Source organism: Mya arenaria, chromosome 6 (assembly GCF_026914265.1).
Source record: "Mya arenaria isolate MELC-2E11 chromosome 6, ASM2691426v1".
Classification (NCBI taxonomy): Eukaryota; Metazoa; Mollusca; class Bivalvia; order Myida; family Myidae; genus Mya; species Mya arenaria.
Window position 1 is genome coordinate 23,390,885 of NC_069127.1, and position 72,089 is coordinate 23,462,973.

Sequence of the window (72,089 nt, forward strand, 5' to 3'; positions counted from 1 at the left end):
TCTGTTTTTGGCCATTAATGCAGTCGCGGGATACCAAATGTGCGGGCTTTTTAATGTTCTCGCGTACAAGTCCATTTGTTTACTTGTTGCCTTGTGAAGAAGACTGCGTTTCGCTAGTTGTTTTTTTTAAACGCCATTTGAAATACCTTTTACTTTCATGTAATTTATGCACCTGTTTTGAATCCAGAATGATGCTAAACTCAATTCGTGGAGTAAAACGTTTAAAGCGTTCTGCAACCATACAATATTACGTTCATAACACACTGCTAAAGTGTTATATTTTTCAGATAATTGTGCATTTATTGAATCTTTTGGACCGAACTCTACAAGAAACAGAGCAATGTTAAGACGACCACTGAGCAAAACACCTGTTGTTATTTCATTTCAAGCTTTTACAAACACCGATGCTGGTAAGATAACATATTGACTAGTAGTTTGTGACTATAATGATTATGATTTAATTCCGACGATGTGTTTCAATGATTTCTTTTTGATGATGTCATTTTGTTATAAAAACAATAATGACCTTGATAAATGCCACAATGAGGAACGATAGTTGGTTTGCAGCGCAATCAAATATTCCTTTCAGGAACAATTCGAGTGTTCTTGAATACATCTAATACTTATGAGCTAATCTGGACCTCCTTATACGGTATGAAGAGAGACACGTGGGTTCATCAGCAACTTAATTTCTTCGGAATAGAATCGCAATTTTGGGTGATATTTGAAGCAGAAAGAGCGTTTACCCCCGATTTTGAACACAATAAAGTGGCAGTAGATGATATTACTGTTGATCATATCAACTGTAAGTATTCACTGTTTTCATGAGATTTTTTCCATGCATGTAGGTCATTTTCTATACGTTGTTTTTAATTGACCCCAGTATGTGCATCTCTCCGTTGACCTTGCAGATCCCCAACATTATGGATAGCCATATTATTTTACTAAGTATCAATATTTTGATAGTGTGTTTTGATCCCATTATGTGACTTTGATCTATATGCCTTAAAACAAAATCATATTTAATTTCGTGTTTGTGTGGCCAATCCTTAAGCTTTCCAAAGTCAAATGTACATATTCGAAAATCTCTATAACAAACAATTTTATTATACTCATATCATTTCAGTTATTCAAAATATACAACTTGTAGACGGTCCTACACCTATGTCTGGGCGAGTCGAAGTGTTAATAAATAGTCGTTGGGGGACTGTTTGTGTGGATCGAGCCGATATTTTCTTTGCCGCGGTTGTTTGCAGAATGTTAGGATTTTTAACGTAAGAAAACTATTTTATAAAAAAAAGATGAAAACCACAGAGACAAGCTTGACATACTTGATTGTCAAAATGTTTCAAATATAGTGCCGTAAACAAGATTATCACATTGTCTGTTAGGTTGAACAGAATAATAGTATATTCTTTCTGAGTTTAAAAGGCATTCTCACAGGAGAATGATTTAAGGATTCAAAGATAATAGATTCATTGCTTTTGATAATTGTTGATATGATATATTGATGGGTCAAAGTAAAGGAGATGCATTTGAAATAATCGAGAAAAAAGCCTGCATAGAGATCAACCTTTTCACGCATACATTTTGTCCAAGTTTTGCTTGTAAACATAATGTCCAATATATTCTTTCATACATAGGGTCCAATCTATGTGTTTATACAAAGTGTAAACTGTGCATGCATACATAGGGTAACCTATGCTTGCATACATAGTGTAACCTTTGCTTGCATACATATTCCTCGACCTATGCTTGAATACATATTGTCCACACGTGAACAAAAGTGGAAACAAATGATTTGTAAATGTTCGTGCAAAAATAATAACTGAAGCTGCGCACTTTTCCTACACGGTACCAAATCAACAATTTTACCACAGTTAATTATCTGTAATGCAATATGCCCAAAATGCAATCAATCAGTGCTACAAGTACATAGGTAAGATCCTTCATGACATTCGGGGACGATACTTTTAATTAAGCGTCAAATGAGTTAACCGCAATAGACAAAACAAAAAATTGAATTGAACAATCACGTTTTTCCAGCAAAAAGGTATTTTCTAACAAGATGGTATTATTTTATTCTCTATATCGTTTTTGTCGACCCTTATTAAGTCTCTGGCTCAGATGGTTCTAAATGATTCTAAATAGTCTATCGATACATGAAATAACCTGAATCCAAAACACGCATGATCGTGACATATAATTATAGGAGTAACTATAGGAATGCATTTTCAGCAGTTACAAGACTTCTATATTATTTGTTTTATACCTTTTCTACGAAAATATTAGTTTAACCTCCTGCAACACAATGACCTTAAACCACGGAGAGATAGTTGTACATAAGTTATACATTTCCCTATATATTTGATTATGAATCATCATAAACTTACTCGTTTTTGCAGGAATAATGCACAGGTACTAAGTTTGCAATGGTACCAGCGTGGCGTTGGGACACAGCCGATATGGTTAGACCGTGTTACATGTAATGGGTCTGAACGCAGACTTGAGGAGTGTAGACGTTCACGTTATGATTTCCACGACTGCAAGCATTCTGAGGATGTTGGAGTTGCCTGCTATAATAAGACAGTCATTACGGCTAAAACGACTACAACGGCTTCTTTACAAGAAAGTAATCCAATATCCATTGATAAATCTATTCACTGTGTTTCTTGTCTTGTGAGGGGTTGTGTCTCTTTTTTCGTTTATATAATTCGTTTGGCTTTAAGCAAGTCTTACCAATAGGTTGGCCATGAGGTGTCCATTGACATTGTGGACCTCAAGCAATGCTAACTAATAGGTTGTCCATGCGGTGTCCATTGTGGACCTTATCCTTAAGTTTGAATCTCTACCTATTTGATTGAGATTCTTTCCCGAAGCGATGCAAACAGATTGGAAATAATTAAATCATTAGAGTTTATTGATTTGATGATTGTCCAAAATGATCCCGTAGAAAAATTTGGCGTAATCACATATTTTATTATTTCTTTTGAGATTGCAAAACAGATTATTCTCTTAAAAATTAATTTTATATCTACAGTCAGTTTAAGTTTGAGTTTAATTCATAACACTCTTAAACTTTATGCTGTGTTTTAGATGAACCTGGGAGTCATACGAATAACTACATTTTGATTATTGTATGCAGTTCGATAGCTGCAGGAATGTTCTCTATCGGTCTCTGTTGTTGTGGATACTGTTGGCATCGTTATCAAATCTTTTCCAAGGACGCAATAAGACAGCAAATCAGTCAAACACAATATGAGGTGGAAACAAATGCAAACACTACAATCACTGTAAATACCCTGCAGAGTGATGGAACACACCCCAAACCCGACGACCCACCTCCGCCTTATTCGGAGATATGCTTCTTACCCTCCAACGATGGATACACAATGCAAGCGCACTACCATCTCTTGTCCGAACCTCCATCCTATGATTATGTGATGGCTTCTCCTCGTGATTACAACGTGCATTCATAGATGATAAATTCAAGTGGCCTTTGGAATTGTTTGGAACGTAGACATCAATGTTTTGAATTACCACTATACTTGTAAATACATGTTATATTTTGTAAATAAAATGATTCCTTAAATATGCACTCTTACTCCCTAATAAGATATACAATAATTGATAATTTACCGAAACGATGACCAAAAAACAAATGTTCTTACGAAGGATACCGTTGTTTTCTTTAAAGAAATGTACAGCAAAAACGATATTTCAACCTTATGAAACCTCATTTCTATTGCAGCAACTAAGAATGTACGTAAATTTCTCTTCTGTGTCTATTAAAATCAGAACAACTAACTGCGTTATTACCGAATTTAATAACTGTACACAATATTGTTTTCGGTTTAAGTTGCATCTCCCTTTATCAAATTGGTGTTGGTTATTTGACAGATTTGCTCGATCCTACAAACATTTGAAACAACTCCATTTTCATGTTCCTATGCGGAGTTGCAGGCAGTTTCTTAAAAGTATGGTGTATTTATTGCATGGAACGTTACAGCAAAACCTTTTTCCAAAAACACAGATTATACATAATCAGACAAACAGAGTCAAATGCAGACATCAATACTAACCTTGTTTACTGCAAAACACACACAGAGTGTTGAAATGCACGTCAAACACACCGCATTATCGCCCTGTTCCAAAATATAGTTTTGTACTCACTCATAATGGAAACACAATGCAACTTTGCACCTATACTTTGTACAAACTTCCATCATAATAATAAGTGTTGTATTCGCCTTGTGACCACAAAGTTCACATTTCTGTTTTAAACTTCTCTCTTAACGGCTTGCCCTTACAAACAAGTATGTATATTATAAATCTTATTGGTCGACCTTAAAGCTTTGTACACATTTTATTTCCTATAGGTATTGGAGATGTTTTTTGTAAGAAGCCATATACGGTAATTTATTCGAATTTGGCATCGGACTATTTCTTTCCAATCGATAAACAAAAACTCCATCGTGATTAAACAAGGAGGCATTATGGTGTGGATTGCTATTTATTTGCTGGTGCGTGAGATTCATTTTTACTGTAAACCAGAAATCAAACGATTAAGCATGAAACCATTATAGTTGCTAAGAGAACATGCGATGAAGGTTTCAACCTTACATTCTGGTCTTACTCATAATTGATAATAAAATAGAACACTAATATTTGGAATGAAGTTTTATTTTGAGAATTCGTTTTTTTTGAAAAGTATTTAAAGTTAATATTTCTGTAAAAGCATCGTTATACATCTGAATCTGTTGTTTAAGTTAAACATTTAATTTATTATTGAAATTACAAAACATGAGAAACAGATTGGCTTTAAGTCCAATAAAATGATAATACTATATAAAGAACAGAGGTTGACAATGATGAATGAACTTTATTGTAAAATTGAATGAAAAGAAGTGTTAACGACAAACCGAAGCCGCTACTGGATAGAAAGAGGCAGCATTCAAAAACTGAATGATACGTTTGGAATGGGGATAGGGAGTACTTATAATATATGCATATTCTTGGTGACTTTTTGACATGAACAGTTCGCTTTGGCAATGGTGTTAGGCGTGGCCGCCATTTCCCCTGGTCCCGCTAGTGACAAAAGTAAATAAATATTATATGAACACTTAATATGAAATTATTTTCTATACGAGTGTGAAACATTGTGCTAAACTACTTCCAACTTGGACATATTGTTATAATGAATACGTTCTAGAAGAGAGCTATTTCGAAAACACATAAAGAATCTAAAGTATGAACACGATAGTCTCGGGTTAAATGAGATTATTCTTAGATAATAATGATAAGTGTAACACTGTTAACGTTCCTTGATAATATCGTTAGTATTGTTTTTCAAGAGTGGTTGAGGCGTATTTCAGTATCCCGAATGGCCAAACATTTAATAACTACAAATATTACATATAACTCGATCGTCTTCACAACACGGGTTAAATTCTAATGTAGAACATAAGCAAACAGCAAGATAAGAGCAAACATCGCGTGGCCGGTTCTGTTCACAGACCTTCCAACACCGTTAACTGGACCGTCGTTGGGAGGACAAGTTCGGTCACCTTCTAGCGCCTTTATCATAGTTGGATACACATTCGTCCAGAACTCGACCTTGTCTGCATAAAAGTGTTGTTTCACCGAGTCATTGTCCATGGTCTTGTCAAAAGACATGCATTCTTGTTTTGAAAGTGTGTACTCCGGCCAGAATAAAAGATCCTGACCTTCGGCGTTTGGATTTCTGAAAGAGTTAATCATTATGTTAACATTGTTTTCATAATTTCTTAAAATATGTCGCTGGAAAGATAGAGGTTCATAGATGTCAGGGTAAAATGTGTTAAAAATGTATTGCTTATCAGTAGTTACGACTCTAATTATTTTTTATTGATATCTTGTATATTTTGTTTTTAATATACGTTTTATTGTAAATGATAATAAAATATTTATTAAGTTGTTACATGTTGTTAAAATAATATTTACAAATCAATGCCATCAAAGATCCACAAATAACAGACTACGTTTTGTGCAGTTACGGCATCAGACGCAAATAATGGTTTAGATATATGTTCATTTCGTGCCAAATATTGTTTACTACACAAAATGACACATGTACGTTAATCACAAGTCACGGTCTTACCCAGTCTTTGCAAAGTTTGACCAGTATTTCATCATTTTACGAGACAGGTCTAATTCCCACTGTTTGATCCCAGGATCAGACTGCAGCCCAAAAACGAAGGCCAACTCTTCACCATGATCAGCTCCCGGCAGCCAGGTGGGAGTTATCGAAAACCGGTTGGTTGGGGAAGGGAGGAAATGGAACATGTAAGATTTTCTGTTCTGGTCGGAACCTCCTGCGTGAAGAAGGGAAGTTTCCACAGCTGGAAAACCAAACTGGAGATCGCCGTGAAGGTGTGTGTACTGGAGTCGTATATTTTCGTAATTATACGGATCCTTCCAGTCTGTGTATTCATGAGCAATTAGTGGAACTACCTCGATTGGAACTTCACCAATCACAAATGTTGCGCCAGGAATAAGGTCAACGAAATCGGAAAATGTAGGCTTGAAGACATCCATATCTCCAGCAATAAAGTACAGCAGGGACATACCACCTTCGTACTGATTAAACCCGTTCATAAAATCAATGCTTCGGAAAAATTCAACTTCCTCTGTGTTTCTGTCTGACGAAAGTTTTTTCAGCTCTTTTGGATCATGTTTTATGAAATCGTTGTCAAGAACAGGATCAAAGTTGATATATTCAAGTCGTGTTTGATTTTCATTTAGATCCATCACAACTTCCATCAGTTTCTTCCATGGTACGTGTCTTAGACATGTAATAATTTCTGCATTACTTCTTGCCATACAGTTCAACCTCTCTGCTATAGCATTAACCATGTACGTTGTATCGCGTGTATAGTTAATGAAACTCACAGATCCAACCCCGCTCTCACATATCGCCCTTTGGAATATCTTTCCATTATCTCCCGGGTACATTGATTGAAGAGCAACACCTATAGCTCCTGCAGATTCCCCGAAGATCGTAATTCGCTCCGAATCACCTCCAAAATACCCTATATTGTCATTTACCCATTCTAGTGCAAGTCGCTGATCCCAGAATCCAAAATTACCCGGGCAGATCTCATCCATGGTGCTCAGGAATCCAAGCGGTCCGACTCTATAATTCAACGTTACTAAGATGACGTTACCATAATTGACGAGTTCCTCTCCGTTATACATGTCCGCAGAGCCTATGATGAAAGAACCTCCATATATAAAGACCATGACTGCGTGTGCCTTGTCGGGAGCGGGGCTCTTGTCCGGAACCCAAATATTAAGGTACAGACAATCTTCGTCCTCTTTTTCTACTTGTTCATTGCCCGGAAGAAATAGTTGTGGACACGTGTTCTTGTAAGCAACTGCTTCGTACGTTGTCGCGCCCAGATTTCCGTACGAAACCGGTTTTTTCCATCGTAAATCTCCGACTGGTGGTTTAGCGAACGGAATACCAAGGTACTTTTTAAATGAATATTTAATTCCTTCAATGTTAATTGTCGCTTCAACACCTTTAATAACCCCAACCGGCGTCGATACATTCAAATCTGCACAATGAATTGTTAGAACCAAGCTACATGCTAACAAAACGGAAATCATTGTTAGTGTGTCTTTGGCGATCCGTTGAATAATGCAGTTAAACTCGTTGTATCACTCAACCTTAACTTTTCAAAAACTGTGCTTGAATATGACCCGTACGTTTTCACTCCGTATAAAGTACTACATTGTACAATGCTAAAGAATTTAAGCTTATACCTACATTTAGTCACTGTTTGCTTAACCAGGGCAGGTTAAATAAAGATCTTAGTGTTGTAAGTCTATATTGTGCTTCATATATTGAATTGAACTTAATACTATACATAAAGTTAAAGTTAATAGTCAAAATTAACAAGTTGCTATTTGTGACGTTTCTACAAATACAATAGTTAACCAATAGTTAATATTTAATAAACTTCTTTAATAAACCGGCCACTGTTAAACAACCCAATTACATTCCTATAATTGCGGTAGTGTATATATCTATATTACACTTAAAATGCCTTATATGTGATTAAAGCTGTCCTAGTTTGGGTTTAAATATATATCTGCCACAGTGATAAATATGAAGGGCAGTAAATGGAAAATAGACATGCTCTTCTCAATCTACAATTGCATAAACCTGTTTATCAAATGTGTGCTAAGGATTGATATTTGTATTCTGATATTATTAATGACACTCACTCGCAATCGCTGCTATAATCCTTATGAAATAGATATCAGTGATACACCTCTATGGCCGTATATATCATAATAGCGTACATTCGATAACATAATTAAAAACATTTATAAAAGTGAAACGCCATATGGAATGCCCAGTTCAATAGTAAACATTTATACACTACATTAACTGTATACAGGAGCACCAAATATATTCAATTGCAGCTAGAAATTGCGTTAATGTCAAAACAATAATCACAGAATACCCAGCAGTTTGACATCAATATTGATTTTTGTTTCTTTATTTGAGTCCGAAACAGTTGGCGAATTATATTGATTTAATAATAGGAAATCGAAATATTCACATTAATGCTATCAACTGACTTCGGTACGCTATTTTAAAACAGTATGTAAACAGTTTATAGGGATATAACTTTAGTTGAATTATCATTTTATACAATCGATTACCTTAGTGTATACAGGTGACGTGTCGTCTTGATTTGCATTTGAATTTATATTCAATAAGCTCGACGTCATTTATTCAATTGTATATGGCGTCATAATTATCAGCCATTCCAGATGAATATTGCCGATAGCTTTCCAATGCAAATATAAGACTATATAGCATTTGTTACATGTGTCTATGGATATGCAAGCTTGCCTGTCTGCGTTTCTACAGTATGAACACACGAATAAGTTCATGAATATCATTTCTTAGAATGATGTTTGCAATATGACGTTGCCTTGCAAAATCAAAACTTACATGTAGTTCATAAAATTAAAATTAAATTAAACAACGAACACTGCGGACTAGTGTGGACTGCACACTTCAGCTTGAAAATGTTATATAGGTTTATCAAATACTATATCACATAATTGTTAAACTCTTTGGGTTTTTTTTTCAAAAAACAGCACAACGTTTATACTGTTTTAAGACAAAATAGAGGTGTTGTTATCAACTGCCTATTCCAAAAAGACAAAAAGAGAAGACTGTTCATTTCAGAAGAACAATCGTTACTTCATATAGCATCACCATGAACGAATCAAACTATCACGCTGAGACTCTTTCACATGCTCATTGATCATATATATAGACATGTGCATGGACATTTAAAAAAACCTCTTGTGACGTAAGAGTTTTGTAGCTTGTCTGTTTCTTGTGTTTCATTTTAAGCTTATTTCAATTCAACCGGGATCGACCGTTCTCGTTATGTGGTGAAACTCGTTGGATCATTCAATCTCAACTGTTTTAAACTGTGCTTGAATATGACCCGTACTTGATTTTCACTCCATATAAAGTAATACAATGTTTAAGAAGTTATGCCAATAACTAGGAATTTAATCACTATGTACTGAAGCGAGCTTAGTTGTAAATCTAAATTATCTTTATTGTCGTATGTTTGTAATTGTGCTTCATATATTGAATTAACCTTAAAAAATAAACATAAAGTTGAAGATAAAAGACATCAGGTAGCCACTTGTAACGTGAATGTAAATAAATCATTATCGAAAATTCTTAAATTCAACCGGCCTCTGTTAAACAACCCAATATTTTTCCTTCACATTGCAGTAGTGTACAGATATCTGTATTTTCTTTAAATGCCTAATGTAGAATTAAACCTGTCCTATCTTGGGTTTATATGGAGAACTATTTACTACAGTGATATAGATCAGTAAACGGGACATGTAAATGCTCTTATCTAACTACAATTGCATATATACCAAATTTGTTCTTAAATGATAACGATTGATATGTTTATACGACTATAAGGTACTTAATCGCAACTGCTGCTGTAATCCTCATAAAATACAAATAAGTGATACACTTCTAATATAGTACATGTGAAAACATAATTTGAAATATTTTGTAAAGTGTAATTCAATATGGAATGCCCTAATCGATTTGAAACTTTATTAACTAAATACACTGTATGTAAGACTATATATATATATATATATATATTCAGTCGCAGCCAGAAATTATGTTAATATACAAACGATTATAAAAGAATACTTAACAGTTGAATATCGATATGTTTGGAGGTTTTAGAATTAGCTATTCGAATTTAAAACATTTTGGTGAGCTGTATTGATACAATGCAAGGAAATTGAAATATTCAAAAATATTCATTTTGATACTTAAATGCTACCAACTGACTTATGTACACTATTTTGAATTGCGCTTCAGTTGGAAAAGGTCGACGTCATTTATTCAATGGTATACGACGTTAAAATTGTCGGCCATTTCTTTAATCTGATGTATATAGTCGATTGTTATTCTAAAGTTTAACTCATCTGTTATCAAATAATTTTCTGAATATTATAAATACTTATTAGAATGTAAATATATATATATAGATAGCATTGTTGCTTGTGTTTGAGGATTTGCAAGCTTTCCTTTCTGCGTTTATACAGTATGAACACAAGAAAAACGAATGGCGTTTATTTCCTTAAAATTAAAGATGCACTAAAATACTTCAAAATAAGATTTATTAAAATAAATACAATTGTTTAAAAATACCAAAAAAAATGATGAATGATGTTAAAAACTATAGTACTTATGAAGGATACCGATTTTTATTTTAAAGAAAGGTGCACAAAACACCGTAATTATACCTTATGAGAAGATAGAAGATCACAGTAAATCTTTAACATTCACCAATCATTAAGTATTTGTGCGATATCAGCTATTAAATTCAAGGTTACAATCTTGTTATCAATAACTAATAATTTTCCTAAATGTATTATTAAGTAAGAAGTAAAAGATTTATTGCTCAATATTTATGTTTGTTATACAGGTGTATTTATTGATTTTGAGTAAGGGTGTCACTTTAGTGTTATCAAGATGACGCACATGAAGTTAATACAATGAAATTAAATTATAAACCGAACACTGCGCGCTTGTGTGGATGGCACACTCTAGTTTTAAATTTCATATAGGATTTTCCAAACAAATACATTTGTTTACATAATTGATAAACTGTTATTGGTCTAATATAGCTTAACGTTCATATTGCTTTGTTGTTATCAACTTCCTTTCCAAAAAGACAAAACGAGAAACTGTTTCACTTCAGAAGAACAAACGTTACTGTATATATCATCACCATGGAAGAATCAAACTAACACGCTGAGACTCTTTCACATATATACTGTTCATATGTATGAACATGTGCATGGACGTTTGAAAAACTCTTGTAAGGTTAGAGTACTGTAGCATGTCTGTTTCTCGTGTATAATTTCAAGCTAATTTCAATTCACATTGGATCGAGCTTTTCTCGTTAAAGATATTTCAGGACATATACATTACATTATATTACACAGTTTCTGGTTTTTCTATAAAATGAAAAAGCTGCATTCAGTGACAGTCCAATATACGCAATTTAACTTGTTTCCAAAATGATTTTCGATTCATGCACTCATCAGAAATGACTTCAAATTATGTCATTTTTTTTGTTTGTTTTACATAAAGCAGTCGAATGATTTGATGTGAATATGTATTCGAAGGAAACTAGATGAACAGATCATTTGTTGTATGCTTGAAAATGTACATCGAAACTTTGCACAGTTTTCTTGCGTTTCTTGTTGTTTCGTTTACATTTGATCCTTAAACCTTAAACTGGATCTAACGCTCCTGGGCCTGTCCATGCAATGTCCATGGTTTCATTTGAATATCTTCAATATTATATTCGTTGTAATTACAATTACATAAACACATGACATGTAAATATTAGGTAGAGTTATTGCGAGAGGGCATTTCACATATAGAATATATCAAATGACATGAAATAAATTTATAGAACATTTATACGTCGCATTTGTATATATATTTCAGAAAAACGTTATTTAAAGACATGTTCAGAGGACAGAAAAGATTGTTAAACTCTTATGTTTTCATGTCAGTGTTCTTCTTATTGTAGATATTTCAAAGTAATACATTTGTTAATTGTTGGCAAAACTCAGACATAAACTTACTGTCGATTGAGAGTTAGCCTAAAAATAAAGAGCCCATCCTGGAATAGTTTCATTCGAAGCTCTACTGCCATTTTCTACGAAAACAGCATCGGATGTATATGGACGGTGTAAAATGTTCGAACTCGATACACTTTAACTGCGCTATGAGTAAATCGCGTGTTAATTATTATTTTTTCGACGGTCCAGTTCACGTTGTTGGAAGGTCTGTGACCAGAACCGGACACGCCATATTTGCTCTGATCTTGTTGTTTGTTTATTTTTTATATTAGGATTTAAAACATTGAAAAAAAATACTTAAGACTGTATTACGGAACCTTAACAGTAGTATACTGTTCGTGACTGTCTGAGAATAATCTTAAACAAACAGAGACTATCGTTTTCACACTTTGGATGTTTAATGTGGTATTAAAATAGCTCTCTTCTATAATGTATTCGATATCACAATACAAAAATCATTTTCATATTACGTGCCATATATTGTTGTGTTTTTTTTTAAAATATCATATTCACGTAAATAATAGATTACTTAAAACGGAACTAATTTAACATCATAACTGTTTGCCTTTTAAAAGCGAAACTTTTCGTCAACCATGTATAATCCTGATCTAATAAATGACATTGTGAAGACAAATCAACGATAATGTGAACTCGAACAGGAACCATTAATACAATAGAAACTACAGAGATAAGCCTATTGATCATGTTTGAATACAGCAGGTTCAGGGCCTGTCAACCCGAGACAAACAACTACTATTCAAGTATCAACACTAGCATAAGTGTTAAAAACAGTTTCGAGTGTACCAGTCCCAGTCAGTGGAGTACATATAGTAGGAGTTCGATATTTCTTGTTTCAGTTTACACCTTTGGTCGGACGCCTTCCAGTTCACGCCCATACAAGTGGGGTCTGAGCTGCATTGGTCAAAACAGTTCTCCAGTGTTGAAGGGAGTATGTCGAGCAGAATGATGTTAGTCCACATGATCTTGTCCGCTCGTCGGGTATAGGTTGTGCCATAGGCCAAAGGACAGTCTAGTTTAAGAGAAAACCATTGTTTAATACATTGTACCTTAGCAATACAATATTGTGTAAATCCGTAAAGGAGAAGAGCGCATAGTCCTGTGACGAGGCTAAACAGTGGATTTTCAAACTAACAACAACGTATCGTACCCTGGATCTCATTCACACGATTGATCCATTTGTATGTACCCGTTGGTACCACAAAACAAGAACCATACATTTACCCACCACGAACTGCCTTCGAGAGAAGAAATTACGGGAAATGGACGACCGGGAAATTAGAAGTGTATGATGAAGCTCATCGGAACTGGTTGTAAATAAAAGCATATTGTTCGAAAAATGTATGTTCGTGGAAACTATTTTCATAGTTGAAATTATTGCATGGGATAGATTAGGTAAATACAAACGCGTGTGCTCATTTTCAATTTTTAAAACAAAAATGGCATATTTACGTATGAAAGCATCAACAGTAGATTCCGACCACGTATAAAAACACGGAAGACACAGTTGAACCCTGTTCCTATCTTTTTAAATATCGTTTTATGGCTAAATGTTTAGTTCTCACATAGGGTTTACACTTCTTTCACATATGATCCGTTTAATATGCTTTAGATGGTACCCATAACTATGGTGGGGGAATGTGAAACAGTAAGAAAATCCGTGACAGGCTTGAAAAACGTTGATATGACGAGCCAAAATCAACGACGCGGTTACAACGCGGTAACAACGCCAAATAATTGTAAATAATAAGCAAATAATTAAATCGAAATAAACATAGAAAAAGAAACACACACAAACAAGTTAATTAAACAAGAAAATATTAAATGGCATACATCTAGAACATCATTAACATTTCTTTTTAATGCAAAATCATTTAAGCAAAACAGATTTAAAATTGTGCGATCTAGAAAGAGAAGCAATTACGTTTTCACATTTGAAAAAAAAACTCAAGGCAGATTTATTCAGAATGAACAGGTCATTTATTCGATTGACTGGGTAATCTATTTACCGATCTTTTAAAGATGATCATCTTCTTAAAGCAAATAACAACTTTATGATACCCAATTGCTATATATTTACGTTAAGCATAGTTAAAATACAATACTACAATGAACTCCACAGGGTCAAGCCGAGTAATCAAGAATTCAAACATTAACCCTGTGGGCTAGAGCCCAAACGACATTGACCTTGAGACAAGTAACATGTCAACAATGAATTGATATCCCTCTCTGAGAAATTTCAATAATTGCTACGTTTAGTTTAATTTCTACTTAACAAATGACCTTGATTAGAGCGCCATGTTATTATCGGTGGTGCCCAGACGCATTTTCCTTGATCGATATTTTAATACGCTTGCGAGGTTGTTTGAATCAAATATTAAAAATGGATGGCAGTTTCTGTTCGCATGGTGCACACCTTTCCGATTTTCAAAAGCGTTTGATTTTCTGTCATTTTTTTCTGCAAGTCGTAAGTTTATTTCTCATTTTGTATGCATGATGAAGATTTATTTGAATACAGTAGTACATTTCCCAACTAAATTCAAATAAAGAGAAAAGCATGGTATTTCGTCTCGATTTTGTAAAAAGAAAAAAGAAAGACGGTTGTAAGGTAATTTTTTTTAAACAGGGAATGACATCAATAGCATTTAACAAATTTATGACATCAAATTGCCGGGTATGACGTCACAATTTACATAAAAGCAAATTGCATTATAAGTTAAGTGTTTATTTTAAGTGGATATCATTTAAGCATGTATTCTTCTTACCAACAGAAAAAATAAAACGAAATGATGTATCTGTGGTTTAACAGTATTCCAAGTTTTACATTTCTGCAATGTATGTAGCGCGGGACATAGTATTACTTTATGATATTCGACTCATCGCTTAAGCGGTTGAAACAGGGAGGTCGATTTTGCTAGTTTGTTTTACTGGAAAAGCATGTGATGAAAATAATCTGAAACTCATCATCATTTATTACACAATTTTATTCAACTTGTCATGGAAAGAGGTTAATAAGCGTATGAATCATATTAATAAGTGTATCATGCACTACTAGCGATAAGCTGACATTTGCGAAACTCACTAGACTAAGTTCATTATTTTTCAAATTCCTAACAATGCAATAATGAATTAGCATAGAAATAATGAACATATTTTAATATTTTCTCCAAAATTTACTGATGAGTTTGTGTTTAGAAGTTATAGCCTACATATCGCTGATTATGTAGGTAATTAAGTTTTAATTTACAATAATGATGATTAATCTTTATTATGTTCCCCAAAGGGAGTGAATAATATAGTCGCCGCTTTGTCCGTCCGCCCGTCAGTCCGTCTGTCCATCCTTCCGACCTCCCGTCACACCCTTGTCGGATAATAACTACAAACCCACTGATAGGATTGAAATAAAACTTGATATATAGATTGATGACAATAAGAGGAAGTGCGGTGTGCATAAGAGCCAAAATCACATCATGTATATTTATTAAGTTCCCTTTCTTTTTTCATAATCGATGCTTGTCTGGATCTTATCTTGGAAAGTCGTAAAGAGATTCAAATTAAACTTGAAATATAGATAGATGGCGAGTGGAGGGAGTGCAAGCGCAGGAACTCTTAACCTGCCCAACATTCCTCTTTTGGTATTTCCCCTTTACCTGTTTGGAAAATAGTTCGTGGAAAATAGTTAAGGTATTAAAAAGAACTGGAAGCATATAAAGACAGCAATGCAGTGCACAAGAACCTGGAATTTTTTATTTTAGTTATTTCTCCTTTCCCTTCCCTTAACTTGATATTTTTTCGATAATGAGAGCTTGTCCGGGACATCGCTTGGAACATATTAAAGTGATTAAAAAGAAACTTGAAATATTGATATATATCAATAAGACGAAGTGCAGTAACGGAGAATTAGTTTATAGATGGATGGCAATGACATTAAAAATGTTTAAAGATCCATATTCTCGCAAAGTTCCTTTTATGATATTTTTGATTTTCAATTGCTGTTTTTATTTCACTGGAAATTACTTTGAACTTTAATTTTCAAATCTGCCGATATATTTATATTCATTTAATACAATACATCTATTGACCTTATACTAGCTTACTTATTGTATTACTATATGAGCCCTTTTCATAAAAAAATGGCCTTTGGGGAGCATCCATACTCATGTTCCAATAATAAATAATTCGCTATTACTTTCAAAAGAATAGTTATTATATCATTTGTTTACCTTTTACACATATGTCCGCAGACGGGTCATAACGAAACCAGTCTGTACACTGGCATGTACCGTCAATACAAGCCAAATTTGCATTTTCTTGACAATCAGCTGTTATCGTACATGGAGTAACGATTGATGTAGTTGTCGTGACCAAAGATGTTGATGTCGTCGATGTAGTGGGTGAGTTGGTTGTGCTAGTTGTGGTGGTGGTAGGTGTTGTTGTAATGGTGGTTTGTGTGGTACTTGTTTTGCTCGTAGTGGTGGATGTAGTAGTGGATGTGTGTTGTTGTGGTGAGGGCTGTGGTACTTGTTCCGCTTGTGGAGTTGGGTGTTGTTGTGGTGGATGGTGTTGTGAGGCTGGTGATTGGAATGGTTCTCGTTGTGCTTGTAATGGTGGTGGTGGTCATGGGGGAAGCTGTTGTTAAACCTGAAAGGGTATTTTAAGTAGTTATTTTATTCAAATTTGAAAATATTTTAGTTATATATACACACTTTTTAAAACATATTTTGAACTGGCATATTCAAGCTCATTTCATATGAATGGATTTGATGGACGAACAATGGGCTAAAAAGTTATTTTGAACTACTTCATATAGCTATCTGTCAATTTCTCATACCAAAACTAAGAATGTGGGTGTCTGATGAATTTGTTTTTCTTTGGTATTTAAGTTTGCTGAGATATAAAAAAGTAGTTCAAAAGGTTCTGTTATATGTTATATAATACGTTGATCAAGTCTTCATCTACAAACCAACACCTCGCATAATTACAAGTTTCTAAACTCGTTGAATAAAACTATGTATTATATGACGACTCGAAAAGATCCTATTTGAATCGTACAGTCAGAGAATAATAAAAATCCTTAAAACGGACAGATTATATGACTGAAAACCTTTAGTAAATTATGTAAGTAAGACCATTGTTTCATTTTTTTTTTCGAATTCTGACTCTTTATGGCAAAGATTAATCCGTTTTATTTGTTCATTTGAAAAACATCATAAACAAGTTTTGCTTGTTCCGTTGCACAATCAAATAAATACAACTTCTCAAATTTCACTCCCTGTAGTTTCCGTTTATTAATTCATTTTAATATAGCATCAGAAATAATATGGAAGAAATTCATAAAAAAGTTCCTTCTCCAGATAAAGAAGCGAAGATATATAATTGTTGTTATTAACAAAAAACCTTTAAGCTGGTAATAGTGTCCGTTTCGGTTCAGGCAGCCGTTAGTATCCGAAAATATTGTGTCGAAAATGAACCAGTCTCTTGAATCAAAATCATAAAAGAAACTTTTGCACATTTCCAAACGACCTCACTCCCTCGCACATGACTGCATATTTCGTTTATTGACACAGTTATTAAAAGATTGTGAGCATAGAACGCCATCAAATGAGGGTTTCCTTTCAAAAACATGTTCGACAACGGTCATAAACACCGGCCTTAATCCGTATAACAATTGAAATATAATGAATGAATGTCTCATTTTCTCAACCTAATCTTTGCCGAGTTTTAAACAAAATAGGAGTTTACATATTCCTGCATTAGTAGCATTTTACAGAAAATATAGATGAGGTATCCTTCAGAAAAGCCTGCCTTATTTGGGAGCAATTAGTGCTTTCAAATCGTTTCCGTTCGATACCAGATGCACTAGATGGGCGGATCCAATAGCTTGCGTTAGAAGAGGCAACACCTGTAGGCAAATCTTGCGACGCCATCTACCGATATCAGAACCGAAGTCAGTGTAAATTAGGCGTGTTTATGCGGGTTTGTGGCTATTTCTAATCTGAAATTGGGCTTTCAAGTGTATTGAAATCCTATTTTCTACGATATTAACATAAAAAAGCAAGTTAAGGGCTTCACCCACTCACCACTTCACCCCTAAATCAACTAGTTTTCAATGCCCAAGCCAAAATAGCAGGTACACTGTTATTGGGTCAACTTCGAGACAAAGAGAACCTAGAACGGACTGTTTAGAATATATCCACATCTTGTTCCCGTCGCTTTGTTTGCTTAACTCTGTAGGACTCGAGGGTAAGGCATCCAGAAATTTTAAATGACATAACAAACTTTTGCCCATTTTTTGTCTGAAATGTAAAAAAAGTCCTGATTGAACATTGCGCTACCTGGAATTAGAATGTGAACATTGTAATTGCCTTTTGCATGAGAACGTAATATATCAATTAAATGTGAAGGATACTTCTCTGAGCTGGATCGTGTTTGGTTAAAGGCAAACAAACCACAAATCGTTATTAAATTTATTTTTGAAAAAAATAAGTATTTTTTTTAATGCAATATCAATCTTTTTTTATCAGGCTTATATTTTTTATTTATATATAATTGACAAATTTTGGGACCAGTCAGAGGTTATGGCGCCATGCGAAGCCACGAGTGAAAATGTAGTTTTTTTTATGATCACAAGTGAAATAAAATACGATCTTACACTGAAAAAAACAAATTTTCTGTTTCTTTTATGCTTATTTTCGGAGTTTTATTTGTTTTTTTTATTTATTTCTGAATTACCCCCTTTTTTGAAAAGGGTGGGCTTTACGCCGCTACCCGTGGGGCGCCCCTCATGCATAGTTATAGCTGTCAACTTTTCTACTTTCGGTTTGCTGAGAAATAGTTCTCTGCTATTGATTCTTATAGCTTAATATTCGCTCGTTTTTTATTGCAAAGCTTTATGAACAGTAAACAATGAAGTATTATTAGTGCACATATGTTCCAAAAAATAATGAAAACACTTTTTTTATTTTAAGATGGGCATGAATACAAAACCAAATTACTACGCCGCTATTTAAAGAATAAAAATTTGGAAGGTCAAATGTGTTAGCAAAACAAATGTGGATACTCATTGGATTTTAACCATTCTTCTTAGTTTAAGACTGCATGTACGCGTGTTTTTTATAGTAAGTTAATATTCAGTCGTCTTACTGTCAGAGACCAGTTTGTTTCGATTTAAAATGTTTGTTTTCCAGATAAAGAGTAAATGCCACGCTAGTTTGTTGACACATTTTAAGGTGTGGGTGGGGTAAAAAATATCGGATCTATTTGTAAATTGGGTGAATTCTCCAGGAAGCTCATTTTACTTACTACAACGGTTAACAGTTCAAAAAACATTTGAACGAGGATATAAAATGTTATTATGTTCGAACAATTGTTTTTATCTGTAATTTGTTTGGTATGAAAGCAAATGTTCGAACATTCAGCTTCGAAGATCAGTAAAATGTTTGATAAACGGGAGAACCGGTAATAAATGGTAAGTTGTTAATTTCCAATTATATATTTATTTAAATTTATAAAATATTTCTTTCTTTTTTTAACATTTTTTGACATAATTAATTGAAGTCCAATGTTCTGTTTTGATCAAGGCAAGTACATGTAACAACAAAGGAATTTAAAAGTAGTTCTGAAAGTTGATATTTCCCTCCTTATTTTGCAGTGAAAATATCAAATTGATATTTTCACTGTTGTTATTTCACTGTTAAAACCCCATATTTCATTGTAAAGCATGAAAAATATGTTTTTTTCACTTATGCTATGCATATTTTCCTATATAATGGCTCAGATGTAAGCGATGCTTGATGTTTTATTTAAAAGGGAATATGGTTTCTGTCGGCCTATCCTTTACTGTTAGAGGAAAGCCTTAATTAATGCATGATCGAAAAGACTGCAAACATGCTAATGGAAATTAGTACCGGTGTATTAGTTTCATGAAGTCGCAAGCATTACCACCATTAATCAAACACCTTTATGCGTTATGAAAGTCGCAACAACACACATGAATAAACATGAATGGGTATCAAGTTCAAATAAACATTAATTAATTTCAGACGTGTCATTGCTTTGAACAAAGTATTCCCTATTTGGATAAAATTTAATATCACTAATTATTCCTCTGAGAATATAGCAAGTACAAATTTGTAATTATTAGAAAATTATTCATTGAGAGGAATTGGAGAATTCGAGATTATGATTAGCCACAGATATCTATTTATAATAACACGTTTGTTTCAAACGACGTGAAAAATAAACTGATTGCTCCTTTTCGCATTTGTTTCGTTTGTGTGTGTTTTATAAACGCTGGAAGGCACGCGAACAAAACACAACGCGTTCTAGCGCTTCTATGGACATTTGCAAACTATGTTCTGCATGGACGCGTTTACTTTTTCCGCTATTCCTGCCATTTTACTTCCCGAAATCAGTAATAGAATGATAATGAAGTGAATATGGTATTTGAATAATTACTATCGATTTCCTGATACATAAAACATCTTACTAAAGAGGAGATGTCCTATTTTTTTTCGGATTAGGGCCAGAAAATGAACCACCCAGTGAACACAGTAAGAATTATTTTTAACGTTAAATAATGTTTGATCTTAAACCGAGAAAAAGTCAAAATAATTAACGTCATAAATAAGCACAATAATTTTATGTTTTAGACGCTATACTTGGCGGTCCGAGTGGGATATAGAAATGTTGCACCATAGTTATTTTGTACCGTTCAATTTATGGGCTTTCGGTCAAAGATTGAAACCTACTTATTCAAACCGGTAACTCATCTTGGTCCGTTAATTTATAGCAATTTAGTTTTGTTAAGAGAGCTAAACCCTTCATAGTCTAATTGAAAGCACAACAAGTTAGAGACAAAATATCTTAAAATCAGAACAGAAAAACAATGCTCCCTATTAATGGTGACACGGAATGGTTATTTTCAGTAAGACCAACAAACTACATGTAGTGTTTTTTTCACATAAAGTCATTACAGCAGAAGCAAGGTTTCTTATTTCCAAGTAGCCATGCACATGTTATCGGAAGGAAATTAAAATATTAATAATTATAATTGTGAATCATATGGCAACATAATGTTTGGTTAAAAGAAAATGATTTAAAAAAGAGGTCTTTTTTTGTTAAGGAAGGTTGAACTCTATTTAAATAACCTAAACGTTAAAAACTTGAATATCATTTTTAATTTTTTGCACACGGAAAACATCACACGAGTTACTCAGGGTTACATGCCACTAAATCTAACAATTAAAATACGAAATGTGCTTCGAGCGGTGTCATGCACTTTTAACAATACATTGAACGGCTTATGATTCAATCAAAACATTTAATTTGAATTATGTCTACAATCCCCTGATGTTTGCTAAGATATAAAGAAAAAGGCAAATATTAAAGCTTTAATACAAAAGACCAAAGGGAGGTTACTGTGTATTATTACGTTAGAGGTATCAACAGGCATCCGAATTGTTTTCTTCTATGGTGTTTTGAATTATAAAAAAAATGCTCTCATATAAGTATAACTCACAAGAAGAGGACCAGCTGTTAAACATGTTGATCAAATTATGTTTGTGTTATCTTTCAGCGTAACTAGGAATTGCAAAAAAAATAATATAACTTTAATACAAAGTTTTTACTGTGTTTAAAAACATGTCGATATTTTTTGAAAAGCATGATGTTCGTCTAATTATACGAAATTTAATTAATATTCGACCTTCCAAATGCATCTGAAAACCGGAATTACAAAAGGCCTCGTTCCAACGAGGCGCCATTAGAAAATGTTTATTTTAATGTTAGCTTTGGAAATCATTTTCAGTATGTACATGATGTCTATTGGATAATTTAATAGACAATAATGATAGTTAACCGTCCAGTTTTGAAGAAATTACATGTAACAATACATTTCATAGCTAATAGAATCTTAATTATCAACCTTTTTCTTGTAAAAAAGCCAAAAGCTCAGTTGGACATATTCAAATATATTCTTTAAAATGTTTTCATTTTAATTAAGATATTAACTTTAAACGAAATGAGTGTAATTTTAAAGCAAATAAAATGTGAAGATGAAAGAACACGAAGAGGGCAAAAACGCCCCTCCAAAACCGTCAGTAGTCAGGTATGCCTATCCAGGGCACAACGCACCCATTTACCCGTTCTTATTCTATATAAATGATGCAATCCTGTTCGAAGTCAATTTTTAGGCGCAGTCAAGCGCGACGTGTTATCTCAGCTTATGACGCTTGATATGGTTAGGGTTAGCGTTAGGGTTATGGATGTGGGGCCATTGTTTATAATTATGAATTGTTTTATGTACATGAATGTATGTAACCAGTTTTTTAGTACTGTTTCTTCAGTAATGTACAGTCTAATATAAACAAGTTTGTGATTCCGCGTTAACGTCAACGCACTTGCAATAGCATTATAATATAATGTAACGAATATTGCATTTTAGGTCCGCAACCTTTCAACAGCAGTACTATATTTGTAGCAGATTTGAGACAGCGTAGTGAATCAATCGTATACACCAGTATTTTAATACCCGTGTTTACACGGTGTAATATGCGGGCTCCCAAACGATAACGTAATAAGGGCGCCAAAATAACTCATTTTGGATTATTGATATATTTACTAGTCACAGTAATAATGAATTAACACATTAATACAGATTTGCATCACTTTATTGTTATAGTTCATTTACAAGTCTTTTTAAATACATGTATATATATAACACAATGTGTAGAATATCAATTCTATTTTATAAAACAGTTAAATATATATACAAAATATAATGTTAAACACTCGTTTTTTGTTGTTGTTTTTTACAGAAAATGATTCAAATATCCATACGGATAGGTGAGGTAATCCTTATCGATTACCCTTTTGTCAAATACTATCCTATAGTCTTTGGTTTCTTGTCTCGTGACAAGTTTGGTGTTAGTAATGTCCCTGCATATTTTCATATCTGCAACTTGAACAGAATTACCAATATATGACCCCCTAATCATGTCTACCACCATAGCGTAATTTATCTTGAGGGAGTTTTTAAAGTTAAGCGTGATTCCTTTCACTTTGCAGACTGATTTATAACCATTTTTATCACACCGTTCTGTTTTGTATGCATAGTTTTTTGGTCCACCAGTCACAAAGTTCGAAATTTTGTTTCCCGAAACCTCGTCCGTCATATCTCCGAGATAATCTCCGAGTGGTGGTTTCCACTGCCCTGGTCGGGATGAAAATATTATTGAATCTGTGTCACAGTACAGTGTTCGTGTATTTAGACCTTGTAAGTAACTATAAAGTTTCAGGCGCGCCTGTGCTGTTGTATATGCAGCTATGACAACGTTTTTCCGAGAAGAAGCCTCAATAAAATCTTCATTGTATGCCCAGTCTAACTGCACAGTTTCTTCATTTACAAAACGGATGTTCTTTATTTCTTGTTGATCGCTGGTCATAAAGTCAAAGAACTCCTTTGTATCTGTTACAATAGACGTCTGTGCTAGGTTTGTAAGTTGACCGAACTTGCCCCAGAAGGAGTTAAGCATCAGCTTTGCCAAGGATCGAAGGCCTGGATGTTTGCATATCCTATCATAGACTAAGAGTATACCTTCTTTGTCATAAAATCTTTGAATATATGACTGCTTGTCATTATCTGTTTTGCACCATTCAGGCCACCTACTGGCCTCCTGTTTGACTTTTAGAAAGGTATTCACATATTCAGTGAATATACCGCCGCATTTGGAGTTTTGGTCATACTGTGATATTTTATCAAAATGCCAAACTTCATAGATATTCAGTATTTTGTAGCCCTGAGACAGGGACATTTTCACCTCATCTGTAACCCAAGTACCCAGGAAAGCTCTTTCAGCATCAGTGTGCTGACATGGCGACTGCTGGCATTGGTCTGTGCATGATCTGCATAGGCTGAAGAGCAGTTTTCCATTCGACTTCATGGGTAAAACAGGCAGGTAGAGTCCTCGTGGAGGTACAATTTTACACTTGATGAGACCCTCGTATTGGGTCATGTTTTCGAAATTTTCGGTGACAATTTCGGGATGCCCTAGAGGTATTTTCCCAGTTTTGTTAACATATGGATACAACGATGTAACGTCATAATAGTTTATTTCTTGGTCCTTTGACACTTCTTCGTATAATTTAAATCCTTCTGTTCTCCCTCTGTAAAACGCATCTCTCGGCTCCAAAGGGGTCACTTTATTTACAGATTTGATAAATTCTTACAACCCTGGAACAGCTTGTATTTCCTTTTTAAAATCGCATTCCCACATCGACACGTACGTATATCCCAGGGACTCTATATACTGTTGTTTATCCAGTGTTCCTGCATACAAATCGCCCATACTCATGTCAATGACAGGATTTACTTTTGTTGTTTCATACCATCTGGGTAGTAGTACTTAATGTCCGGCAACTTTGAATAGATGTTGAAAATGGCCCTTTGCTAATTCTGCTATACCAAATGCTTTAGGCATGTCCGCTAAAGCCATCGGAATGAAATTTAATAAATCTATACAACTTTGTTTTCGGTTGAAGTTGCATCTCCCCTAATCAACAACTGTTGGTTATTTGACAGATTTACTTGAACCTACAAATATTTGGAACAACTCCATATTTCTATGCGGAGTGTCAGGTATTTTCTTTAAAGTATGGTGTATGTATTGCATGAAACGTTACAGCAAAACCTTTTCCAAAACAACAGATAATACATAATCAGACACACAGAGTCAAATGCAGACACCAATACAAACACCTTGTTTACTGCAAATCACACACAGAGTGATGAAATGCATGTCAATCACACCGCATTGTCGCACTGTTCCAAAATATAGTTTTTACTCACTCACAATGGAATCACAATGCAATTTTGTTATTTTACCTTGTACAAACTTTCATCATATTAATACGTATTGTATTCGCCTTCTGACGACAAAATGCACATTTCTGTTTTAAACAACTCTCTTAACGGCTTGCCGTTCCAAAAAAGTATGTACATTATAAATCGTATGGGTCGACCCTAAAGCTTTGCACACATTTTATTTCTTATAGTTATTGGAGATGTGTTGTGTAAGAAGCCATATACGGTAATTTATTCGAATTTGGCATCGGACTATTTCTTTCCAATCGATAAACATAAAAAGCATCGTGATTATACCAGGAAGCATTATGGTGTAGATTGCTATTTATTTGCTGGTGCGTAAGATTGATCTCTACTGTGCTATTTGAGTACCTAAATCAGAACACTTTCGGCACTATTTGTGAAATAATTTTATTTAAGACTTGCACCAAAACTACAAAATTTTCCATCAGCATACTAGGAACTCGACTATACATAATATATATATATATATATACATATCCATATATACATATTCATACGCAGCCAGTAATTATGTTAATATACAAACGACTGTAAAAGAATGCTTAACAGTTAAATATCGATATGTTGGGGGGGGGGGGGGTTCTATTAGAATTCAAAAGAAATTGGTGAGCTGTATTGATAGAATGCAAGGAAATTGAAATTTTCAAAAATATTCATTTTGATACTTAAATGCTACCAACTGACTTATGTACACTATTTTGAATTGCGCTCCAGTTGGAAAAGGTCGACGTCATTTATTCAATGGTATATGACGTTAAATTTGTCGGCCATTTCTTTAATCTGATGTATATAGCCGATTGTTATTCGAAGGTATAACTCATCTGTTATCAAATAATTTTCTGAATATTATAAATACTTATTAGAATGTAAATATATAGAGAGATAGCATTTGTTGTTTGTGTTTGAGAATTTGCAAGCTTTCCTTTCTGCGTTTATACAGAACACAAGAAAAAATGAATGGCGTATATTTCCTTATATTTAAAGATGCACTATGATACTTCAAAATAAGATTTACTAAAATAAATACAATTGTTTTAAAATACCAAAAAAGGATGAATTAAGTTAAAAATAATAGTACTTATGAAGGATACCGTTTTTTATTTTAAAGAAAGGTGCAGAAAACATCGTAATTCTACCTTATGAGAAGATAGAAGATCACAGTAAATCTTTAGTATTCATCAATCATTTAGTATTTGTGCGATATCAGCTATTAAATTCACGGTTACAAACTTGTTATCAATAACTAATAATTTTCCTAAATGCATTATTTAGTAAGAAGTTGAAGGTTTATTGCTCAACATTTATGTTTGTTATACAGGTGTATGTATTGATTTTGAGTAAGGGTGTCACTTAAGTGTTATCAATATGACGCACATAAAGTTAATGAAATGAAATTAAATTATTAACCGAACACTGCGCGCTTGTGTGGACGGCACACTCTAGCTTTAAATCTCATATAAGTTTTTCCAAACAAATATATTTTTTACATAATTGATAAACTGTTATTGGTCTAATATAGCTTAACGTTCATATTGTTTTGAGACAAAATAAACGGGTTGTTATCAACTTCCAATTCCAAAAAGAAACAAAAGAGAAAACTTTTCACTTCAGAATAACCAACGTTACTTCGTAATTCATCACCATTAAAGAATCAAACTATCACGCTGAGACTCTTTCATATGTATATTGTTCATTTAAATGAACATGTGCATGGACATTTGAAAAACTCTTGCAATGTTAGAGTACTGTAGGTTGTTTGTATCTCGTGTATCATTTCAAGCTTATTTCAATTCACATTGGAACGAGCTTTTCTCGTTAAAAAATATTTCAGGACATATACACTACATAATATTACACAGTTTCTGGTTTTTCTATAAAATGAAAAAAGCTACATTCAATGACATTCCAATATGCGCGGTTTAACTTGTTTCCAAAATGATTTTCGATTCGTGCACTCATTAGAAATGACTATAAATTATGTCATTTTTTTTTTTGTTTTACATAAAGCAGTCGAATGAGTTGATGTCAATACGAATTCGAAGGAAACTAGATAACAGATCATTTGGTGTATGCTTGAAAACGTACATCGAAACCTTGCATAGTTTTCTTGCGTTTCTTGTTGTTTCGTTTGCATTTGATCCTTAAACCTTAAACTGGATCTAACGCTCCTGGGCCTGTCCATGCAATGTCCATGGTTTCATTTGAATATATTCAATATTATATTCGTTGTGATTACAATTACATAAACACATGACATGTAAATATTAGGTAGAGTTATTGCGAGAGGGCATTTCACATATAGAATATATCAAATGACATGAAATAAATTTATAAAACATTTATGCTTTGCATTTGTATATACTTCAGAAAAACGTTATTTAAAGACATGTTTGCAGTAAATGTTTATTGTTTTAAACCTGATTACCAATGTTAATGGTTGCTTTTAGTGTTTCAAGCTTCTTTTCCTTTAATTGAAATCATTTCACGTATTTGCCTGTCACAAATCAGAGGACAGAAAAATATATTAATCTCTTATATATTCATGTCAGTGTTATTCTTATTGTAGATATTTCAAAGTAATACATCTGATAAATGTTTGCAAAACTCAGACATAAACTAACTATCGATTAAGAGTTAGCCTAAAGATAAATAGCCCATCCTGGAATAGTTTCATTCGAAGCTCTACTGCCATTTTCTACGAAAACAGCATCGGATGTATATGGACGGTGTAAAATGTTCGAAATCGGTACACTTTAACTACGCTGTAAGTAAATCGCTTGTTAGATTTTATTTAGCAGTTAAACTTGATGACTTAAATCTTTGGAATCTTAATTATGTTTTGTAATAATACACTTCACTGGCAATCAATTTAAACTTAGATCTTCAAAACATAGGTTAAAACACTACGTATAATTAGTAATATAATTCAAATTTTACGAACTGCTTCTCCTGATGAACCGGCAAACATTTGAGTTGTTTTTCGTTGAAAATGGCCGACGAGCTCCAAATGGGAATATTTTTAGGTACTTAGGCATTTAGTTACAACGTACCTCAACGCATACAACATATGTTTAAGCATGTCGTAACTAATAATCGTCATCGTCAGCTAACCAACAAATCGAAAAAGCCTTTCGAAATCTGAGCACGGTATATAATATAAAACAATTTAGTGTTTAAAGTATCATAATCCTGAACAAATATCTGTTTCTAGATTGTCCCTCTTCATTTGGCGACACCTATACCCGGCGAGTAAGCCAGATCATGTGGACGGATATCATTATCCTAGATATAAGCCCAACGCCCCTGGATAATTGCTTCAACCAGTGTAGCGCTAGTCCCTCTTGTACTGGGGTCAGTTGAAGAGAGTCCACGCAACGATGCAGGCTGAAACAGGAAGTTCCGTCCTCCTACTATATTGAGCCGTCCGCCTGGGAGTGGTACACCCGAAACTGTGAATAATAGGTTCATAGACTTTGTCACACGGGTGTATTCATGTGTATCGTCATCTATATATTGCATTTTAGGCTATTGTGTCGCACTCATATTGAGAAAGATTTTATATAAAAATAAAATTATCTATATTAGATAGTTGTGCATACTGAATATTTGTAAATTTTGTATATTGTTTAACATGTATATTGGTCGTTACGGTCTAATTAAGACAATTGAAGGAACAAGACTAAAGTGCGTTTAAGATCTTTTGGAATATTATAATACATTTACACATCGGAATATTCATCGGAATCGAAAAATGGAAATAGACGTCATTATGGTACAATATAAATTTGGTGACCAAATATGGAAAATATGGGGTTATAATAAAAATGCCTTTGCCTTCATATATGTCTATGCGTTTCATTTGTACGAGATGTTACAGGAATTTAATATTAGGAGAGAAATGTGAGAAAATCCAATAACTTATTGATGTTTTACAAGACTAGGGTTTGAATAGCGGAAATATTAGAAATACATCCTAATGAGTATGTATTTTGAGCTTTAAAGACTATGATTCTGTATGAATGGATATAGAACAGATTAACCATTTGGTACAGTAGCTCACGTTATGGCTCTATAGAATAAAGGACCCTTTCCGGACACTGGAGGAACGTTCAAAACGGAAAGGACCTGCAAAATGTGCCTTATTCATTTCACTTTTTGGTTATAATAATTATAAAAAACACATCCTTTATGAAATTTTCTAAATTGTCAACAGTATTAGTTCAATTTTCTGTAGAAGTGTATATTTTAGTCAACTGGAATTGCACCTGCTTACGCCTCAGTCCAAACACACCTTCGTTGGCTGACTGGCCGGTCCTTATAATGTCATATGGCCCTCAGTGGTGTGTTATATTTCTCAAAATACATCATAACTTGTCACCACTATTGTGTTATTCTCTAATAATTGTCTTTTGGGTCGTGTGCACAACAAAAACTGTTATGTAATGTTTTGTTTTGTTATAATCATCAAGTACACTTTATAAATAAATTCCGTATTATCTAAATAGACTAGATAGACATCACATACCATTAGGCCTCAATTGCATTTGTTTGAAATGCGTTTGTTTTGCATTATGCTGTTAGAATTAAGAATTGTTTTGCAGTTTAGTTTATAGCTACTTCTACGTTGGGTTGTAACGGCTTCAAACGTAGTCTTACAAATTAAAACAATACCTTCCAGTCTAAGTTATCCGATTTGGTTGGCATAATTGCTTACACAACATTCGTGATTAGTGAGCTTCCGATCGAAGTAGTTAGGCCTATCACTCATCAATACATAGACTGGATGGATCCGTGTAATTACGAAAATATACCGTTTTCACGGCGATTGTCAGATTGGTGTTCAAGCTGTGGAAATATCCCTTTTTCATACAGGAGGTTCCGGCCAGGACGGAAAATCATACATGTTCCTTTTCCTCCCTTCCCCAACCAACCGGTTCCCGACAACTCCCAGCTGGCTGTCGGGAGCTGACCATGGTGATGAGATGGCCTTTGCTGCAGTTTCAGCCTTGGATTAATCAGTTGGAATTAGACCTATCGAGTAATATGATGAGATACTGGTGCCATAACTGGGTAAGACCATGACATGTGTTGATAATGGTGTAGCTTATATAAGTTGACACGAAATTAATCCATATCCTTATATGTACTAGCGCAGCTGGCATAACTGCACAACAACTGCCAGGATCCTTTATTCTGGCCGGAGTACACACTTTTAAAACAAGAGTGCATGTCCGTTGACAAGACCATGGACAATGACTCGGTGAAACCATACTTTTATGCAGATACGGTCGAGTTCTGGACGAAGGTGTATCCAACTACCATAAAGGCACAAGAAGGTGACCTAACTTGTTCTTCCACCGACGGTCCAGTTAACGGTGTTGGGACCAGAACCGGACACGCGATGTTTGCTCTTATCTTGTTGTTTGTTTATTGTCTGTATAAGAAACTCTTGAAAAAAGGAAGACTTAAGACTATATTACGGAACCTTAACAGTATTACATTGTTCGTTACTGTCTGAGAATAATCTAAATCAAACAGAGACTATTTTTTTCACACTTTGGATGTTTATTGTGATATTAAAATAGCTTTATTCTATAATGTATTCAATATCACAATATATGAAAGTGATTAAGCGCAATGTTTCACCCCCGTATACAACATCATTTTCGTATTACGTTGTAATGTAATATTCTTTAATAATAGACATTAACAGGTCCAGGGGGAAGGTCGGTCCAGCCTTATAGCATTGCCCAAGCGAACTGTATATGTCAATAAAGCAGTCAAGTTTTGATTATATTTTATACACACCGCTATCCTGTCATTAAATCGATATCGCATCTAGCCTCTCTAAGACTTTTTATATTTGATTGATCATTATATTCAAAATACATACTGATATATTGATTACGTTAATACACCAATGTCACAAACAACTAAACTCAAAAAACAATGCTCTCAAAAATACCAGTATTAAAGTTACACTCAATATATATTCCAGTGCTTATCATGTTTAGTGCTTGAATCTACTGCAGGTAATTTGATACTCAGAAATTGTCGTTCGAAAAATCGCAAAAATAGCTTTATCATGCTGCCTTAGCTCCCGGTGATTTAAATGGCAAGGTACAGTCTATAATGTGTAGTTTGAGTGATTGTTAGTACATATAAAAATCGCTCAGTTGGTAGTGCTTCTAGATAATAATCCACTGGTCACCTAAATTTCGCAATCCTTTTGCACAGGTAAAATGCTATTTTATAAAACCATTTGCATTAGAATGAACTGTTAGAATAGTCGGTCCTATACGGATTCACTGCAAATAGACATATTCTGGTATTTGTGCAAATATGCATATACAAACTAGTTTCCAAAAGGTATCTAGACTAATATGACCTCTGTTTCAAAAGAAAACATTTATAACGTATTTGCATACTTTTGAGAACGCAACAACTAACAGGTTGTTCTTCCTTTGAAAATAAATCAACATTGAAAAACTATTACTAGCAATATTTTGTTGTGTTTCTTTTAAATATTATATAAATAAATAGTAAATAAATAATCACATGTACTTAAGAAAGGAACTAATAAAACACCATAACTGTCTGCCTTTAGAAGCGGAACTTTTCGTCAAACATGTGTTCCCTCGATCTAATAAATGACATTGTGAAGACAATTCAACGATAATGTACACTCATATAGGAACAAATAATAAACTATAAAATACAGAGACAAGCCTAATTCACAAAATGTTAATATTGAACTTGTTTAAAGACACCAGTGTAAAGGCCTATCAAACCGAAACAAACAACCTCTAGAAAACAGAAAAAACTAATACAGTATCAACACTTTTAGCATAATCATCGATAGCTTTTTTATTAAACACCAAGTGTTAAAAACAGTTTCGAGTGTACCAATCCCAAACAGTAGAGTCCATGTAGTATGAGTCTGATACTTCCTGTTTCAGTTTACACCTTTGGCCGGATGCGTTCCAGTTCACGCCCATACATGCGGGGTCTGAGCTGCATTGGTCAAAACAGTTATCCAGTGTTGTAGGGAGTATGTCGAGCAAAATGATGTTAGTCCACATGATCTTGTCTGCTCGTCGTGTATAGGTGTTGCCAAAGGACGAGGGACAGTCTAGTATAATAGAAAAAAACATTCTTTAATACCCTTGCAATACAACATTGCGTAAATCCGGAAAGAAGGGCGCATAGTCCGGTGACGAAGCCAGATGGAGGCATTTCAAACTGACGACAACGTATCGTACCAAAGATCTCATACAAACGATTTATCCCTTTTCCGTACCTGTCGGTACCACAAAACAAGAAACATACATCTACCCACCACGAACCGCCTTCGAGAGAAGAAAGTACTGGAAATGGACGACCGGGAAGTTAGAAGTGTATGATGAAGCGAATCGAAAAATGGTTGTTAAGTACAAACTATTTTCATGGTTTAAATTACTGTATGGGAGGATTTTGGTAAATTCTCATTTTCAAAATGTAGAAAAAAGGCATATTTACGTTTGAGTGCATCAATATAAGATTCCGACAATGAATAACAATCACGGTAAACACAGTTGAACAGTGTTCCTATCTTTTCCAGTATCGTTTTACGACTTAATGTTGAAGTCTCACATAGGTTAAACATTTCTATCACATTGAAACCTTTGAATACGCTTAAGATGTTACCAATCACAATGTTGGGGATGGAAATGGAAGGATAGGCAACGACAACCTAAGTGAGAAAATCCGCGACGGGCTTAAAAATGTTTACATGAGGGATCCACATCAGCGATGAAATTACAATGCCATATAATTGTATACAAATGATTAAATAATATAATCGAAATAAACATTGAAAAGAAAGAGCAAACAAACCAACTACTTCAAAAATTAAATGTTAAATGTCACACATATATTACATCATTAACATTTCTTTGTAAGGCAAAATCATTTTAAGCGAAGAAAAAACGAGTTGAAATTGTGCGATCTAGAAAGAAAAAGCAAACACGTTTTCACATTTGAAAAAAAGACTCAAGGCAGATTGTATTCAGAATGAAAACTCATTTCAACGATTGACTGGGTAATCTTTCCGATATTTTAAAGATCATCAACTTCTTAAAGTAAATAACAATTCATGATAAACAAATTCTAAATCCTTAAGTTAAGCATAGCTTTCCGGTGATATCTCTTCTTTTGTTTCATACACACTGATCAATGACTGTAATTGTACTAACAAACAATATAAATGAACCGTATCAAGAAAATTAAACGGAAATTGTTTCGCTTAACAAATTCGCGAAGCTCATTTTGGCACAGTATGAGAAGGTCAATATTGCATTTGCTCCAATTGCATAAATTCTAGTAATTGAATTTCTTTGTTATTGTGTTTTTCATTCGTTATGGAAGGAAACTAGAATGTCATTTGAAATGGCATTCATCACAGGCTTATTATTGATCGATGCTACACAATTTCATTTGTGCAGTAACAATCTTTGCAGGCATGTTTGCTGGTAGCATGGCTTTGCCTTATGCATTATTATAAAGAAATATGGTCTGCCAATTATTAATTCATTTACAATCTGTAACCAACAGATTATTTCGATTATATTTCAGTCGGATTTTAAACAAAATTTGGCGGTCATTTTCTGCTAACCATTTATTCCAAATAATGTATGCCACAATTATATGGGAACATTTTGTATTTTGTTTATCCAATATTGATATTACATCATTGTTGAACCCATATTCTTATGATTACGACATGCAAGAATTTAGATCTTATGAGTTTCCTTAGTAACAAAGATGGTATTGCATATAAACGGCATTAACTTGCTTGCATTAACATAATTGGATGTATACTTATTTGCTCCTGCACCTACAACTCGAACTATTGTACTTATTGATAAGCGCTACAGCAAGAATGTATAATTTCAATGACGAAGCCTCTGGGTAAAGTTACTGTTATGTGATTTGTTGAATAAAGAGCAACGTTTAAACATTTCCGTATGTTTAGGTGAATAGCGATGTACTTTATAAACACGATATTTAAAGCACGGTTAGGCAACTCTCTCTTTTTACCATTCCGACACAAGAGTTAATATACTTAGTATTAGGAAAATAACTTAACAGAATGATTCACATTTTGAAACACAAGGTGTTTGCATTTGGACTCTAGGGTCAACGATAATAAGGTTATACAATATTTACAAGGTCTTTGTTAAATGTTTGACTACCGGGATGGTCCCTATAGTTTTCATTGATTTATTTTAGTTTCCTTTAAGCTCGAATACTTGCTGTTTTAAAGAAAGGAACGCCATAACTAAGACAATTCAACGATTATGTGCACTCACGCGGGAACCAATAATACACTTGAAAATACAGAGACAAGCCTATTCCACATAATGTTAACATTGATCTTGTTTAAAGACACCAGGGTCAAGGCCTATCAGCCCGAGACAAACAATGTCTCAAGAAAACAGATAAACTATTACAGTATCAACACTATTAGTATTATCATTGAAAGCATATATTTATTATTAAACACCAAGTGTTAAAAACAGTTTCGAGTGTACCAATCCCAGTCAGTGGAATCAATGAAGTAGGAGTTTGATATTTCCTGTTTCAGTGCACACCATTGGCCGGACGCCTTCCAGTTCACGCCCATACAAGTGAGATCTGAGCTGCATTGGTCAAAACAGTTTTCCAGTGTTGTAGGGAGTATGTCGAGGATAATGACGTTAGTCCACATGATCTTGTCCGCTCGTCGAGTATAGGTGTTGCCATAAGCCGAGGGACAGTCTAGTATAAGAGAAAAACATTGTTTTATACCTTAGCAATACAACATTGTGTAAATCCGTCAAGGAGAAGAGCGCATAGTCCTATGACGAGGCTAAATAGAGGCTTTTCAAACCAATTACAACGTATCGTACGCAGGATCTTATTCACACGATTGATCCATTTGTATGTACCCGTTTGTACCACAAAACAAGAACCATACATTTACCCACCACGAACCGCCTTCGAGAGAAGAAATTATGGGAAATGGACGACCGGGAAGTTAGAAGTGTATGATGAAGCTCATCGAAAACTGGTTGTAAATTAAAGCATATTGTTAAAAAATGTAAGTTCGTGGAAACTATTTTCATTGTTGAAATTATTACATGGCATCGATAAGGTAAATACAAACGCGAGTGCTCATTTTCAATTTTTAAAACAAAAATGGTATATTAACGTATGAAAGCATCAACAGTAGATTCCGACCACGTATAAAAAACACGGAAGACACAGTTGAAGACTGTTCCTATCTTCTTCTTTTTTATCGTTTTATGACTAAATGTTGAGTTCTCACATAGGGTAAACACTTTTTTTCACATAGAGTCCGTTGAATACGCTTAAGATGGTACCCATCACAAAGGTGGGAGGTATGGGAAACTGGGTGCGAAAATCCGGGACAGGCTTGAAAAACGTTGACATGAAGAATCAAAATCAGCGACGCGGTAACAACGCCAAATAATTGTAAATAATAAGCAAATAATTTAATCGAAATAAACATAGGAAAAACACACACAAACAAACTAACTAGTTAAGTAAGTAAATATTAAATGCCATACATCTAGAACATCCTTAAAATTTCTTTTTAATGCAAAATCATTTAAGCGAAAAAAAGATTCAAAATTGTGAGATCTAGAAAGAAAAGCAAACACGTTTTCACTTCAAAAAAAAACTCAATGCAGATTATATTCAGAATGAATACATGAGTTAGTATGGCAGTAGTAATGGACCTATTTTAATATTTTCTCCAAAATTTACTGATGAGTTTGTGTTTAGTAGTAAACGCCTACATAACGCTGATTATGTAGATAATTGCGTTTTAATTTACAATAATTTCCTATTAATCTTCATTATGCTCCCCAAAGGGAGTAAATAGAGTTTTCGCTTTGTCCGTTCGTCCGTCCGTCTATCCATCCTTCCGACCGCCCGTCACAACTTTATCGGAGATTAACTAAACAACCACTGATATAATTGAAATAAAACTTGGTATATAGATTGATGACAATAAGAGGAAGTGCAGTGTGCATACGAGCCAAAATCATATCATGTACTGTGAAATCATTAATGTTCGTGGGCATGAAATTTCGTGGTTTGCCGAAAAAAAATACAATTTCGTGGGTACTTGAATTCGTGGATTTTCATTTTTGAAAAAATAATAATCGAAGATGCGATCGTCCTAGATCGTCTGCATAATATCCACGCGCTGGCCCGTGATTTCCGTCTTCTACGTCATTGGTTTATGACACTCGCTAATGTGGTACGACATGCCAATTAGTGCATATACCCATGTCACTTATCGATTTAATTGGGAATAAAGGTAATAAAAGAAGATGTACCCTGATCATAAATGCAGCGGAAGCCATTGAATGCCAATTAAGAATTTTGTAAATTGTGAAAACACCGAAAAGGTGCGTATATTGTCACGTTCGGTGCATAGTAACCTTCAATGTACTAGTAATCGATTAATTATTTCATTAAATAAAAAAAATCGAGTACAGACACTCATCACGCACATCTTGTAAACTTGGAGATTTTCATTAACAGCACACGTTTAAACACGTGCTTATAACTGTCATTTGCTGCATAAAACACATTTAATTGATTTGGTTCATTATTTGTTAAAGGCAGTTATAATATATTAACAGAATAATAATCGTAAGTTATACAGTGAGACAGGTTTTAACATTGTATACTGCGACCTCTGTAAATCATATACTAGAGTATGTAGGTAACAAGACAATTGAAAAAGTGAATAAAGGGTTTATATTTCGTGGGATCTTGAATTCGTGGATCACCCAACCCACGAAAACCACGAACATTAATGCCCCACGAACATTAATGATTTCACAGTATATTTATTCTCTCCTTTTTCTCATTTTTTTTCATAATCGATGCTTGTCTGGGTCCTATCTTGAAAAGTCCTGAAGAGATTCAAATGGAACTTGAAATATAGATAGATGACGAGGAGAGGGAGTGTAAAGCACAAAAAAAAACATTTACCAGTCCAACATTCCTCTTTTGGTATTTTCCCTTTACCTGTTTGGAAAATGGTTCTTGTCCAGGCCAATTCATGGAAATAGTTAAGGGATTAAAATAAAATTGAAGCATTTAAAGATAGCAATACAATACTCAAGAACCTGTATATTTTTCAGTTATCTCTCCCTTTCCTTAACTTTTTTTAACTTTCTTTATTTTTTCGATAGTGGGTGTTTGTCAAAGCCATCGCTTGGAAAGTATTAAAATTGTTGAAAAGAAACTTGAAATATTGATATATAGCAATAAGATGAAGTGCAGTACCGAATATTCCTACCTTGCATTTTTTTAGTTATCTTCCCTTAACCTGATATTATTCCATAGTGGGTGCTTGTTTAGGCCATATATTGTTATATAGACGGATGACAATGACGTCATAAAATGTTTAAAGATCCATATTTACGCAACGTTCCTCTTTTACTGATATTTGTGCTTTTATCAATTGCTATTTTTTTTTTAAATTTCATTAATTGAAATTTACTTTGAACTTTATTATATCATTAGTTTACCTGTCAAACACATGTCCGAAGACGGGTCGTAACGAAGCCAGTCTGTACACTGGCATGTATCGTCGATACAAGCCAAATTCGCATTTGCTTGACAATTAGCTGTTATCTCACATGGAGTAACGATTGATGTAGTTGTCGTGACCAAAGCTGTTGATGTAGACGCCGAAGGTATTGTTGTTATCAAAGCTGTTGATGTCGTCGATGTAGTGGGGGAGTAGGTTGTGCTGGTTGTTGTTGTTGTGGTGGTGTTAGGTGATGTCATAATGGTGGTCGGTGTGGTACTACTTCTGCTCGTGGGGGTGGATGTAGTTGTTGATGTATGGGTTGTTGTGGTGCTGGCTGTGATACTTGTTCTGGTTGTGGTGTTTGGTGTTGTTGTGGTGGACGGCGTTGTAATTGGTATGGTTCTCGTTGTGCTTGTGGTGGTGGTCATGGAGGAAGCTGTTGTCAAACCTGAAAAGGTATGTAAAGTAGCAGTATTATTCAAAATGAAAATATTTCAAATATATGTGAAACACCTTTTTAAAACATTTTTAACTGGCATATTTAAGCTAATTTTATATGAATGGATTAGATGGAGGAACAATCGGCTAAAAATTGATATTGAACTGCTGCATATAGCTATCTGTCAATTTATCATGCCGAAAATAAGAATTTAGGTGTCTGATAATATTTTTTTATCTTTTTTTTTGTATTTATATTTGCTGAGATATAAAAAAGTACTTAAAAACCTTATCTAATATATAATATTATTTGTTGAGCTTCGCCATATTTCTCAAGACCTCGACAGGAACATGTTAATCAAAAGTCTTTATCTACCAACCAAAGTCCCGCTAACTTACAAATTTCTGAACTTGTTGAAATAACACTGTGTATCATATGACAACTCGTGACAGATCCTATATGACCCTCGTATTTTATTAGTGAAACAATAGAGTTTCTAATTGTTAATGCAGCCTTTATTTTGAATCTTAAAATCAAAGAATAACAAAAGTCCTTATAAACGTACAGTTCAAATGACTGAAAACCTTCAGTAAAATATGTAAGTTTTTATTTTATTAAAATTATTTTTTCGAATTCTGACCCTTCAGTGCAAAGATTACTTTCGTTTCATTTGTTCATTTGAAAAATGTCATGAATAAGTTTTGCTTTTTCTGCTGCGCAATCAAATAATTACAATTTTTCAAAGTTCACTCCCCGTAGTTTCCGTTTAATAGTTCATTTTAATAAATCATCAGTAATAATATGGAAGAAATTCATAAACATGTAACTCCTCCATATAACGAAAGGGAGATATGTCAATGTTGTTATTGACGAAATACCTTTCAGTTGGTAATAATGTCCATTTCGGTTCAGGCAGCCGTTAGTATCCGAAAATATTGTTTCGAAAATGAAGCAGTCTCTTGAATCAAAATCATAAAAGAAACTTTTGCACATTTCTGAACGACCGCACTCTCTCGCACAAGACTGCATATTTCGTTTATTGACACAGTTATTAGATGATTGTGAGCAGAGAAATCCATCAAATGAGGGTTTCCTTTCAAAAACATGTTCGACAACGGTCATAAACACTGGTCTATAAAATCCGCATAACAATTGAAATACAATGAAAGAGTGTCTCATTTTCTCAATCTAATCTTTGCCGAGTTTGAAACAAGTCAGGCGTTTACATATTCCTGCACTTGTTGCAGTTTACAGAAAATATAGATGAGCTTCCCTTCAGGATAACCTGCCTTAATTGGAAGCAATTAGTGCTTTCAGATATTCTCCGTTCGATACAAGATGCATTCGATGGGCGGATCCAATAATTTGCGTCAGAAGAGGCACAACCAGTCAGGCAAATCTTTCGACGCCACCTACCGATATCAGAACCGAAGTCAGTTATAATTAAGCGTGTTTATGGGGGGTTGTGACTATTTCTTGTCTTAAATGGGGCTTTCAGGTGTATTGTATTCCTATTTTCTACGATATTGACATAAAATCATATTTAGGGTTTCCTCCACTCACCACTCCTCCCCTAAGTCAACTAGTTAACAATGCTCTAGCCAATAGAGCAGGAACACTGTTATTGGGTCAACTTCGAGACAAAGAGAGTCTAGAACGAAATGTTTGCAATATATCCACATCATGTTCCCTGTGGTATGATTGCTTAACTCTGAACGACTCGAGGGTAAGGCACCCAAAGACAATATAACTAACATAACAAACTTCTTTTCATTTTTTGTCAGAAATGTAAAACATGTCCTTATTGAACATTGCCCTACCTGGAATTTAGAATGTGAAAAGTGTAATTGCCTTTTGCATGAGAACGTTATATATATATCAATTAAACGCATTATGTGAAGGATATTTCTCTTAGCTTGATCGTGTTTGGTTAAAAGCAACCATTTTTCGTGATAAAATTTATTTTTTAAACAAAGTATAAGCAGAAAAATTACATCGATGCATCACTTCTATCAAACTGGTTAACTGTAAACCGTTTTTATAAATAATTTCTGGATGTTTTAGGTTAAAAGGAAACATATTTGTTTTTGTAACACAGAGGATATTCTTTTCTTTCAATATGATATCAACCGTTTTTGATCAGGCTTACATTTTTTAGTAATAATTGACAAAAGTTGGGACAAGTGATAGGTTATGGCGCCATGCAATCTAGTTTAAGTTCCCAGTAGACTCGGCTTCCAGTGAGCTCGTGTATCACTGACCGTTCCAAGGCGGTAATCCAATCATATAACGGTAAAGCTATTTTGATGAGTGTGTGGTTCGTGTGTGGTGTTTATTTTCGTTTTTAAGGTGTTTATTTGTTTGTTTCTATAGTTTATTGTCGTTTTGTCGCTTACGTTTTACCTGTAAGCAGCGTTTTGTTTTGTTTCGTTTTCGTCTCCCAGATTTGTCCCTGTAGTTTGAATTGTATTTCTGTTTCATCGAGTGAACACCGAAAGTAATAGTTTAACGCATCGAATATTCACATGTTAAAATGTGTACATTCTGTGTTTACGAGATTAAATTAAATTGATATGTTACTGAAACCAACCATTTTATGCTTAAAATGCATGTAAAATAACGTTCACTTGTATTGTAGTTCAACAGCAAGCGTAATAAACTAATGACAAAGACAAGCTATTCCGGAAAAGACGTCATGATATCGTATTCACGATTTATGTGCACTGACAGTTTCACAGTGAGTGACGTCAAGATGGCATTTGACTGCCTTAAAGATGCACTTTTACTCCCAACTAAAATGTACCACAATTAATACAAATGTTTTGATATACCAAAAACGATGAATAAATGTCGACAAAAGAGATTCTTATGAAGGATACCGAGATAAATTTAAAAGAAATGTGCAGAAAACATGGTAGATATACCTAAAAGAGACTAAAGTAGATCACAGTTTATCTTTTAGCATTCACCAATCATTAAATATTTTTGCGTTTTCAGTTATTAAATACACGGTTACAATCGTGTTATCAGTGTTTAATATTTTCCATTAATGCATTATTTAGTAAGAAGATGAAATCTTATAATTCAAAATTTATGTTTATCATACATGTGTATGTATTGATTTTGAATAAGAGTGTCACTTTAAAACAGTAAACTATTTATAACATATAATAAACATAGCTTTATTGACCACCGTAAAGCATAAAAGAAACACACTTATCTTATTTGATGTTTTACTCACCTATGCATGTTTTCCCCATATAACGGCTCAGATGTAAACGATGCTTGGTGTTTTAATAGGTAATACGGTTTCTGTCGGCCTATTCTTTATTGTTAGAGGAAAGCCTTAATTAATGCATGATCGAAAAGACTGCCATCATGCTAACGGATATCAGTTATGGTGTATTAGTTTCAGGAAGTCGCAAGCATTACCACCATTAATCAAACACCGCATTATGCGTTATGAAAGTCGCAACAACATGCATGAATAGACATGAATTGGTATCAAGTTAAAATAAACATTAATGAATTCCAGACGTATCATTGCTTTGAACAAAGTATTCCCTATTTGGCTAAAATTTAATATCACTAATTATTCCTCTGAGAACGTAGCAAGTACAAATTTGTATTTATTAATAAATTATTCATTGAGAAGAATTGGAGAATGAATTTGAGATTATGATTAGCCATAAAATATCTATTTATAATAACATGTTTGTTTCAAACGACGTGAAAAATAAGCTGACTGCTTATTTGCGTATTTGTTTCCTTTGTGCATGTTGTATAAACGCTGGAAGGCACGCAAACAAAACATAACGCGTTTTAGTGCTTCTATGGACACTTGAAAACTCAAGTCGCATGAACGCGTTTAGTTTTTCCGCTATTCTTGCAAATTCATATCCGAAATCAGTAACAGAATAATAATTAAGTGAATGTGGTGTTTGAATAATTACTATCGATTTCCTTTTAGATGAAAACTCTTACTAAAGAGGATATGTCCTGTTTTTTGGTGGAGGACCAAAAAATAAACCACCAAGTGAAACCAGGAAGAAACATTGTAAATCAATAAATAATTTCATGTTTAAGACGCTAAACTTGGCTGTCCGAGTGGAATTTAGCAATTTTGCACCATAGTTATTTTGGACCGTTTAATGCATGGGCTTTCGGTCAACGATTGTAACCTACTTATTCAAATTGGTAACTCATCTTGGCTAGTAAATTCATAGCAATTTAGTTTTGTTAAAGGGGCTGTCTCACGTATGATAAAACAGCGAAAAAAAAGAAAATTGTTGAAAACTGACATAAACTTGGCATCGATGTGTACAATGCATTGAAACTTACTCACTGAAGTACCACAGAGTTTACAAATTATTTAAGTTTAGCAGTTTTTTCGTATTTTTCCATTAAAAAGATTACTGGATATGTCTACCAGGTAGAATTCATTCCTTATGCGTGATTGGCTAGTCGGTGTTATCACATGAATTTACCGAGGTAGGTTGTATAGCTTAATTATGTCACCCGATTAGAATAAGCCTTTGTAGCTCATTGAGTAAGACGCTGGACTTCAATTTTGGCGACGCAGGTCACCGGCGTTTAATCTTTTAGACATTTCAATAATTTATAACAGTTGAATTTTTATTTAACAGTTTTCAACAATGATTTATTTATTTCACACGGAACAAAAACAACAACCGAGTTACTCAGGGTTACATGCAACTAATACTTACAATTAAAATTCGAAACGTGATTCGAGCGGTGTCATGCACTATAAACAATACATTGAACGGTTTATGATCCAATCAAGTATTTGCTTAGACACATCTAATTTGAATTATGTCTTCATTAAATCTATTTTTGAGCGTTATAAGGAAGTCCAAAAACAATATATTAACTTTCATTACAAAGTTTTTACTGTGTTTAAAAAGATGCCATCATTTATTTTTATTTTTTAAAACATGATGTTCGTCTAATTATACGAAATTTAATTAGTTACTCGACCTTCCAAATGCATCTAAAAACCGGAATTACAAAATGCCTCGATCCTACTGGCTGAGAAGCAGTTTCCGACAGTTTTTATACGTTTTTATTGAATTATTTATACGTGTTTAAATACCTATTAAAATGGTTCACATTTTAGATAACTACAGCTCAAGCTGCTATTATCGATATATTTTTCACATGTGTGACGTCACATATAGTGTATCTAATAGGGGCGCAAAGAGGGAACTTACACTGTTCAGATTAGTTTGTGATGAGAAGCAGTTTCCGACAAATCGAGTGCGGGGCAGATTTAAGGTGCCTATTATGCGTTTTTATTATTCGTTTATTTAATATACTTAATATAAGACTGTATTAAGAGAAATATTCATTAATTTTTCAGCATTAACGAAAAATTTAAACCTTAAAATTTACGACAATCAATTCATTCTCAAAATTAGGCAGACACTGAATATCAATGATATTTTGATTCATCTCTGATAGAAACTTGTGTTTGTATACATTAAAGTGAATGTGGGTGCGAAACATGAATGACATCAGTGTTCACAAATATGTACACAATGATCATCGATTGTATAAGTCAATTTAGGAAAACCTTGTAGCTATTCATAGATATGCAAATTAGGTTTACACGCATGCGCAATACGATGCGCGTGCCGATCCCCCACGTGCAAGTTTGTGTACAAAATGAAAAATAAACATTAAACATTAAATAATAATAAAAGTTTCTTACGTGTCTCGGTAAGAATTTCAACTTTTGATTGCCTAGTTACCATATAGTTGAATTGCAGTACCTTTTTTATGAAGATCTAAAAAAAGTAAGTGAAAAGGCGATTTGTCGGAAACTGCTTTCCGTCGGAAACTGCTTCTCAACCAGTACGTGGCGTCAATAGAAAATGTTTATTTTTTGTCAGCTGTGAAAATCATTTTTTAATGTTTATTTTTTGTCAGCTGTGAAAATCATTTTCAGTATGTTCTATGATGTCTATTGAATAATTTAATAGACACTTAATGATAGTTCACCGTCCAGTTTTTAAGAAATTACATATAACCTTACATTTTTAGCTAATAGAATGCTTACTTATCAATCTTATTCTTGTAAAAAAAGGCAAAAGCTAAGTTGGATATATTTTTTAAATATACTCATTAATATATTTGCATTTTAATGAAGATATTAACTTTAAACAAAATGTGTGTAATTTTAAACCAAAAATTTTGAAGAAAGCGCCCCTCGAACACCGTCAAAGTGAAAGTTCGCGACCCTTTTTATTATAACATGTAAACTAACTTTGTGGGCAATTTGATGGCTATATGTTTGACTATCTGTCATTATGTCATTGGTATTCTTAAAATCAGATTTTTCAAAATTATCACCATAATCATCATCAGCAGCAGCAGCACCAGTATCATCATTTAGCAGCATCAGAAGCAGAAGAAGAGCAGCACCAGCACCTTCACCATTATTACCATCACCACCTCCACCACCACCACCACCACCACCACACCCACCAGTTGATTATGAAATACAATGTATTTATTAAAACAAAAACGAATTCAAATATGTTTTGTATATAAAATATTTACATTATCTCTGACTGAAGCGGCTGCCTTGTGGCAGACATGCCTATCGAATTTGCTCTACAGAAACCGATATAAAAGTTTCATGCAGGCTTGAATTTTTCATAAGAATGACTTTGTAATTTTCAGTCGTTCCTGCCTGCTATAAATGACAGACTTCTTTTCCTCTCAGGTTGATGTTAAATATGCAATAACGTACGAAATTACTTAAATTTTACCTACCATTTACGTGAATGTATTTTGTTCGGGACCAGGCTGTTTGTGGCTTTTTAGTGTTAATTTATTTAAAACGAATATTCGTGAGAAAAACATCATCGAGTTTCCAAATACTACAACGTAAAAATTGAATTATTGACCTATGAAAAGCAGGGAAATACATTCCGTTTCTAAAATTATCATCATCGGTAAAGGCCGATTACGTCCGATGTTCGTCACGATCTGTCCCGGCGAGTGGCCATATTAGTCGATTTGACCCGATGTTACCCGGGTTGTTTCACATAACTACTACCTTAACGTCAACACAGTTAATAATGGTAAAACCTGTTCTAAATACATTTTAAGATCAAATAGTTAATCTATCACATCAATTTAAATTACTTTTGAATTATATATATTTGGAATGCAAATCGTATTTGTCAAACTTCTGTTAACCAACAAACACAGTTTTGAATAATTTTATTGGAAAAATAAAGTATATGTGATTAAAACAGACAAGATTAACATCAAACACCAGGTAGCATAACCGTATGTTTGGCAAGTTGAATGTTACGATTAAGTACGCGTGTTCGACTGTATAATTGCTTTGCAAAGTAGCGAGTATGTTCGACTCTATATGTTGTATAAGAACCTAACACCATCTCAAAATGCAATGTCTTATTTTTGCAAACGTCATGGAGATGCCACAGCTGCAGTTTTTAACAGTGGTTTGGCATGTATTCGTAACAAAATGCTGCAAACATGGTCGAACAGGATTGGAATCAATCCTTTGTTACACGTGACTGTGAACAGAAAAGGTCACACTCATATACCTTGAGAAAACATATATGTACAAAAAGATATAACGACATCTGATTAACAATATTCTGTATTGTCTGTGAGCTGCAAGGCATGAAATCAATGATCGCGGTAATTATTTGTAGAAAAAGTCGCAATATGAAACAACCAATCAGAAGTCGCGAAATAATAACTTCAACTGGAAGAAATAAAACTTGTATTTTTAATCATTCGCGTAAAATTATTAGTTAGGTTTTTTTAATTGAACTTTAATATTTTTTTTATAAAAATGAAGACGTTACATCATAACAGACGGAGGAGTAAGCGTTTTTTGATTTCGTATCTCTGTTTCAACAGATTTTCCAGATCACTCAAATTTATCATTTATATATGCACATTGTAGTTCCGAGGCGACGACATCACATATTCGTACGATGGAGGCTTGGACAGTGTATGGTAGCGCACTTGCATTGTGTGCCCATCATGGGAGGGTAAGAAGCATATCTCCGAATAAGGCGGGGGCGGACCGTCGGGTCCGAGATGTGTTTCATCACTCTGCACTTGTTGTGCTGCAAACATGGTGTTTGTAATAGTGTCTGTATTTGACAGCGTTTGCCCACTTTGCTGTGTTGTGGAAGGCTTACGAAATGTTTTGCAACGGCGACAACAATATGCAAAAGAACAGGTACTGATACAGAAAATAGCTGCCGCCATTGAAGTGTATATGATTATCGGAGTGTAGTTTGTTGTGGATTTCCGATTAGCTGAAGGTTCAGGAAAATCTGAAAAATAAAGTTTTTCCAATGAGTTAACACAATTTTTGTGGAATCAATAAGGAAATCGATTGATAAAGGCTTTATTGTCTGCAAAAAACAGACATTATATTGTTGATTCGAGTTTTACTGCCAAATTATCAGGGATTTACTAATGAATGGTATACGGTCTGTATGATTCAGCTAAGAAAAGCAACTCCAACAAATAAACATACTTTGAAGAGCAAAAACAGTATCAGTAATAGAATAACTTCAGAGGAACAAACATAGCGGGCTTAGCATTGATCACGTGCCCACGAAATGCACACGGAACGAGACCTTACATGAACAATCAGAGCAGCCTATGTATCTACGAAAGGCACACGAATCAAAACCCAACAAAAAAGTATAACATCCTAAGCATTAACCATGTATCTACGAAAGGCTCACGAATCAAGGCCCAACAAAGAGTCTCACATCCTAAGCATTTACCATGTATCTACAAAAGGCACACGAACCAAGGCCCAACAAAAACGTCTAACATCCTTAGCATTAACCATGTATCTACGAAAGGCACACGAATCAATGCCCAACAAAAACGTCTAACATCCTAAGCATTTACCATGTATCTACGAAAGACACACGAATCAATGCCCAACAAAAACGTCTAACTTCCTAAGCATTTACCATGTATCTACGAAAGGCACACGAATCAATGCCCAACAAAAACGTCTAACATCCTTAGCATTAACCATGTATCTACGAAAGGCACACGAATCAATGCCCAACAAAAACGTTTAACATCCTAAGCATTTACCATGTATCTACGAAAGGCACACGAATCAATGCCCAACAAAAACGTCTAACATCCTAAGCATTTACCATGTATCTACGAAAGGCACACGAATCAATGCCCAACAAAATCGTCTAACATCCTAAGCATTAACCATGTATCTACGGAAGGCTCACGAATCAATGCCCAACAAAATCGTCTAACATCCTAAGCATTAACCATGTATCTACGGAAGGCACACGAATCAATTCCCAACAAAAACGTCTAACATCCTAAGCATTTACCATGTATCTACGAAAGGCACACGAATCAAGGCCCAACAAAAACGTTTAACATCCTTAGCATTTACCATGTATCTACGAAAGGCACACGAATCAATGCCCAACAACGTCCTACATCCAAAGCATTAACCAAGTGTCCACGAAGAGTCAAACGTATCGAGGACAAACATGTACACTATATCATATTTGAAATTGAAGTAAAATAATCAATTATAAACGCATACGCCCGAGAAAGGTTAGTGAACACTGCAAAGGGTAAACTAAACTGTATACATTACAAAATATACTAGTGACATTTATACTTGTTCTTACTTGTGCCATTAGTTGCTCTAGGCATAAACTGTGTAGATGTACGGATTGCTGAAATAGATGTAAAAGAAATGAATGGAATATCAATGCATAAAGAACGTACGCTCTTATGTCCTTTAGTGAAAAAAGTTATACGGTCTTATACCCTTTTTTATTCTAGAGTTGCTTAACAAGTTTTTAGTCGCTATCTAACAAATAAAATTGTACCGAAATTCATACAAATACATATAGTGAAATCAAAGATTACTAATAAAAGGCTTTACCGGCCTCACGATTAGACAAATAAATATCTATTTGCACTTTGCTGCACAAATGAGTGTAAACATGGATATACGTGTTTAAAAATTTCGTTATCTGTTTATATGAAATAACTTAGTTAAGAATCTCAAACAAACAAATATACTTTAAAATGCAACCAATATCAGTAAAACAACCATTACAGAACAAGCCTAACAGCTTAAGCATTAACCATGTATCCACGAAAGGCTCAAGGGTCGAGTTCTACAATGAACAAGCCGGACAGCTTAAGCGTTAACCATGTATCCAAGAAAGGCTCATGGATCGAGATCTTCCATGAACAAGCCTAAAAGCTTAAGCGTTAACCATCTATCCACGAAAGGTTAACGGATCGAGATCTACCAGAAACATGCCTAACAGCTTAATTAAAACATTAAGCATGTATCCACGAAAGGCTCACGGATCCAGATCTACCAGAAACAAGCCTTACAGCTTAAGCATTAACCTTGTGCCTCTAATGCGATTCACGATTGACACAGCAGCCTAAGCATTAACCATGTGTCCACGAAATTCACACGGATCAAGAAATAACATGCACAAACAAAGCAGCCTAAGAATTTGTCATATGTCCAGGTAATACAAATGGAAAGGGGATTAACAATCCTAGCAGCCTAGTTCATTATCCATGTTTCCACGAAACGCAGGAGGATCAAGACCACAGAAACAGAAACAAACTTAAAAGCCTAGGCATTATAAATGTGTCGACGAAAGGCACACAATTCAAGCCTTACAGGAACAAGTCTAACGACCTAAGCATGAAACATATGCCCACGAAAAGGCAAATGGATCAAGGCACACATGCCATAAACATCACATGACAACATGACTCTAAGTATGTCAATACATATTAGTCGCGTATACAAGAGAGTAGGATCAACACTGATAAGGGTAAATAAAACTGATTTACATTACAAAATATATAAGAGACCTTTATAATAGTGTTCTTACTTGTATCAATAGTTGTCCTAGGCATAAACCGTGCAGTTGTACGGATATCTGAAATAGTTGTAAAACAGCCTCAGCATTAACCATGTGTCAACGAAATGCTAACTGATCGAGACCTACCATGAAGATGTATAGCAGAAAATGCATTAACAATGTGTCCGCTGAAGGCAAACGGACAGGACTGATAGAAAGGAAGCTTGATAGAAAAAAGCATAGCAATTTAACTATATGTCAACAAAATCTAGCAATCTAGCAATCTTTGCATTAACCATTTGAAAACCAAAAGAACGCGAATCGAAGCCTAACAGGATGAAGTATTGCAGCCTAAGCATGAACCACGTGTCCAGTTAAATGGTGTTAAACCAGTTTCAGCGCTAAGTTGCTTAATGATCTTTCCCTTGTGATTTCACGTTGCTTTGAGTTTGGGGTCAGTCATTGTAAAACAAGTGGATTGGCTCTTATTAAATCATATTTAAAGGGCATTTCAAAACAAATGTTGGTATTGAACGACAAAAATTAAAACTTGTCAAATTGTTCTATTGATTGTACAATATTTTGCAAGATATGTGCTTAAAGAGATGATAAACTTTTACAAAATTCCGTTTGCATTTTCCGGAGGTCTTTCAACAATATGAATATATGTTTGGGTTAAAGTCTTCCACACGATCCAAGTAACAATGTACATATATTGTGGTTGCTTTGTTATGTATTTTAGATAAGATGTGTATTTCATAAAATATTGAAACATAATGCCTTGAAATCACTTTTTGGTGACAAAATTGCACATATCTTCCTTAAGATAGAAGTAATCATCACACGGTCGAAATTCATTATAAATCGGATCATGTGAGCCATTTTTGCACCTGAAATCCTTTCTTATCTTGTTAAACGTTTTGCTTATTCATTTTGGACTGATAAAATCTCAAAGATTCTTCTTTCAGAAAACATGCCGGGCTATCTTAAAACCTACATATGTATGCAAAGACACCTGTTTTATGCTTGCTGAATATTGATCCTTCCAACGGAATGAAAGGATACTTTTTTAAGGTTCAGTAATATTCAACTAAATTTTAACTGTTAAACGTACCTGCACGGACACAGCCACGAAAAGGCAAATGGATCAAGGCACACATGCCATAAACATCACATGACAACATGACTCTAAGTATTTCAATACATATTAGTCGCGTATGCAAGAGAGTAGGATCAACACTGATCAGGGTAAATAAAACTGATTTACATTACAAAATATATAAGAGACCTTTATAATAGTGTTCTTACTTGTATCAATAGTTGTCCTAGGCATAAACCGTGAAGTTGTATGGATATCTGAAATAGGTGTAAAACAGCCTCAGTATTAACCATGTGTCAACGAAATGCTAACTGATCGAGACCTACCATGAAGATGTATAGCAGAAAATGCATTAACAATGTGTCCGCTGAAGGCAAACGGACAGGACTGATAGAAAGGAAGCTTGATAGAAAAAGCATAGCAATTTAACCATATGTCAACAAAATCTAGCAATCTAGCAATCTTTGCATTAACCATTTGAAAACCAAAAGAACGCGAATCGAAGCCTAACAGGATGAAGTATTGCAGCCTAAGCATGAACCACGTGTCCAGTTAAATGGTGTTAAACCAGTTTCAGCGCTTAGTTGCTTAATGATATTTCCCTTGTGATTTCACGTTGCTTTGAGTTTGGGGTCAGTCATTGTAAAACAAATGGATTGGCTGTTATTAAATCATATTTAAAGGGCATTTCAAAACAAATGTTGGTATTGAACGACAAAAATTAAAACTTGTCAAATTGTTCTATTGATTGTACAATATTTTGCAAGATATGTGCTTAAAGAGATGATAAACTTTTACGAAATTCCGTTTGCATTTTCCGGAGGTCTTTCAACAATATTAATATATGTTTGTGTTAAAGTCTTCCACACGATCCAAGTGAAAATGTACATATATTGTGGTTGCTTTGTTATGTATTTTAGATAAGATGTGTATTTCATAAAATATTGAAACATAATGCCTTGAAATCACTTCCTGGTGACAAAATTGCACATAACTTTCTTAAGATAGAAGTAATTATCACACGGTCGAAATTCATTATAAATCGGATCATATGAATCATTTTTGCACCTGAAATCCTTTCTTATCTTGTTAAAAGTTTTGCTTATTCATTTTGGACTGATAAAATCTCATAGATTCTTCTTTCAGAAAACATGCCGGGCTATCTTAAAACCTACATATGTATGCAAAGACACCTGTTTTATGCTTGCTGAATATTGAACCTTCCAACGGAATGAAAGGATACTTTTTTTAAGGTTCAGTAATATTCAACTTAATTTTAACTGTTAAACGTACCTGCACGGACACAGCCAAGGTGGCTGTAGGCTTGATCAACAGCAATATCATCTACTGCGAGTTTGTTTTGGTGAAAATCCTGGGTCCATCCCCTTGTGGCTTCAAATAACAACCAAGCTGGTGGACGTATTCCGATGATACAAAGAGACTGATAAACCCATTTGTTCTTTTCCAGTTCATTAGAGCTCCAGAGCAGTTGTTTAAAACTTGATGTCTTCAGAAACAGATTAAGATCTCCTGAAAAACATGTTTGATTATTTACCAAACAATACGAATCATTTGTGATATTTTTATAATTTGTAAATTATAATTACACAATAACTATAATGTTGGAAATAAAATTCAAACACACAAGACTCATCACATCATCGGAGGTATGTTTTAGTCAGTCAGATATTAAAAGTCAAACAGTTATCGTACCAGCACCCGTGTTTATAAAAACTCGAAATGAGACAACAGCAGATGTGTGGTTCAGAGGTAGTCTCAACATTGCTCTGTGTCCTGCCCAACGTTTCAAAAGTGATTCGATGTATGCACAGCTGTCTATAAAAGAAAGAGATTGAACTTTTCATTTTGTATGTAAAGTTGTCTTGATGCAGATACATTTAAGACTTCATACCGAACTAATCGGCTTTTAAGTAATGTTTTGGATTCATTGGCAGTGAAAAGGGAACGAAAATTCTTAGGATAATACATGTACGTGTGAATATATAACAATAGGTTTGCATTTTGCATTCCAATAGAAGTCAGTGGCATTCCAATATGTTTTGCCTACGTGATCAGTTTGAATTCATCACATTTAAGTTTTATTCATTCTTTAATAAAACCGCCATTTCCCAATGGTACACTTATCCAAACAAACATTTAAAAAAAATAATGATGAATGAACACCACATCGCTCCACATATTTAGGACGAGTAATGTGTTGTTTACGACCTATTCTTAACCAGCTTTTGGCTATAAATTAAAATTGAATTAAGCGCGATTGCAAAACAATAACTCTGCGCTTGTAAACTATTTATTTATAATATGTGTGTGTGTTGTTCTTAAGCATACGTGTGTATTAAAACTCGGTTCATTGGTCTGTTACCTTTGTTGTCTGTGTGTTTGCGTGTAAAACGGTTACAGTCTCCCACGCTCCAGTCGAAGTCATCAAACTTATGGACATTCTCCCAATCACATGTACCCGCTTCAAACGTGCAATGACCGGCTGCCAATGGATAACAACTTTAAAATGTCATCAATAAATAGAGTTAATAAGTATTGAAATATGAGATAACCGTGAGTCGAGCCGTCTTTGAAGTAGGCAATTGTATATTAGACATTGCTCATAACGTCAGATAAAAGTTTTTTATAACAGTATTTATACTCGCTGTGTTAAGTTGGGAACTTTTTATATATTGGGATTACGACATAATTGATTGAAACATTTCTGTACCATATCGGGTTACATACTACTAAAGATAAGTGTTTTTTATCGACCCGCGAAACCATGCTCGTGTGGATTGTCCGTACAGCTAACGAAAACAGCAGATGATACCATAAATTTAGTTGTATGTATGTATTTATAACCTAAACCTGTCAACACGTGATGGTTGTTTATATATTATATTTTAATGAGTGCTTTAGCTGTCCTTCTGTGGGGTCCTTATGCATTTAAAAATATATTTGTCAAAGTTGACAAAACAGACCTTACATTATGGAGCATGTTCCGGGACAGAATATAGGTATCATGTTTTTTCCGGTCCGGATAGAAATATCCGACCCGAGGGCTCGCGCGTAAGTCGGAAACGAGGCCGGTCGAGTTACCAGCCACGCAGCGTGCCCGAGGGTCGGATTTTTTTCCGAACTGGAAAAAACATAATTGATATTTTTTCTTGCATACCTTAAATTATCACGTTGATTACTGCGAGTAATTTTAGATCAATATTGCCGTCAAATTGTTCCTCTAAAATCGTTTTTGTATGATTATTTTTCATTTTGAAAGACGTGCATACTCATTTATTTGATTACGCTTTATTAAAATGGCATTATGTACTTTTCAAAAACCATACAATAAAAATAAGAAGTGGCGCGTTATTGTGCGTGACACATTAGTGTTGTAGGACAGTAGTGGTCCGGTATGAAAAAAAGAACCATATCAGGAAACAAACCAAATAATGGATACAAATGTTATTATGACACATTTTTACAAGTTTATGATGTCAGTCTCGGGTATATGATCTACATCTGTAGTGGCATTATTTCATTGTTAATTTATGATTTTTGTGACTCCTATATACACCAAAAACTCAATCTAAACGTGTTTCTTTAGTTTTAACTTCATTAATTTTTGCAACGGCTGTGAAAAACTTAAACTTAAACATGTCTTGCCATATTAACCATAAGACTCAAAGGAAGCACCTTTAACTCAGATTTTACAAGGACAGAATTTACAATAGATTTATAATAAGCACATTACAGAAACCAGTCAATGTTGTGTAACTCTGGAACTCTGTAAGCAAATACACACAATTTAAACTATGTACATGTTCTATCATGATTTTCGCTATTGCTTAATATAAATCTACACAAAATGTATTTCCTTACCTTCTCCATATTTTGTTAAATTCAGTATTAGCACTATCCACAAGGAATTTAAATAGTTTATATAAGACTTCATTAGAGCGTTGTGTCGTAGAATTTGATGAAATTATAATCAGTAGAGTCCAAATAACAACCAAATCTGACACATGTTAAAATGAAGCTATTTATTTAAAGATAAAGACGGTTCTTCCTGGTTATTGACAAAACAAGTCAACATCGCTTATCACGTTTTATCACAGATTATGTTGACAATACACATTTCGGCTAGTTTGTATCCAATGTGTCAATTTTCTGATATGGGCTTAAGGGCTTGCTTAAAACATCCGTCTCGCAGGACGATGATAACATTTTATCTTGCCTTATCAGAATGAAAGCGATCACTTCCGTGCCAGTTATTTGAAACATGAATCAGTGAAGAGTTTTGCAGAGGCGTTCTATTTAATGATAATATTGTCAGGTTAAGAATATTGCCTACCTGATATCTTTGTGTTAAAGGGTATGTGCGTTATGTTAAGGACATTGAACACTATCTATATAAATTTGCCTTTTATATAAGTATTATTATAACTATAATTATGAATATTATTTTATATTTTATTATCATTATTATTTTTATTATTATTATTATTATTATTATTATTATTATAATTATTATTATTATTATTATTAGTTTCTTTATATTTTCATTATCATTATTATTTTTATTATTATTATTATTATTATTATTATTATTATTATTATTATTATTATTATTATTAATAATAATAATAATAATAATAACATATTATTATTATTATTATTATTATTATTATTATTATTATTATTATTATTATTTTGACATCAAGAATAGTATAACAGTAAGTCTCATCCCAAAGGACCACACAAAAGATAAAATTAAATACTCCCGCCACACATAACTTAACAGATTTAGGTCATGTTCCGCAATTATGTTCATTTTCGCATGAGAATGTCTGTCATTTCGACCGATAAGTTCCAACCAGTGGATTGCAAATGTAGTAACGAGTTATCTCCCTTTTACTTTCAGTCTCAGAATTTCCTTAATTTACTTGTCGTTCTGTCGAATGCAAGTTGTCCAATCTGACAAACTGCTATGTTATTTTTTAATCGTTTTTAGACTATTTTTACAATCTTATAAGAATGCTTATCTCAAAAATAGACCATATTCACCACATAGCCACGCAATAATTTTCTATTTTTTATTTCATGCAACATGAATAGCGTTTAACAACGATCAGTCGCTGCCCGGATTTAAAGTCGGCAAGAATGAGATTGGCCTCCTATCTGACCTTCACCTATTAATCACTTCTTTTCATTGCCAGAGGTTTTCAGCAACATTATGCCGATTCAACAAGATTACCACAAATGTTGTTCCAGGTACATGTTGTTACCATAACTAACATGGTAGCGCGTTTGTGTTTTAGAAAATGTTGCAGGTTTGTCGTCGCTCTGGCAAAAGGCGTGACACAATGACCCATATCATTAATCCCATTCTGTCTAAAACTCACTCCGCCTGGGGGTAAAAATTATCACAAACATGCATATACATTTAACCTTGCACTTTTAACATGTTGGCAAAAGTATGGGTCAAATTCACAGTTACTTATCACTTGAAACTACTTGAAAACGTTCGGGCACTTATTAAATTTGGTACACTAGTTCTAGATTACTGCTAACAAATTTTTACACTTGCATTATCTAACCTTGCAAATGTTTCTGACCAAATGACAAACTGCAGATGAAAAGGTGGACGTCCTACACTTATCTAAAATATATCTGTTCAGCAAACTTACCTAGTCAATCGATTTTCTTCCAGACATCTGGATAAATGGCGACCCATCGGTGGCTCGGGCGGGTCAAGCTCATTGTGGGACTAATGGACGTTGAATGAAGATCGATTACTTTAATATACGGTGGTTATGGTTCCCCGAGCTGCATTATAGGGATTTGTTTTTAGGATCATATTAAGCAAGGAACCACGAATAATTGTGATCATTTTGGGCAGCAATGAGCTGTCATCTATGGAGGTAGACATTCTCCCAATATGCATTGGAGGGTGGTGCATGTGCTTAGCCAATAGACCTTAAGAAGAAGGTGCAAATCGTTTGGGTCGACAAATAATCGTCTCAAAAGATGATCACAGAATGTCTGGGTTTTACTCTTCTGCTGATGTCCACTTTCATAAGTTGGCTGTTGTGCGTATCTTGTTATACTAGTAATACATGCAGCGTTAACCAAGTATTTTTAAGGATTTCTCTCCCTTGAGCATTACAATTTCACCTAATATGTAAAAATGGAGGGAGCAAGTTTTGGTTGTCTTCATTAAATGTTGTTGGTAGTAATTGCAAACGTTGTTCTTAGTTTTGATAGTCTATATTCATAAGGTTGTCTTGTACAATCCTGCTTGGAATAATGCTAGGGAATAAAGACATACATTCAGGAGATTTGGAACTAAATTACGTTTAACTCAGTTTTGGCACATTCGTATACGGACATCAAGTAAAGCAAAAAAATGTTTCGCGAAAGTTGTGTAGATAGCAACATGAGTAAACATATCCAGGGAAGTAAAGGTTTCATAGTATGCCTCCTCAAAACCATGAAAAAAGTGAGCGTGGTGCCAACGGTATGCATGCTGTTGTTTTTTTCTTAAGATACTTCAATAATGAGAAAGTATTGGGATAAACTTTGCTTTCACACATGGTCTGGCGTTTGTTATAAAGATTATCTTCATTATAGGATATAAAAATCTTCTTAATAATTAATATCTCAATCTATATGACAATCTGTGTATTGTGGCGTTGTGTATATCGTTCAGTTTAGCCTTGAATATTATTTCTTCCATATATTTTTTTTTAATATTTAGTCAAGAAAAACGTCTCTTAAAAATCATCTTATATAATAAAATCTTCTTACTTTTAGGGTGTAATATTGTTCAATATGTGGGACAGACAGGAAAGCCATCAAAAGCCTGGTAATGAGAATATGTAAACCTTTAACCGACCGTTCGAAGGCGATACCTACACCCCTTGATAAAAAAACCTTCTTTTATATATTACTCGTGTGTGTTTAGTGTATTGTTTGTCGAGTTTTGTGTTGTTGTTTTGTGTTTCTAGTTGTTAATATTTGTTGTTTCTTTCTGATAGTGTCATTAACGTTGAACATGTGTCATCGAATAGGATTTATGTTAAAATTGACTTTGTTTTCATAAAAAATCTTGACCGCTGTGTGTCTTAGCGGGATCATCGTCAATGTACTTGCTTCTTGGCTCATCCTTGCAATTCATAATTCCAAATTCCAACTACCAATTGTATATATTGTTAATTTGTATCGATGGAACGTAGAGGATAAAACTGCCTCCTATCAATATTTGCATCTAGGCCAGTAGTCAATAAACAACTTAGATAGGACTTAATTGATATCAAAAACTAATTGTACTGATTGGCCTGTATATTTAGATGACCAAAGAGGCTGAATTGAATAGCTGAGTCATGTTCATTGGTAAGGATAAGATCAATATTGAATACTGGGCCTGGGCAGTATTCAATATTGGTCTTATCCTTATCCTTAAATATGTCCTCAGTGATTATATTAGCTTTATTGGCCGGTTTTAAAAACATTCCATTCAAAATAATCAGGGCATACTATTAAACTTAGATCTAAGATGGTTATTGAATTCGGGTCCCAGGTTTACAACCAACACTGGTGTATTGACTGAGTTTGCCATCGTCAGCGAGGATATTTTGACTTCATTCTTTTGATATCAACGGCATCGACCGCACGCCCCTTAGCACGGTGGTCGTTGATAAATTATCATCCCTTTAGAATTGATGTGTCCATAATTTTAAACTTCAACTGAGTTAGATTGAAAATGGCGATGGAAACCTTGTTTTTCAAAGTAGAAAGATTTAAATCGAAAACATTTTATTTTACGCTTTTTTAAACAAATTGACAAATTTAATGTATTATGACACTGCGAACATGGGCGCTTTGTTGACTTATCCAGTCTTAAGCAGAGCTCATTTAAGGAGTAAATTTTATAAATTTATACAGTGGCTGCAATAGGAAGTTCGACCCTATCAGTTTCGCATACCGTTAGCATCGGTAGTATTGAACAGTGTTAAAGACAGTTTCGAGTGTACCAATCCACTTCAAGGGAGTTAGTGTAGTATGAATTAGTAGTTTCCTGTTTCAATGAACACCTTTTGTAAACAGAGTTCCAGTTCACGCCCGAACAAGCTGGATTTGCGCTGCATTGGTCAAAACACTTTTCCAGTGTCGTTTGTAATATATCCATAAGAATGATGTTGGTCCATAGAACCTTGTATGCTCGTCGTATGTAGGTGTTGCCGTAACCTATGGGACAGTCTGGAATGAAAAAAAGAAGTTCAATACCTTATCAATAGAGCTATGTTTGGGTCTGACAAAAAGACGGACGAAGAGTCCTTGACAAGCCTTTATAGGGGCTTTTTAAAAGCTGCACTCTCACAGATTTACCATTTTTGCAACTTTTTTTATTTTTTTGTCTTGGAAAGAGCAATGTTTTGCGTACATATCTGCAAAGCAATGATATAAAATTGCTGACAAAAAATAAGATCGCGGATTTTCATATTTCTGTTTGAAACTTAATGTATTATGTAAAATGCCTAAAACATCTATTTTGAACTGAAATATAAAAATCTGCGATCATTTTTTTGTCAGTAGTCTAATATAACTGGTTTCCATGGATTTTGCAAAAATGTCTAGTTCGAAGACAAAAAAAAATAAAAAGTTGTCAAAACGTTGATCTGTGAGAGTGCAGCTTTAAATAACCATTGAGAACCATACCGTTTCAACCTTGATCGTATACAGGTGATTGATCCTATAACTGAAGCATACAAAAATAATATTACCTAACAAACAAAACTTCCCACAACGAACCACAATGTTATAAGGACGTACGATAAATGGACGACTGGAAAGTCAGTAGTAAATGATGAAGCGAACCGACCACAGACAATGACTTAAAACGTTTTGTTATAATAATGAAAACAAAACAATAATTTTTCATGGTTAAAATACTCTTTGGCATGGTCCCAGTAAGGACAAACACGAGTTCTTTTTTTAAATGAACTAAGAAAGTATATGCCATCGATTGTTCTTAAAGTGAAAGGTTTAAGCTTTGTGAAGCATTAATATTTGTTTCTGACCATGTATGACCACAGATGCACAGTCGTCCAATACTGCACTCAACAAGACATTAATTTCCTGTTAAGAACATGTTTTCTCGCTGCTGCTGTTACGAGCATCATGCAAAATATCGAATTACCAACGCTGCTATACACTCTTCGATAATGGTCTTCTTTAATGTAAAGAAAACGTTTAATCAATAGTGCTAACAGGTAAAAATACTATAAACCGTTGGTGGGGATTTAAATGTTGAAAGGCGATTTAAAAACGTTAAGCGCGGGTTTAAAATGGTGAAAGGGGTTTTAAAATCGGTGACGGTGGTGAAAAACGGTTTAAAAAGAGTACCGGGGCTTAAAGCTGCATTCTCACAGATTGAACGTTTTGACAACTTTTTAATGTTTTGTCTTGGAACGAGCCAATTTTTGCGAAACTCATTGAAACCAGTTATAAAAAACTGCTGACAAAAAATCAGATCGCAGATTTTTATATTAAAGTACAAAAAATTATGTTGCATGCATTTTTCTCAAACCGTAACGGTTTAAGCCATAAAACATTAATTTTCGAACGGAAATATGAAAATCTACGATCTGAATTTTTGCCAGCGATCTTATATCATTTGTTTGCAGATATTTACGCAAAAATTTGTACTATCCAAGACAAAAAATAAAAAAGTTGTTAAAATGGTCAATCTGTGAGAGTGCAGCTTTAAAAGTGATTAGATGACTAGAAAGCACGTCGACAAGTGAGATCGAAAACAAAGATAAGGTAAAACACAGCATAATTGTAAAACAACAACAAAATATATACACAATTATCAAAATAAACATGAAAAAGAAGGAATAAATGAACCGAATCGGTAACAAAATGTCATATATCTAAAAGATTTCAAGCAGAAAATGTTTAGAAAGAAAAAAGGTCATTCTGATTCATGATAAATTTCTTAAAGCAAAATACAAGTTCGATGATAGACAGCACGTCATATTAAATAATGACCATTTATAAACCGCCCTGTAACAAATGATAACATATTAGTTAACAATTTATTATGGTTTTAATTGTATTTATAAGAACGATTAGCACACTATTGAAAAGGTAAGTACATATTAACATACACTTAGAATACAATCTACATTTTCGGCCATTGAAATTACATTTAGACAATCATTATAAGTACTCGGCCTGGTCATAGAGAATTTCAACTTTCGCATGTGTTTAAAGGTCCACCTGTTGCCACTCATCCGGTTCCAAATCGCTGTGTCCGAGTTTGTGATGACATTTTGTCAGCTTATGATGTTTTCAAGGTCAGTTTGATGACTTGAAGTAAAATCTAATGAATTTAGCAGGGCTCGTTCTCTGATATCATTCCGCCAATTTTTACTCATTAAGATTTTTATCTTTCTATTCATATTTGACATTTTGGGGTTCTCATCAAACAGTTAGAACCTTTGAAAGCGCAAAATACATTCAAAGTATAAAAAATACAGTCCTGGTATGATTTATAGTATTCATTTACAGTAATGGTATTTAAGGTCAACACTGTAAACCCTCTTCTAACACGCTTAGCCAAAATAATGCTCGTTTAGGGAAGTTTTTTTAACATTTGGGTATTCATTTTGTTCCCTAAATGCCACAAGTCGACTGATCCATATCAATGTAAAATACAATCTTTAACTGTTACTCCACAATACTAAACACTTAACTGTTAAATTAAAACACAAAAGTTACACACCTTTTACTTATAACACCTAAGTGTTTAAGGAAACACAAATAATTAGTTTAATTTAGATCGACTTCTGTCAATAAAGCATCGCCATATTAAAACCATCTAGCAGGTACCCGTTATCTTTCCGCTCAATATACTTAGCGCTGTGATCTGTCATTCTTGGCTAGGAAAACAACAAGTGGGATATGGACGCGTAGAGTCGCCAAATCAAAAATCCTCAAAGACTCTCAAGCGGCTGTTTATATGGACTACTAAAAGGCTTAGATTGTAAACGCATTGTTAAAGTCGTCCGATCTTCGCATCAAACAAATCAAAGTCATCACAAACTCTAAGGAATGTTAATTAATGATATGAATAAGAAAGTTTAAAGTAAAATAACTGGTCCGGGTTTATGCATGGATGGCAAAACATGGTATTATCGTTTGTGTCCGAGAGCATTTTTCCTTGGTCGATCTCCAATTTCGCTTGCGAGCACGAATTGAATCGAGCCGTAGTATTCACGAATATTAAGTGCAGCAGGTCCGCTTTCGATGAGTTTTAAAACGTATCCACTTCTTTTCTTAGAACTATGATGTGAACTGAATGTGATTTAATTACTTATTTCAATCGGTACCTTGTATGTTGATGAGAATGGCGTCTTAAGGTGCTGAATATCACAAAGGTGTCTTGACATTAACAAATTGAAGGAGTAGAAACGAAACGATAGTTAAGAATCTTTTTTGACATAATGACACAATTTACAGCAACAAAAAAACTAACCGATTTAAATTATTTAAAAATGCAAATTCCATGCACAACATGTTTGTTAAGAAAAAATAAAGATGTCATTACAAATATTGTTTTCTCCTCGAATTTGGTATCTGCTCCGCTAATATCGTGGCAATTAAGAATCGAGTCCTCCTAATGATATGGTCAATAAATATATATTAAAATCGAATGGTGGTTTTAATTTATACTGTCCTTACCCTTTCAATTTCAAAATTAATTGATTTCCTTTACACGGCTGCGAAACAGTGGCTCCAGCTCTTTTAGGATCTGTGTATAAAAAAGAGCCAATGACACTTCCGAGCTAGAGCAAAAGAACGGATATCATCATCAAACGTAAGTATGACTCGTTATATTATCTAATATCACAATTATGCGGACTTATTTAAGAAATCTGGGAATGCAGTGCCATATAAATAAGTTTAATCTTCACACGTGTTTCGGTTATTTTGTAAACATATTGTTTATGGAGTAATTAAACCGATTCTCCCATCAAATACATGCATCTTTACAAACGAAAGTAGAACATTTTCATCAATATTTAGCTGATTTTCACTCAAGAAGCATACACTTAAGATAAAACCAGTATTATCGAGTGCTTTTATTTTGTCGGGAATAAAATTGACCGCCTGTTTACCGGAATAAGCATGTTTATTCTATTTCTGGGTTGAGCTGGAGCCAAAAGCCAGGGAGCTGGAGCCAAAGCGTGGAGGCTGAGCCAATACGCTGTATAATAATGCACTCAACTCGGCATATTTGGAGTAGTTGAAGTTCTGTATTTATAACTAGTATTAAGATATTGTTGTATTTTTTTAAATATATAATTATTTATGAATATTTATTGCAATTTATCTGACAAGGGGCGTTGCAATCTCAGAAATGTCGATGAAACTAAACAATCATTCACAACACACGCTTTGACTCCAGCTCCCTGGCTTTTGGCTCCAGCTCAATCCAGAAAAATAGTATAAACATGCTTATTCCGGTAAACACGCGGTCATTTTTATTCCCGACAAAATAAAAGCACTCGAAAATACTGGTTTTATCTTAAGTGTATGCTTCTTGAGTGAAAATCAGCTAAAAATGATGAAAATGTTTTACTTTCTTTTGTAAACATGCATGCGTTTGATGAGAGAATCGGTTTTATATCTCCATAAACAATATGTTTACAAAATAACCGAAACACGTGTGAAGATTAAACATATTTATATGGCACTGCATTCCCCGATTTCTTAAATAAGCCCTCATAATTGTGATATTAGATAATATAACGAGTCATACTTACGTTTATGATAATATCCGTTCCTTTGCTCTAGCTCGGAAGTGTCATTGGCTCTTTTTTATACACAGCTCCTTAAAGAGCTGGAGCCACTGTTTCGCAGCCATGCTTTAGTCACATAAGATTTCGTCTTTGCTTGAAATATATTCATGGATGATGAAATGGAAGCTCACCTCAATATTATGTTGACATGCTTATTTTTTATTGACATTTTATAACGAACCAATTAATATGCACTATAGTCACAAGGGAGGCCAATTCCGATGATAATTTGCAAATTAGCAAGGTACTAGCCTAGTAGTTATAAAATCAAATAGAAACCCTATTTGAGGCTTATTAAAGTCACCATTAACGGTTTTAATTCAAAGATCCAATGAATAAATTGCATTAATATAATCATTAATATTGTCAATATACGTTCTTTGCTGACGACGGAATTGGACGAACATATCTCACTTAAGGCAGTTCGTAAGGCAGTAACCAGCTTTTATCAGCGAAGTGGCATCACTTGCGCAACTCCAATTGATGCTTTATTACAGATCGGCTTGAAACATCGAGTATTAAGTATTATTGGAGGCTTAAACAGTACGATGTCTTTCATATACTTCTAGTGATAGTGTGACGTTTAAGATGTTCACTAGGTAAATATTTATCAGACCCTTAGATATGCAATAATAAGTAATTTTAGTAATAATTGACCAATTTAAGTATTTCAAAATGTTACTCATGATTAACTTAAATGCTTTATTATAAAAGCCAACATAATCCTAATTATGTAGGTAAATCGGATATAATTTTCAATAATGGTGATTGTAAAAGTACTAGTACCATACAGTAAAACATTCGGGGTTTGTTGTCAAAAACTAGAGTTAATACATAAATACTTTACCTGCCACACACATGTCCGAGGACGGGGAATAGCGAAACCAGTCTGTACACTGGCAAGTACCGTCGATACAAGCCAAATTCGCATTTGCTTGACAATCACCAATAACCTGACATGGCGTAACGATTGACGTAGTTGTCGTGACCAAAGCTGTTGATATTGTCGATGTGGTGGGGGAGTCGGTTAAGCTAGTTATGGTGGCGGGTGCTAATATTTGTGTTGGTGTTGTTGTTGTAGTGAGTGTGGTACTAGTTGTGCTTGTGGTGTGGGGTGTTGCTGTTGTGGTGGATGGTTCGGTTTTGATTGGGCTTTGTGTGGCACTAGTTGTGCTTGTTGAAGTTGGTGTAGCTGTGGTGGTTGATGTAGTCGTAGTGGATGGTGCTGTGGTTGATGGTGTTGTTGATGTTGTGGCAGTAGTTGTTGTGGCCGTAGTGGATGGTGTTGTGGTTGATGTTGTCGTTGATGTTGTGGTACTAGTTGTGGTGGCCGTAGTGGATGGTGTTGTGGTTGATGGTGTTGTTGATGTTGTGGCGGTAGTTGTGGTGGCCGTAGTGGATGGTGTTGTGGTTGATGGTGTTGTTGATGTTGTGGCGGTAGTTGTGGTGGCCGTAGTGGATGGTGTTGTGGTTGATGGTGTTGTTGATGTTGTGGCGGTAGTTGTGGTGGCCGTAGTGGATGGTGTTGTGGTTGATGGTGTTGTTGATGTTGTGGCGGTAGTTGTGGTGGCCGTAGTGGATGGTGCTGTGGTTGATGGTGTTGTTGATGTTGTGGCGGTAGTTGTGGTGGCCGTAGTGGATGGTGTTGTGGTTGATGGTGTTGTTGATGTTGTGGCGGTAGTTGTGGTGGCCGTAGTGGATGGTGTTGTGGTTGATGGTGTTGTTGTCGTTGATGTTGTGGTACTTGTTTTGGTGGTCGTAGTGGATGAAGGTGATGTGGTTGATGGTGTTGTTGTGGTGGATGGTCCGGTATTAGTTGTTGTAGTCGTAGTGGTGGTAGCTGTTGTTGATCCTGAAAAACGGTGTAAAAAAGCAGTATTGTTAAAAATTGAAAACATATAAAATAAATGGCATACACATTTTTCAAAACATTTTAACATGTATATTTTAGTTTATATCAGACACATTGATATCATATTAGATAAATGGACGTGAACAACTCCAAAACATCATACACTACTGCATTTAGCGGTTGGCCAATTCCTCATACAGACATAATAGGCAGACTTGTTTCTATTAAAAATAATTCATATTTAGCTTAGGTATAAGAAAATACTTCAATAACTTTTTATAAGTTATATTTCTTGTTTAGCTTTTACAATTTTTACTCACCCTCAATCGGGAAATGTTTGCCAAGGCCATTTTTCGTGTAAATTGGTCGAGAAATTATAGTTCTTTAATTTTGAACGAGTATATCTCATATACACTGGTCAACATTTGGACTGAGGAATGAATAAGAATTTTGGTTATTGAACTAAGAAAGGGCTTCTTCACTTACATGACAATTCTCGAGTCCATAACAATGAGAAGGGGGTGTCATTTATTTTTCGTACAAAATTAGAAATGAGCTTCCAAAATATATATGTCAGTGCTTTAAAACAATTCTGAGGCGCAGACTAATTTAACGTACGGGTTAAGAAAATGGTTAGAATGAAAACATTTGTAACGTTCTGCTGTATGCGGAACTTCGTTCATAGTACGTTGGTGTAATTGGTTTGCAATATGCAAATTGGCATATCCAGTTCTATGTGTGGAGGTTTAGGGTCTATATATATCAGTGTATGTATATCGCGTGATTAATAACCTCATATTTGCTACGTTGGAAGGCAATATTTTGATAAAAATGAAGACTTAAATCAAAGATAGCTTTTCTTTAACTACATAATTTTAAATAAAACAAAGGGCAGCCTATGTCGCTTAGAAAGCCCCGTCTTCGTTTTATAATCGAAGTTTGATAAGGTGATTACTTTCATCAAACACTTCGACAAACCAGTTTCCAAACTTATGTTTTGACAGTACTCCGTCAGAAGGCTGTATTGTGAAAAGATTTGTCGAAGTGTTTTAAGAAACTAAACTCTCAATCAAACACTGGTAAAAGACCCCGTAAGCGGCGTAAACTGTGCTATGTTTCATTTAAAATGGTGAAGAAATAGTGTAGTTATCTTGGAAAAGTCTTCATTCAAAGCAAAATATTGTCTTCCGACGTAGCATGTATGACGCAATTTATCACATGGTATACACACACTGTATATGAGACTAGTCGGCCCCTTCAGGGTTGAGCATACTTTTTTCTGAAGGGATCTGTTGGCCTACTTGATCTCGTACGTTGCAAATGGTGGCAGCGGTGGGATGAAGACAACTGCCCGGAGTTGCCTAACCTACGAATTACCAAAGTCAAGACTCGAAACGAGTCTGTTCGGAGGGGTAAGTAATGTAACGTTCTGCTGTATGCGGAAGTGCATTCATAGTACATTGGTGTACTTCGTTGGTAATATGCAAAATGGCATATCCAGTTCTACGTGTGGAGGTTTAGGGTCTATATATATGTAAGACCAGTCGACCCCTTCAGGGTTGAGCATGCTTTTCTCTGAAGGGATCTGTTGGCATTCTTGGTATCGCACGTTATACATTTATGTGTCGATTCCAAAGAGAAAATATTGTTGGGTTACATAAAAAAATAATGAATTCAATTCAGCCTTTTGGATAACGAAATTAAAAAAACCAATAAAAATCCTTAAAAACGGGCATTTTAAATGTCTTAAAACCTGTCGGGTTTGTATGTTACGACATCAGTTTGCATTTCTATTAAAATACATGTTTTTGAGTTCTGACTGTCCAAAGTAAATAATAATCAGCTTAACGTTTCGTTTCATATGTTTTCATTTCAAAACAAGACGTATACCTTAAGTTGGATGCAAAGGATACAAACACAATCTCGATATGCATGTTGATATAATATGCTATTTTTGTGTATGTACATATATAGCATGCCTTCATAGTAACTATTTGTACATAATATGAATATCACCGTTAATGGTGGAAATAAAGATTAGTTGAGTTGAGTTGAGTTGAGTTGAGTTGAGTTCCGTCACTGATTTGTTTTACTAATTTCACTCCCATTGTGTTATTTAATGGAATTTTTTATAAAGAAAATAAGAATTGCATCAATGATGTTGAATCTTCCGAATATGAAACACATATATATGTAAGCATGTCTTTATGCTTAAACTTTTGGTTACTGAGCTTGTTTCTGTAGTTGTTCATATAAATGTTTATCACCGAATTACCTTTCAGTTGATAATAGTATCCATTTCGGTTTAGGCAGCCGGCAGTGTCCAAAATAAGTGTGTCAAAACTGATGCAGTCACTTGAATTCAAATCATAAAGAAAACTTCTACATATTTCTGAACGACTGCACTCCCTCGCGCAAGAAAGCTTGTTTCGTTTACTGACAAAATTAATTGAATTTTGTGAGCATATAATTCCGTCAAATGAGGGATTCCTTTCAAAAACATGTTCGGAAATGGTCATTAACACTGGACTTAATCCACACAGCAATTGAAAAATAATGATATAATGTCGCATTTTCTCAACCTAATCTTTGCCGAGATTTGCAAAGATGAGGAGTTTACATATTTCTGTCTATGTAGCATTTTGCAAGAAACGTAGACAAGCTGTCCATCAGGAAAACCTGCCTTTATCGGAAATATCGGACGCTTCTATTGATTGTCTTTCAATGATATATCCATTACAGGGGCGTATTCAAGAGATAGCATGAAAAAGGGGTGCAACAGCTGGGGTGCTACATTTGACTTGCACACCCTCCCATAGAACCGAAGGTGATTGGTTTGAATGCGATTAAGGGGGTTTGGGACTTTTTTCAAGTCTTAAATTTTGTTGCTCATTATATTGTTTTCTTTGTTCTATGACATTAAAATTATACAACAAGTTAAAGTTATACGACCATAAAACCTCCTCGTCCCCATCTCCCTTATTTATCTAGTGTTCAATGTCGTGGCCAAAAGAAAAAAGAACACTAGACCAAGAGAGAGAATCGAGAAAAAAAACGTTAACAATATAATGATTCAACTTCTTGTTACCGGCGACATGTAGAGTGACTTTAATATATCGAGCTTGCTTAATATGACTTGTTAAAGTTATAAAGACATTAAATTAAAGTTCATTTAAGATTGCAATCAATTGGAACAAACAATTATCCTCTTTATCTGAAATTAATAGCCAATCGGACTCTTATAAGGCAAAATAATGATAATTTCATGTATACCTTTTATTGTTTGCATACCATTTCTATACATTTTTTTCGAGGTTCATATGATAAAATATTGTATTTGTTAAATAGCTGAAAATTGTCTGTTGGTTGGATTAAGATTTATTTCATCGAACGAGCAGCGGAAGTCATATATTCACAAGTACCGCAGCCACGTTTGAAGATGTGAACTATCTGTGTTTACGAGATTAAATTAAACTAATATGTCACTGAAACCAGCCAATGTATGCTTCAAATTTAAACGATGTTTATTGGTATTTGAACTGCAAAAGCTCTCTATCTTTTGACGAAATAACGCAAGTATGTTTTCTTAGTTCTTTTACACTGACAGTTTAAAACCATAAAATAATATCAAATTATAATTTTACTGCCTTAAAAAAAGTCATGTATCAAAAACATTTCATTATTAAAGTTCTATTAACCGCCGAAAAAATAATTTAGATATAATTATGAAATATTGTATTTTACTCACATATGCAGCTTTTCCTATAAAGCGGCTCAGATGTAAACGCTGTTTGATGTTTTATTAAAAAGAGTTGTGAGTATAATTTTATCGGGCAATTTTAGCTCGACTATTCTAAGAATAAGGAGAGCTATACTACTCAACCTATCGTCGGTTTTGGCGTCGGCGTCACAACTTGGTGATTTGTTCAATGAAAGCATTTTTAAGTAATTACCTCAGCAAATACATTTTGTACTGCATTGAGTCTTTTAACATGTGTTCCCAACAATAAAATCTGCTTATTCCATGAAGTTAGATATCACTTCTTTGAATAAAATACAAAATATGGGCCTTTATTGGTCCGCTTATATCTTCTGGTTAAGGTTTGCCTGTAAGCACATATAGGTTAATATACGTATAAGTCACTTCTTTCTTGATGTATTGCATTGAGACTTTACACACTGGAACTCAACTATTCAACCTGCTTTTATGACCAATTAAGATAACTCACTTTCGCACCAATGCAAACAATGGCCCTTTCTGATTCGACTAAGAAATTCTGGCGAAGGTGTTTTTATGTAACCGCATTTAAGTCAATATCTCAGCAAATATATCATGCATTGTATTTATAAACAAATATATTAAAACTTGTGCTCCAAACTATCCAACCTATTTAATTAATTAGGTTAGATTACTCGATCATGTTAATAATACATATAATTGCCCTTTATTATTTGACATAGAAATTCTGGTTTAGGTTTTGCATGTTAGAACAGATAGGTTAATGTCTCAGTTTTTCTGAATGTATTTTATATAATGTTACTCAACCATCAAACCTACTTGAATAATCACGTAAGATAACTGTATTTGTTATCATGTGATGCAAATAATGGCCCTTTATTATACGCCTTAAAATTATTGGTTAGGGTTTTGCATGTAGCAACATTTAAGTCAATATTTTATAAAAAAATAATGAATTGCATTGAATAAGTCAATAACTCTGCAACTCCTAAAAATTAAGAGTAACATTTTCAAAAACGATTTTCCAGACGGTGGTATCAATATGATTGATATTACAAGTTATATTTATAGCTTAAAATTAAAATGGATAAGAAATTATATATTAAATGGTAGTAGTAAATGTTTCAAATTATTGTCTGTATTATTTGATGTAAATAAAATGTTGAATTGTGGTAAGAAATTTTGTGAAATTATTTGTCAAAAGATGTCAAACACATTCTGGAAAGATGTAATGAATGCATATATGTTATACATAGATAGGTTTTGCATTGACAATGTTAATCAATTTATGCATATGCCTTTATTTTATAACCACAATTTTGTTAATGGAAACTATGTATTTATTCATACCCTATACAATAAGGGATTTCGTTGTGTGAAAGATGTTTTTGATGCCAATGGAAATCTGTATAGCCTATTGGAAATTGAAGCAATAAATGATAAGAATCTACTTTTTACACTATAATGGATTGACTTCTGCAATTAAGGCCTATATAAGGCATTATAATCTTGTGTTCAATGTCTTTAACTTTTTATAATGTATTAACCCATGTATGAACACTTTTATTAACCCAGTTTTGACAAAAGGAAATGTTAACAGATTTCTTTACAAAATCTTTATTGATAATAATGAAATTCCTACAAGTCAACACAAATGGCTGTTACAATATGAAAATGTCTGTATTAATTGGAAAAATGTCTAGAGCTGTGTATTTAAGTGTACAAAGGATTCTTATATTCAATGGTTACAATTAAGATTTATTCATAGCATATTACCAACAAACTCATTATTATATAAAATGAAGCTAGTTGAAAATGATAATTGCTCCTTTTGTGAATGCTGTAAAGAAACTCTTTTACATCTATTTTGGGATTGCAATAAAATACAGCCGGTATTGCAGGATATGCTACAAAAGTTAAATACAAACGACTCAAGTATTGTCATAAACAGTATGTTTGTATTGTTAGGTTCTGGGAATAATAACTTTAAATTTGATATACTTTTATTAGAATATAAGAATTTATTTTTCTGTGTAAAAGAAAAAAGTGTGTTCCAACAGTAATTGGTTTCAGAAATAGCCTTCAGTTAGCCTGGAACATTTATAAAAATACAAATATCTCAGATAAATTTAAAAATAATTGGGCAATTGTAAGAAATTTGTTTTTGTAACTACACTTTTTCAAAAGTTGTTTGTACAAATAAATAAAACAATGTATCGAAATGAACAATTAGATCATTAACATGCATGTTTTGTGATTTTTTTGTTCTTTTCCTTCATTTTATCCAGTCTTTTTTTCGGTTTTGATTGGTTTTACATTCATAGTATCTCAATTATTATTCGTAAATAACTTAACTGCATTCTTATAGCATGCTTGTAAATCGGTATTATGTAATGTCATACTATGTTATGTAAAATGCATATTGTTGAATAAATCCTTCATGAATTGCATTGAAACTTTATACAAACAAGTACGATAACTGTATCTTGCATGTAATGCATTTTCCCTATTTTAACAGAGGAGTTCTAGAAAGGGTTTTGCATGTTTCACCACAATTTGCATTCATTAAACTTAAATGTAGTGTTACAGTCGAGCGCGCGGTCTCTGTGACAGCTCTTTTTTATTGTTAGAGGAAAGCCTTAATTAATGCACGATCAAAAACACCGTTATCATCATAACGGATAATGACACGAAAAACCTTTTATGCCTTGGCGTTATGAAAGTCGCAACAAATAACCATGAGAGGCTATTGGGCTTAATTAAACATTTATGAATTCCCGTCGTGTTATTTATTTCAGAGTTTCCTGTAGTTCTTTAATATTGATTAGTCGGTATAAATGTATTAATGAATTCATTTGAAGTAAAAACTCGAGACTATCATTAGCTACAAATATCTGTATCCCTTTTTTTGTTTCAAGCACTTAGTACTCAATAAAGCCTTTGTTTCGTCTGTGCATGCATGCTGTATGGATGCAGGAAGACAAACCATCCTGGGTTCATTTTGAACGCAAATTTGTTCCATTCTCCTGCCTATCGAGCTCCAAAGGTCAAAGTTTTATATAAAAGTCAAAGTTATGTTTCCACAAGTTAGTTTACACTTTGACAAGATTGACCATTTACGCTCTTACTTTATTCGGGATTTTTGGGATAAGACAATCCGTTAAATGGTGACACAGAGACGAGACAGTAAGACAAAGAGACTAGTGTATCCATCACATGAAGGGATGACTGGTTAACCAAAGTTGTCATTCAAATGTTATCAAATATGATAGTGATATTACATATAGTTCCGCCCCGACATTGAGCGAAATTCGTTGCATCCTTTGCGTGTTCATACTCAAAACTTAATATCATAATTGTCATTGGCATCTTTTAACTTTTATTGGTTATTACCAATTACAACCAGTTATTAAGTAATTTATTAAGCGGAACTCGCACACCATAACTAGTT

The 72,089-nt window shown here is 34.1% G+C and overlaps 4 protein-coding genes across 8 annotated transcripts in view; 1 reads left to right on the plus strand and 3 right to left on the minus strand.

The window, feature by feature from the left end:
• Positions 1-3,692, plus strand: part of LOC128238363 (uncharacterized) — a 7,440-nt gene extending 3,748 nt beyond the window's left edge. Inside the window, exons 3-7 of one of the 2 annotated variants that reach the window (XM_052954214.1) lie at positions 288-410; positions 590-805; positions 1,127-1,274; positions 2,406-2,632; positions 3,097-3,692. In XM_052954214.1, coding sequence (XP_052810174.1) covers positions 288-410; positions 590-805; positions 1,127-1,274; positions 2,406-2,632; positions 3,097-3,479 — 1,097 coding nt within the window. In that variant the 3' untranslated portion in view covers positions 3,480-3,692. The remainder of the gene's footprint in view (positions 1-287; positions 411-589; positions 806-1,126; positions 1,275-2,405; positions 2,633-3,096) is intronic. The other variant, XM_052954213.1, reaches the window with a different exon arrangement.
• A 1,175-nt stretch (positions 3,693-4,867) lies between these two features.
• Positions 4,868-7,914, minus strand: LOC128238365 (bile salt-activated lipase-like). The gene is made up of 2 exons (XM_052954215.1): positions 6,140-7,914; positions 4,868-5,743 (listed from the first exon to the last, which is right to left on the minus strand). Exons 1-2 carry the CDS (start codon positions 7,648-7,650, stop codon positions 5,452-5,454), a joined length of 1,803 nt encoding a protein of 600 aa, XP_052810175.1. The 5' UTR covers positions 7,651-7,914; the 3' UTR covers positions 4,868-5,451.
• Positions 7,915-30,974: 23,060 nt separating this feature from the next.
• Positions 30,975-39,428, minus strand: LOC128238868 (uncharacterized). 2 transcript variants are annotated; one of them, XM_052955163.1, is made up of 3 exons: positions 39,036-39,428; positions 37,714-38,166; positions 30,975-32,252 (listed from the first exon to the last, which is right to left on the minus strand). In XM_052955163.1, the coding sequence occupies exons 1-3, from the start codon at positions 39,334-39,336 to the stop codon at positions 32,005-32,007; spliced, it is 1,002 nt and encodes a 333-aa protein (XP_052811123.1). In that variant the 5' UTR covers positions 39,337-39,428; the 3' UTR covers positions 30,975-32,004. The 2 variants fall into 2 exon arrangements, with proteins under 2 accessions (XP_052811123.1, XP_052811122.1); XM_052955162.1 differs by lacking the exon at positions 30,975-32,252 and adding an exon at positions 33,038-34,918.
• A 5,963-nt stretch (positions 39,429-45,391) lies between these two features.
• Positions 45,392-54,201, minus strand: LOC128239023 (MAM and LDL-receptor class A domain-containing protein 1-like). Of its 3 annotated transcripts, XM_052955445.1 has the most exons (8): positions 54,058-54,201; positions 52,559-52,678; positions 51,889-52,011; positions 51,469-51,705; positions 50,385-50,432; positions 49,107-49,154; positions 47,865-47,912; positions 45,392-46,508 (listed from the first exon to the last, which is right to left on the minus strand). In XM_052955445.1, the coding sequence occupies exons 1-8, from the start codon at positions 54,128-54,130 to the stop codon at positions 46,111-46,113; spliced, it is 1,095 nt and encodes a 364-aa protein (XP_052811405.1). In that variant the 5' UTR covers positions 54,131-54,201; the 3' UTR covers positions 45,392-46,110. The 3 variants fall into 3 exon arrangements, with proteins under 3 accessions (XP_052811405.1, XP_052811406.1, XP_052811407.1); XM_052955446.1 differs by lacking the exon at positions 50,385-50,432; XM_052955447.1 differs by lacking the exon at positions 47,865-47,912.
• Between the last annotated feature and the right edge of the window lie 17,888 nt (positions 54,202-72,089).

What these genes read in the sequence shown, in the direction of transcription:
- LOC128238365 (XM_052954215.1), bottom strand. Translation starts at nt 7,650, where the DNA reads ATGATTTCCGTTTTGTTAGCATGTAGCTTGGTTCTAACAATTCATTGT. An exon ending in TCAAACTTTGCAAAGACTGG is followed by an intron (nt 5,744 to 6,139) that starts GTAAGACCGTGA and finishes TAACTCTTTCAG; the next exon opens with AAATCCAAACGCCGAAGGTC.
- LOC128238868 (XM_052955163.1), bottom strand. Translation starts at nt 39,336, where the DNA reads ATGAGACACTCTTTCATTGTATTTCAATTGTTATGCGGATTTTATAGA. An exon ending in ACATTATTACCAACTGAAAG is followed by an intron (nt 38,167 to 39,035) that starts GTATTTCGTCAA and finishes ATACCTTTTCAG; the next exon opens with GTTTGACAACAGCTTCCTCC. An exon ending in TTCGGACATGTGTTTGACAG is followed by an intron (nt 32,253 to 37,713) that starts GTAAACTAATGA and finishes CTATTATACTAG; the next exon opens with ACTGTCCCTCGTCCTTTGGC.
- LOC128239023 (XM_052955445.1), bottom strand. Translation starts at nt 54,130, where the DNA reads ATGAAGTCTTATATAAACTATTTAAATTCCTTGTGGATAGTGCTAATA. An exon ending in TTTAACAAAATATGGAGAAG is followed by an intron (nt 52,679 to 54,057) that starts GTAAGGAAATAC and finishes ATCCATTGGCAG; the next exon opens with CCGGTCATTGCACGTTTGAA. An exon ending in CAAACACACAGACAACAAAG is followed by an intron (nt 52,012 to 52,558) that starts GTAACAGACCAA and finishes TTTCTTTTATAG; the next exon opens with ACAGCTGTGCATACATCGAA.